At 45.0% G+C, this 72,089-nt stretch overlaps 1 pseudogene; it reads left to right on the top strand.

Moving 5' to 3' along the window:
• The first annotated feature begins 11,630 nt into the window (after positions 1-11,630).
• Positions 11,631-66,855, top strand: LOC109941739 (probable protein phosphatase 2C 48; annotated as a pseudogene).
• The last annotated feature ends 5,234 nt before the right edge of the window (positions 66,856-72,089 follow it).

The raw sequence follows: 72,089 nt of genomic DNA, 5'->3' as shown, positions 1-72,089 counted from the left end.
ACCACCAGGAGGTACAAATCGTACCTCCCCCACTCCCACCTCCACACCCGCAACAGCAAAACATCCACCACCCCAACCACCCCCAAGCCCCAAAGCAAGAAGACTTCGCCGACCAGCCGTATCGCGGAGTCATTCACATGATCACTAGGGGGGTCCAGCGTCGACTTCGACATGAAGCGACAGAAGAGGGACCACTACCACAGCATCAACCACGTCGCCGTTACCGGTCCAGTCGTGCAGACAAAGTGGTCCCATGTGCCACTGACCTTCGACGCCCGAGACGTCGACCCGCGCAGCGCACCCCACATCGACACCATGGTTATCAACTGCATCGTGGCAAGCTGGGACCTGCACAAAGTCTTAGTCGACAATGGCAGCCAGGCGGATATCATTTTCCTCCATGCCTTCGACCGCATGGGCATCAGCCACAGCTTGCTAAAGCCTTCGGACAACCCACTGTATGGCTTCGGCGGCAAGGGCACCTTTCCGGTCGGCAAAATAGAGCTACCCCTCTCCTTCGGTGTAGCACCCAATGCACAAAGTGAGCAAGTCATGTTTGACATCGTTGACATGGTGTACCCGTACAACGCCATAATGGGCCGGGGCTCCATCAACAAGTTTGAGGCAGCCATTAACGGACTTTACCTGTGCATGAAGATCCCAGGTCCGCAAGGCGCGATCATAGTCTACGACAACCAGCAGGCCGCGCGCAACATAGAAAGAGACTTCGTTCCTGGGCAAAGGAACGTACACTGCCTAACGGCCCAGCGCGAGGTCCCCGAGTCTGCCAGCCCAACCGCCAAAGAGCATGACAAGGCACAGCTGCAGAGCAATGATGGGACCAAGACTGTTCCCCTCGACCAGGCAACGCCCAAGCAAATGGTCACCATCAGCGAAGACCTCACTTCGCATGACGAGGAGAGACTCCTCTGCTGTCTGTCCAAAAATAAAGACGTCTTCGCCTGGTCTGCCCTTGACCTGGTCGGAGTCAGTCGCTCTGTCATCAAGCACAGCTTGGGAATCGACCCTTCGATGAGGCCGAAGAAACAGCGGCTGTGCAAGATGTCTGATGAGAAGACAGAAGCCGCCAAGGCCGAGGTACACCGCTTGCTTGAGGCCAAATTTATCGAGCCAGTCGCCTACCCTACATGGCTCGCCAACGTAGTGATGGTGCAGAAGAAGAGCGACAAGTGGCGGATGTGCATTGATTTTACCAGTCTCAACAAGGCCTGCCCCAAGGACAACTTCTCGCTGCCTCGGATCGACAAGATCGTCGATAGTGCGGCCGAGTGCGAAGTCATGTCACTCCTTGATTGCTTCTCTGGCTAACATCAAATATATATGAAGGAGGAAGACAAGGCAAGCACCAGTTTCATAACACCCTTCGGCACGTATTGCTTCATCAGAATGCCGAAGGGACTTAAGAACGCTGGGTCCACATTCTCTCGGCTCACCAAAACGGTGCTCGAGAGCCAAGTCGGCAGAAACATATTCACGTATGTGGACGACATCGTCGTCGCCAACAGAAGCAAGAAAGACCATCTGGCTGACCTCGCAGAAACGTTCACAAACATGTGGGACGCACGACTTCGCCTAAACCCCGAAAAGTGCGTTTTCGGCGTTCGCCAGGGGAAAATACTGGGCTACCTGGTGTCGCACCGCGGAATCGAAGCCAATCCGACCAAAATCCAGGCCATCATCAACATGACGCCCCCGCAGTCAGCCAGAGACGCCCAACGACTGACAGGCAGATCGGCCGCCCTCAACAGATTCATCTCCAAATCCGCAGAGCGAAGCCTCCCATTCCTCAAAACACTCCGCGGCGCAAAAGACTTCGCATGGGGACCAGAGCAAGCAGCGGGCTTCGCTTCATTCAAGCAGTACCTGTCAGAATTGGCGATTCTTACAAGCCCCAACCCCTCACTACCCCTGTTGCTCTACATCGCAGCTTCGCCGCATGCGGTCAGCGCAACACTGGTTCAAGAGCAGGACAGAGAGGGCACAACCAAGCAATGTCTAGTTTATTACATCTCCGAAGTACTCACGACATCAAAATGCAACATGACGGAACTGGAAAAAATCGCCTACACAGTTGTTATGGCTTCGCGCAAATTGCGCCATTATTTTGAAGCGTTCAAGGTACGGGTCACCTCAGACAGGGGACTCGGTGAATTGTTTAGAAACCCGGAGGCATCTGTCCGGATTGCCAAATGGGCAGCCGAACTTTCCGGCTACCATATCACATTCGAGCCTAGGACAGCCATCAAGTCACAAGTCCTGGCAGACTTCATCGTCGACTGGACCGGGCCAAAAACGCAGCCGGACACGTCCGCAAAGAAGGTGTGGACCATCCATTGCGACGGTGCATGGTGCCATGCGGGGGCAGGCGTAGCTGCAGTCATTACTTCACCCACAGGGGTCAAGCACAGATATGCAGCACACCTCAGCTTTGCTTTGGAGTCTGACAGATGCACCAACAATATAGCAGAATACGAAGCTGTCATCCTCGGCCTTCGCAAGCTAAGGGCACTTGGTGTCACTACCTGCATCATTAGAACAGACTCCAAGGTAGTCGCCGGCCAAGTCGAGAAAGATTACGCAGCGAAGGACCCCGCACTTATGCAGTACCTCGCGGCTATCCTCAGTCTCGAGAGGCAATTCAAATGTTTCACCTTGCAGCACGTGGACCGAGCCAAGAATGAGGAGGTCGACACACTGGCCAAGGCAGCCACCAGAGGCGAGGCCCTGCCCTCCGACGTATTCTACCATGTCATCGGCACGCCAGCCGTCCGCAGCCCAGAGGGCCTCCAAATAACCAATGACAACGAGGGCCACCGCATAGTCAACCTCATCATGACCGAAGACCGGCGGGCACCAATAACCCTGTTCCTGCAGGGGTACTATCATCCAACTGGTATCAACGAGGCCAAGCGCCTCAAACACTGAAGCCAGGACTTCGCACTCGTCGACGGCCAGCTCTACAAGAAGGGGGTCAACCAACCCATGCTTAAATGTGTCACTGAGACCGAAGGCGTCCAAATCCTGCGTGAAGTCCACAGCGGGACTTGCGGCTCTCACGCAGGGCCTAGGGCTCTAGCCGCAAAGGTGATCCGTCAAGGATTCTATTGGCCCGCCATGATCTGCACCGCAAATCGGGTCACAAGGTCATGCGAAGCCTGCCAGAAGTTTTCTCCATGCTCGGGAAGCCCTTCGCAATTCACAAAGCTAATCGCCCACACATGGCCCCTTCAGCACTGGGGGCTGGACATCGTCGGGCCACTACCCACGGCCCAAGGGAACCTCAAGTTCACCTTCGCCGCCATCGAGTATTTTACCAAATGGATCGAGGCGAGGGCAGTGTCCACAATTACATCGAAGACTGCCCAGAAATTCTTCTGGCAAAACATTGTTTGCCGGTTCGGAGTCCCGTCTGAGCTCACAGTCGACAATGGCAAGCAATTTGACAGCCAAGACTTCTGGGATTTCTGCTTCTCCATTGGCACCAAGCTTGCCTTCGCCTCAGTGTACCACCCACAATCCAACGGCGTCGTGGAGCGCGCCAATGGTAAAATTTTCACAGCCGTCAAGAAGATGCTCCTCGACGACAAGAAGGGCAAGTGGGCCGACCTGTTACCTGAAGCAGTCTCGGCGCTGAACACGACTGAGTGCAGGGCGACTGGGTTCACCCCTTTCCGCCTGCTATATGGATCGGAGGCCATGACCCCGCAAGAAATAAAGCATGGGTCACCACGGACAATCACTTCATCCGTCCCTGACGTAGACGAGCCTACTTCGAAGGACCTCATCGACGGAGACCGTGTCTTCGCCCTACAGGCCCTAAACAAGTACCAAGCTCAAACAAAAGCATGGCGCGACCACACAGTCATCCCGAGAGAATTTAGCGAAGGAGACCTCGTACTCGTCCGGACAACTCAGACAGAGTCACGGGGCAAGCTAGAACCTGTAATACCCAAATTTGTAAAAGCATAAGAACTAAGATTATTCTCCCTATATGTGTTGCCTTTACTCATTGGTACATGTGAATAACCACATTGAAAAGTGAATAATTAACAAGTGGCACATAAACAACTTATGCATCATGTTGGGTCTTATTTGTTTGTGCATTTAAAATAATAATAATATATATAATACTTGAGTGAGAGTTTGAAGTTAACAAAAAAATGTACTTTAGGAAATTGGAAATAATGTATATAAAGCCAGAGAGAAAATACTATGCAAAACAGAATAAATTTGTAAATAAATAAAATTTATTCATACTATGTTCAGAGGAATAGAATATATAAATTTGAAGATGCAAGAGCCACAAAAAGTTTGAATTAAAATTGAACTCAAATTGAATTTGAAAGTGAAGAAAAGAAGGTGGGAAAATAAAAAAAATGAAAAAGGAACTATAACATTCCTGGGCCGCTCAGGTGCAATTTGGCCCAACTTCCGCGCCAACCCTAATCCCCCTCACCCGCATGGGCTAGGTTGCGGCCCAACTGCTCTCTCGCGCGCACCGTTCGTTCCCCCCCCTCACTGACGGCTTGGGCCCACTGTCCAGTAGCTTGCGCTCGACGCAATCTGCTACCCTGTTCATCGTCTCCATCGAACCGGGCAGGCGCGCACCTGACGCCGTGAATTCCGCGCTGGGACCGAGTCCCTCGCTCGCGCAACGACTGTCGTGATCCACGCACTACTTTGGGGTACAAATACCTGGCACGCCCCTGCCTCGCTCGTCTCTGCCGCAAACCAGGGGAGGCCAGCCGCTGGAGTTTGCCCGTCGCCGTGGGAAGCTCCAATTCACCGCTGTTGAACCGTCCATTTTGGGTCGGAAGCCTTATCCTGGTCCCAGGGAACCGTTCCAGTGCGTCGCGGGGGGTGAGCGTGGTGTTTGGAGTGCCGGAATTGCTCGTCGTAGTCTGCGCGCCACCGTGGACCGCAAGACTTCGTGGCCAGCACTCTGCGCTTCACGGCTGACTCTAGGTACTCCCTCGGACCACTCGATTCTACTTAAGTTGCGTCTAGCGGTCTTCAGGGCGGAGATAGTGGACGAGGGTCACCAGGGGGCCATGCACCGGCGGGACCAACGCCATGGACTCGTGCTCCATCGTCTCGCGATACTAGGAGGTGGGAGAGCCTTGGTATATCGTCCGATAATCATCGTGCGGCCAGGATAGAACATGGGGGATACCTCTTTGGATTTTATCGTGGGTCGTTGGATGCGATCGGACGGACCCGAACCGACCTCAGTTCTTTAAATTCACGCCGTTGGATACCGATCCGTGGGTCACGGATGAATACCGGTTCACGGATCCGGGATCTAATCTGCCCCTTTAATCTCAGATCGGACAGCCGATATCGCTTCTTACCCTTTCGGCCGGCTGATCTTGCAAATAAACCCCTCTGTGTTAGGAAAAATAACCCGCCGTCCACGCCAGGGACTCTCTGAGTCTTAGGAATATTTGCACCGTAGCCCTGCTATTTTCTGGTTATTAAGGCCCAGTCCAGTCAACTCGAAATTCAGATAAAAATAAAATAGAAATAGATTTTTAATGTATAGAACTTGTTTAATTTGTAGAAAATGCATTTGTCTCGGTGTGGACAGCTCGGACAGAGCCGACTTCTCACCCCCATATCTCTCTACCCCGACCATATCTTTGCTTGGAACTCACATCAAAAAGGTAGGATTTGGTGCGGAGAAGAGACCGTACACGGGGGTTTTGCTAAGATCTGCACGCTAAGTCAACCAAATCGGCGGTTGAACCCTAGCAGAAGTAAACCCCCACGTGTTCGACGTGGGCTGACACTCGGGGGCGCGTCCAGAGCACGCCCGCACACGAACCCCCATGCGCCCTCGGCCGCCCCGTGCCCACACCCACGCGCGGCTATAAAGCCCACCCTAGTGCACGGCCATCTTCCCTGTTGCCTCCTCTGTACCACGCCTAACTCTCCCAAGCTCGCCCGCAGCTCCGGCGACCTCCCCGCGACCCGCCAGAGCCGCCCAAGGGCAATCACCGTGGCCAACCCTTTCCTGCCCACCTCCGCTCGATCCAAGCCCTCGGATAGCTTCCCCAGAAGGCCGTGAAGCTTGCCCGAGCTTGAGCCGAGGACCAGCCCCACCGGAACAAAGTAATCGCGCTCGCCGGAGTTCGTGAACCCTCCGGAGCACGTGGACTGGGTAACCTTCTGCGCCATTTCTCGATTCCTTGCGCACATGGCCTCTACATCACCCAGTGTAGCCCCTCATGCACTTTAATTGAACCCCGCCGCCATGGTTTAGCCTTCGCAGGTGGCTAAGTAGTTAAATAGGTGCAGGGGAGTTTGTAAATTTTGTCTACGTGTTACTGAACCTCGGTTGCTGCGCAGGTTCAGGGTTTTGGGCCTGCGCACGCAACCGCTACTGACAATGCTAATGTTGTGGCGGCTTCGACCGTGGTTGCTGAAAATGCTTCGGATGATTCCGTAAGTTTTTTGAGTCTGATGATACTGGGAGTTCGGTTGTGTGGACGAAGGAGTCTTCGGATGAGGACTTGGATTATTTTGCGGCCTTGGATGTGGCTGCGGCGGAGGCTTCTCCGCGTGTGATGGATGCTGAAGTTCTTCCTGGTCCGAGTGCTGGGCATAGGCGGCGAAGGGCGGTGGCGAAGCGTAGAGTGAGTGAGGTGGAGAGTGGTCGTCTTCGCGTGGACGGGGCTGGCAAGCGGGAATTGTTGTCCTCACCGGTTGGGGCGAGTGTGGGTGAGGGGGAGTTGCGAAATCTTTTTGAGGGTTAGGAGCTGAGGATAATGATGTTTAACTACAGGGAGATGGGTATCATCCCGAAGGTTGAACCAATGTAAGGTGTGATGCCCTCGTTGTATGTATGTAACTGTAGTTTGTATGATGAGGCTGTGTGCCTTCGCTGATCCGGTCGTGCCCGTAGGGGACTTGTGCATTTGGTCTAGGGCGTTTATTGTGTCGGTCCGGCTGCACCCGTAGTCGGTTTTTGCACGGATAGTCTTTTAAAGAGGACTTCGATTTTGCGCACTTGTTGTGCTAGTCCGGCTGCACCCTTGGGCGACTTTTGCACGGATAGTCTTGTGAGGAAGACTTCATTTTTGCGCACTTGTTGTGCTAGTCCGGCTGCACCCTTAGGCGACTTTTGCACGGATAGTCTTTTGAGGAAGACTTCGGTTTTGCGCACTTGTGGTGCTAGTCCGGCTGCACCCTTAGGCGACTTTTGCACGGATAGTCTTTTGAGGAAGACTTCAGTTTTGCGCACTTGTAGTGCTAGTCCGGCTGCACCCTTAGGCGACTTTTGCACGGATAGTCTTTTGAGGAAGACTTCGGTTTTGCGCACTTGTAGTGCTAGTCCGGCTGCACCCTTAGGCGACTTTTGCACGGAGTGTCGCACGCGAGGGTAGCCAGCGCTGCCCCTCGCGTTGACTTCGTTGTGGTCGAATGCCGAAGACCGTCGATGCGGTCTTTTTCGACGTTGTAATTTTTTGTGGGGGATTTTTTGCGTGTATATTACATGGCTCCGCCTCATTAAAAACCTCACCCCCCGGGAGGAAAAGAGTGCGGGCCGGAATAAAACTGTTTGGTAAATTACAAGGGCAAGCTGGCCCTGAGGAGTCAAACAAAAAATTTGCGGAGATTGTCAATATTCCATGAATGCTCTAAGTCTTCGCCGGATGGCGTTGTTAGCCTGTACGCGCTGGGGGACGCCTTCGTCTTGACGATGAAGGGGCCCTCCCACTTTGGTTCTGTCACACCCGGTTTTAAGGAACAAAGCCGGGTGCATCTCATACATGCGCCAAAGAAGACAACATATATAATAACAGAGTGTATAGAGATAAATGTCATAAAACATCAGAGTATTTATTACATAGCGGAAGACTTAATACAAAATAAAAGAATAAACATAAAACAAACTAAGGATCATCGGCGCAAATGTCAACTGAGAAACACCACCTAGATCAGATCATACTCCTCGCCTTGTGGCTCCTCCTGAACCACCTACTCTTCTCCTGTGGGGGGTGTGAGACAGCAAGAGTGAGCTCACACATGTTCATCGCTCAACAAGTTGTGGGGAATAATGTGGCATGAACTCACCAAAGGTGGGAGTTCATGAAGTGTAAGGCTGATCAATGATATAAGGCTGAAGCTGAGCATTGCTTTTAAGTTGGTCAAAATTTTATTAGCAATTACTAAGTATAAGTAAATACCAACCCTTAGAAATAATAAATAAAAGTAATAATGAAATAATCCCAGATGCAATGAAATGACAGATTAAGTTTAAGTTCCATAAATTAATCATGTGAGTGTCCGAGCCGCTCATGACCGTGAGCACGGCTAGTATACCAGTTTTACACTCTACAGAGGTTGCGCATCTTTACCCACAAGTCGTGTTACCCATTTGCCACAGAGTTGATCAGACTCCATACACCTCTACCAAGGAAGCGAGGCAGGGTACCATTACGAGGCCTTTACAAAGTTCCACTAGCTTCAGAAAACCCGCTACAGTTTATAGGAAGCTCTAGTGCAGGAATCCCTCGCCTGACCGCCATCGCAGCAAAATCAACCCAAGGACCTCCCTACACTGACCACTCCCCTACTGCCCTTGCCCCTTTCGGGTAAGGTAGTCATCCACTAGCTTTCCTAGTTAATCAGCCAAGGGTGTCCCATAAACCCTTGTGGTAGCACTGTTTTCTCGGGTGGTTCTCCATGTTCCCATTAACATAATGATTTTATCATGAATAATAATAATAAACAGATAATAAAAAGTATAACAATGAGTTATTAATATCTTTATACCCAAATCCACATAAAGCAATAGCATGTACTACCCAAAAATTTAGTAGTAAAACCAGTGTTGTAACAAGGTATAAAGATAGTCAAAATCTAGGGTATCCTATTGGGTCCCATCAAAATTAACCTATGCAGATCATTATGATTAATAAGAACATGAATGGGTAAAAGAAGTGATCAAGGGCACAACTTGCCTTCAACGAGCTCCTGCTCGGCAATCTCTACCAGCTGAACCTCGGAATCCTGTGTAGCTTGCTCGTCTACTCGCATCAACACAATACATACATGGCATAACAAAAATTAACATCACACCAAACATGTAAATAAAATACACGGTCATAATCTAGACATTAAAATGAGATCATAGGAACTGGAAGTATTAATTTTGGAGTTATAGATTTTAAGATATGAATTTTTGCCTCCCTCGTCACCTGCGAGGGGGCCATGAATGCGCTGTCTCGCGAGGGCTGCAGACACTACAAGGTCTTCCACCGATCAGACGAGAGCTTTGAACGCGAGATCTTCAAGGCCGAAGACCCTGTAGTGAAGCAATCAGCGGGGGCACTTTTTGATAGGATGTGGGGGGGCGCATGGTCGGGAGGCTGTCAGGGAGCGATCCGACCGGGCGAGAGAGTAGGTGAAGGTTATTATTTTTCTGTGGTTTGTTGCGTGTGGGTATGTGTGGTTTTTGCTGAGTGAACGTGCTGTTGCTGCAGATGGAGCGTGCCGAGGCCTCGGCCTTGTCCACGTGGCCGCACAGAGCGTTGAACCTCACCTCCCACTCCTCGGCGCGTTGGCTGGCGAGACTTCCCTCCGCCCGCGCCACTTTGGCCTCCGCCTGCGCAGCCTGCTCCTCGGCGATGGCCTGGTTCGCCTCCCTCCTTTCCTCCACCAGCTGGCACCGGAGGTCCGTCTTCTCGGCCTCCAAGGCGGCCACCTTCTCCGCCAGCCTGCGGTTTTTGCTCTCCGCAGCTGACTTCTCCCGGACGGCATCCGCGTGCTGCGCCCGAAGTCTCTCGACTTCGGCAGCCACATCTGCAGTAAGGGGACCCGACGCCACGCGGTCGGCGAAGTCGGCCGCCTGACAGAAACACATGAGCCCACAATCCCCATGGAAACAACAAACACCGAAGTCCAGCTCAACTTACCTCACTTAGCTGCTGCGATAGCTGCTGCGACAGCTGCTGCGACGCCTCCCTCAGCCGGCGGGACATGGAGCCCGCCACGTCCTTGACAGCAGCGGCCGACGGAATCTCGCCGCTCACGCAGAAAGCGCCACCCTTCACCCCAGCCACCGCAGTTGACGCCGTGGTTGTCACCGCAGGCGGGACAACAACCAATTGCCCCTCGCCCGACCCTGCAACGTATCACCGGTCAGAAGACCCCAAAAAAACAAAACAAAACTTACCAACAAAATAGTCATCCACGCTAATGTTCGTGCCGAAGTCAACGACACGCTTCCCCGGCGAAGGCAGCTCTCGCGCCTTCGCAGCCTCGCCCGGGGCAGGCTTGGTTCCGCCAGCGACGACTGCCTTCGCGCTCTCTGACACCTTGCTGGATCCGGGCGCGGCCAGTTTTACAGCCGGCGCCGGTTGGCTACAGCCGGGAGCAGCAGCCTTCGCGCTCCCTCGCGCTCTCTTCGCCTCACGCCTAGGATCGGGGAGCCTGGTCACCGCCTGGCGCTTCTGCGCAGCATCCTGGCGATCCTTGTTCATCACTGCCGACACAACAGCAGCAATATTCTGCCCATAAGGGAAAATCCTCAAGCCACAAGCTATACGAGACGTAGACATGTCTTCGCCCTCTGCCCAGGGGATCGGAAGATTCTTTGGCCATCGACCCCCGGTAACCTACAGCATTCGCGCCGAAGACTCCCGGAGCTCTGGCGAAGACATCCTTCCCCCGGGGGCCGCACATGTCCCCATCAACTCCACAGCAAAATTACCAGACACCCCCTTTCCCCCCACTATAGTACCTAATTTTCTCTTCTTAGTGGCCGGGGCAGCCTCCTGCGAAGGCCCTTCCTCGGTACCGCCCATCGGTTTCTTCCCGCGGCGGTCGGCGGCGTCTTCCCCAAGATAACCATCGTACGACAAGCGGTTCAATTCGAAGACCCGATTCAACCTGTCATTGGACCCACGGATATCCCAGCTCCGTAGACCCTCTGTCTTCGGCACGTAACGCCCCACAATTCGCACCGCCCCATCCTTCGCTTCGCGCACGACCGCGGCAGGATCCCGGCCTCGGTGTGGTTCATCCTCGCCATCACCGCACACTACGGGTGGACGGTGCACCACCTCGACGTGAAGTCTGTGTTCCTAAATGGGGACTTGGTGGAGGAAGTTTACGTCAAGCAGCCACTGGGATTTGTCGTCCAAGGCAAAGAGGGCAAGGTGTACAAGCTGCACAAAGCGTTGTACGAGCTTCGACAAGCGCCCAGGGCCTGGAATGCCAAGCTCGACAGCTCATTGCTGTCACTTGGATTCAGGTGCAGCACGGAGGAGCACGCTGTATATGTACGAGGCACCGGCAACGATCTGCTGATCGTCGGTGTCTATGTGGACGACCTCGTCGTGGTGGGAGCGAACCAGGCTGAGGTTGTCAAGTTCAAGGGCGAGATGGCGAGGCTTTTCAACATGAGCGATCTCGGACTGCTCCACTACTACCTGGCGATCGAAGTCTGTCAGAGCTTGATGGGCATCACTTTGTGCCAGAGCACCTACGTAGGCAAGATCATCGAGAAGGCTGGGCTCTCAGGGTGAAATCCGTGCGACACTCCAATGGAGCCACGCCTGAAATAGAGCAAGGCGAGCTCAAATCCTCCGGTGGACAAGACCATGTACCGCAGCATCGTCGGGAGCCTAAGGTACTTGGTTCACACGCGTCCTGACATTGCGTTTGCAGTTGGCTATGTGAGCCGGTTCATGGAGGCGCCCATGACTGAGCATTGGAGAGATGTCAAGCACTTGCTAAGGTACATCGCCGGAACAAAAACCCATGGGTGTGTATATCGCCGTGGGAAAGGAACGCTAGAATTGATCAGATACAGTGATGTCGATCACGCCGGAGACGGAGATGACAGGAAGAGCACCTCTGGCGCTATCTTCTTCCTTGGCCGGAGCCGGTCAGCTGGCAGTCCTAGAAGCAGCGTGTGGTGGTGCTGTCGTCATGCGAGGCGGACTACATTGCCGGCGCCACCGGGGCATGTCAGGGAGTGTGGCTGTCACGCCTGGTTGCAGATCTGCTGAACACGAAGGTCATCGCGCTGTTGCTCTACATCGACAACAAGTCTGCGCTTGCCCTTGCCAAAAACCCGATGCTACATGATCGTAGCAAAGACATCGACATTCAGTTTCATTTCATCCGGGACTGCATCAACAATGGCGTTTTGGTGGCCGATTTAATCAGAACCAGTGATCAGCTGGCAGACTTATTCACAAAGCCACTCCCACGCGCACGACTCCAGGAGCTACGCGTCCATAGTGGTGTCTTTAGTATAGAACCAATGCAACAAGATTAAGGGGGAGATTGTCAAGGATAATCTTGTTTACTTAGTCGTTGTGCTTAGTCTTGGTGCTTAAGTTTAGGTGTAGTGGTTAGTCAGACGTGGTGCTCCTGTGCGTGCATGCCACGGCTGAGACCGGGTCTTTTTTCCTTGCATGCAGAGTCAATAGGTGGAGCTAAAATTGTGGGCACGATGGTCATGCACTTGGCTGTGGGATGGCGCAGCCGGTTGCGGGAGCATGGGCACATGCGAGTTTGCGACCAGGTCCTGAGTCTCACCTATGAATGAGTTAATAAAAGGAGAAAATGCAGTAAGCAGATGTGCGCTGCGCAAAAGACCGTCTTCAGTGCTCACTGTTGTTCATCTAGTTTATCGCGCGTCCGAGTGACAGTGAGGCTGAGTGCTCTAGCGACCGATCGATCCCTATCTGTTTCCAACAAAGTGCGGATTGTGCAGAGCCGGAGCCAACAGGGAACACCAGAATAGGCAGGCAAGGGCGCAAGGCAACAGGCCAATAGCCATCGCTTGCTGATTGGGGTTGCGGTCCTTGGGGAGACGAAACGGAAGGTGACGGCGAAGAATCCGGGATTGGCATTGGCAATTTTGGAAAGAGGAAGACGAGGAGTCGGGGAGACGAATGGGTGTTGACTGCTGACCACTGAAGTGCTGAGTCTAGGACCCTGGGTATGACCTGTGTCGTGCGGTGCGCTTCGTGGGTTCGAGAGTTCGGGTACAGTAGGTCAGTACCCGAATTATCTTGATTAACTTTGGTAGGGGTGTAATCTGAATAAATATTATCGGACATTCGAACCGTCCAAAATGGTCGAATAGAGATTCGAATGCATTTTTTCGGATATCCGGACTTATTTTCGAATAACAAATACAAATAAGGATATTTATATCGAAATCAAATATAATATAATAAACATCCGACGGATACCAAATATCCAATACATTTTTCGAATACATCTGAACAGTATCCGATAAATATCCAATCAAAATTTATTTATATTTTATTTAAATACGACATGAAGGTCGCACATACATACAGTCTTGCTCCGATGTCTCGTGTTCCCTTTATAGAGCCAAGTCACCCCAACGAAATTGGATAGGCAAGGTGGGATTAAAAGTGGCTGCAGATTTGCAAAGAGTAGGTCGCGCTAAAGCGCGTGGGCCATCAGGGCCAACCGGTTAGAAGCTAGTTTGGCCATTCGACTCAAACACAAGCCACAACACACATAGCGTACTTTTTACTTTTTTGTTTTTATATTATTTCCCCTTTTTCTGTGATTTGTTCTTAAATAATAATCCATTTGGATTTTGAACTTTGTAGGATGGTCAATTGATTAGAACGTGTGCGATATACTATGTGATTTGATTCTTAAACAATAATTCTTTTTATGTGATTAGTTTCTTAATTAATAATTCTTTTTATGTGATTTGCTTCTGAAATAATAATACAACATTTCTTCCACTTGCTGCGTGAATTGTACGTTAAATCACTGTAAGTATTAAATTTCAACATAATCAATACTTCATTTTATAATTTTCTTGTGGGACTTGATGTTATCTCCTTATAGAATGTTTATTTGTCTTGGTAACTTATTTGCAATTTTCGATCGACACTAGAATACTTTATGAATTTAATTGCATTTGATGGTTTTCTATATAAATAAATTACTAATACACATATAGCCTAAAAATTCATAAAATTTTACGGAGGCACAACATATGTCCATATATAATCCTAAAAGTACATGGACTCAAGGAGTGGCTAAATGATTATAATAAATGTGATATGTGTGGGATGGTGTATTACACGAGCCGATAAAAAAATCGTTACTGATGCTATCCGTGTCCGACTAGGTCCGTATTCGACATGCGGCTATCCGTATTTGCATCCGAGAATATTCGTATTCATATTTGTATCCGAAGCTATTCGTATTCGAATTCGAATTCAAATCAAAATATGAAAACAAATATGGTTCCAGTGATATCTGTCCGTATTCGATCCGATTACACCCCTAAACTTCGGCATTCCTGGGTTGCTAAGCGAATATGGATTTCGGGTTTCGGTTACTTCGGCTTCGGGTTTGGAAATTTTCGGGTTCCGTGTTCAGGTTTGGGAATTATGTTCGGACTAAACCATGATCATTCACTCAGCTTCTCCAGTACTCTTGGTCAAGACTCAGCGCTCGTCCTTCGTCACACCTAGTAAAGCACGAACCCGTATGATCTTCATCTTCGTTGTCGACCACTGTCTCCTGTACACCTACACCTGCACACCACAAGCCGAGAGAGATGTCTACACATACAAACTCATGCCTTTGTTAGTCCAACTGACTCACTTCAAGGTGCTACCTATTGACAACCACTCATCACAACCCAAACACAATAGCACAAAGTCAATCTTGTGTTCGCATATATTTTCTTATTATATATCCAATTTTATTTTTAAAAGCTTTAAGAGATATTTTCATGAGTTTCAAATATTTTATTTGGGTTTGTCGTGTCCTAATATATCTCTAGAATTTTTCTCGGGATTTTAGAAGTTTAGACACATTTTTCATATATAGAAAATCGTGTCTTGTATTTATGAGATTTTTCATAAAAAGGATGAAACTGTCCTAAAAATCCATTTTTTGTTTATAGGGTAGAGAAGTAATTTGAATTGTTTTAAAATTAATGACATAAGATTATGGATTTAGAGTTTATGGAGAAAAATAAGAATTCTAACTTTAGGTCCTTACATTTCTTGTTTCGCATGCCCGTGGGCTCAATAATTGTCTATATGAAGTCGACTGAAAGTAAACAGGACAACACACATATAGACACCTAATACGTCGGCACACTCTTCGTAGTTGACCTGCAACGCAAGGCCACCTTTAGCTCCTTGTGTTCTTGGACACGGGGTTTTCTTTATCTGTTGATATATCATGTTTATCTATAATAAAAATTACTATTTTTATTAGAATTTGGTTTAAATTTAATTTGAACATTATTTGATTTTGTTTTTGATATTTCTAATTTATCTGATTACCTTTGAGCTTCATCGACTTCATTTATGGATAAGACCAGATCTAACGTGGGTCGGTACAATATCGACCTTTAGCATGGTGAACCTGGCGGTCAGTACCGATCGAGACGATCCCAGAGTCGGTCGGCTAAGTCATCTGGCTGGTTGGGCTGTTGACCTCCGGGTGGTACCGCCCTCATTCGAGACCGCACGGTCGGTACCAACCGACGCATTAGGGCCACAGCCAAAACCGATCGGACATGGTCGGTATCGCTCGTTGTTTGTATATGTTGTTTGTATATGTGTCAACATATGATTGACCTATTCAATTTCAAGCATTTCAATTTGAAAAAATCAAAAAAAAAATCCAGAACTCACACCCTAAAAATAGAGGGGATTCCTCCCCTGGTTTCACCCGCAATCATCTTCCCTTCTTTCACTCGTACTCACACACGTTCACACAGTTCCATCTCCATTTAGATATGAACTCGAGGTGGAGTCCCAACTCCGAAACTTTTGCCTCAACTCAACTTATTTCTATTTGAAGGATCGAATCTTGCGACCAAAAGAGGGTGAATGAGAGCCAATAAAAATATTTGCATTCAGGCAACTTTGTCTTGCTTCCCAATGTCACACCTTAACCTCCAACACTTTAAATAGCACACGAGAGGTGTGCAAAATTTCCTGTGACATACATGAGTTCAATGAAACAAACATATCACAAAACAGACATCAAAAACCCCAAAACAACCCAAAATTGTGACGCTCATTTAGGTTGTTTTCATCATCTCGGATTTTAATTCTAGAATGAAAATCGATCTGACGGACTCCAATTAGGCTGAAATTTTGCACACACCATCACAAGGGAGTTTCTAAGGTGTCCACAAAATTTGAGCTGAAAAGACTTTAAACTTTAAAGTCAGAAAACTTGAACTTGACTTGGGGTTTTGTCAAAAGAGCAAATCTGTAAAAACAACTTGTCCACTAGTTGAATCAACTCATACCCAAGGTTGCAATGAATCTATGACAGTTTCTAAGCCAAAGATTAGCCCCAAAATACCACAAACTTGTGAAGGGAAATTTCAACTTTAAAACTCAAACTATAGGGCTTGAGAGGAGAAGAAGCAACTTAAAAGAATATACCATCAAATTTGGCACAAAATGTTACACCCCGAGGGCTGAGTGTTGTTACGGCCACACTTCCTCAAAAATCCATGAACCTAGATGATATGGTTTCAAAACATCTAAGCATCTCCTAGCTAAAGAGAAAGAGGAGGACTATAAACTGAGTGAGGGAAATGAGTGTGCTAAAAGAGACAGTTGAATGGTTCAACCCTCCCCTCCTATTTATAGAGGGTTATTCCTTTTAACTAAACTACCCCTGTATACTTAGAGCCTATCTACTCAGCTAGGGACAAAATAGACAAACTCTTGGAATTTTGATCTGACAACCATGTAGTCTTCAAGAAGTTGCTTTGCCCTGACGCACCCTTCGTGATGACGACATGTGCCACCTCCGAGCCAGGTTTTGAGGCCCAAACTCGGTGAAACCTACAAACTGTCATGCTGGGTAGTTTTGAGGATCAACCACCAAAACACCGCAAGTAGCATACTCCATATGTATTCTCTACATCCTAGACATGTATCTTGTTGGTTCGTAATAATCACGTCGACGACACGATTCGCTCTGACATGTCCTTGTACCTATCGATGTCCCAGGTGTCAGCCACCATGGCTAGTCACTCGGTTTCTCTAGTCCCTCGGTCAAGACTCAACGCTCGTCGTTCAATGCTCCTGGTCCATCAACACGAACCCACATGACCTTCACCTTCTATATCGCCCCCTATCTCTGGACTCTACACCGCAACAGAAGCCAAGAAACATGTCGCAACAACACACTCATGTCTCGGTTAGTCCACCCGACTAAACCCAAGATGCTACACGTGTTAACAATCACTCATCACAACCCGAACCACAAGGGAACATATCAATCTTGTTCTTAATGTCCCCCTTGATGAGTACATTATCCACACCACCGCACAAATGCAAAAATCAGCAGAAAAGAATGAAGGAAGAAGAACTCACTCAAATAATAAAAGGCTAGACAAAAGCTAAATCCATGTCATCGAAAGTGAGCAAAGCTTGGTACCCAAAGATATGGGCAACGACTCAACACAACTAAGCAAAGTTTGGCTAGCCCTCAAGAAGAGACAAAAAATGGGATCAACATCATTTGCCAGAGATCAGAGCCAAATTAGAGCGAAAGATAGCAATAAGGCTGAAAGCTAAGCTAGTCCCTCCAAAAATAGGCAAATCGATCAACACAACTAGCAAGACATCTCTCAAAAACTCCCCCTTACAGAATAAACTACCCCTAAACAAAAGTACTTAGGGCCTCATAAAGAAATGCATCCTAAACAAGATTTATGTGTATAGTTCTCCACCTTGTTGATAAACGCACACGGCAAGCACTACGCAAATGCACAAAAACAACAACTCTAACACTGTTTTTCTTCATTTGGTTGTGTTCTTTACCTTTCCTAGCTTAGATATAGGCTAGTTGGTATGATCGAAACCAAGATTGCATAGCAGTGTTTTGCGGTAGAGATAGCAACACTTACACAAAACAATAGTTGCACTAGCTTGCTTGGTAATACGCATAGGTTTTGTTTAAGAGGTAAAATTAGAGGCATATATTAGTTTGAAAATAGTTGTCTGAATTCACCCCCTCTCCTTCTTAGGTGTCCACTTTCCATTCATGTGTAAACCTATACACACCACTCTAACACTCATTGGACATGCTCGGTATAACATCAAATACCACACTAGAGAAGGCACTCAAAGAGTATGTAATCAAAATGCACTAGACATGTCCAATGTGTGCACCATGTTCCTAACATATGTTACTGACTAGTTTATAGTCGTTGAAATTATAGCCATTGGCAAGGAACCAAACGTGTTTAGCGTAGGAACTGATGGTGCATTATACATGTTTGGTACCCTTGATTTTAGCCCACCAAGAGGTAATAATTTGATTTCAATGTGGGCTTGACTAGTATCCCCTTTGCTAGCCTTGGCTAGTATCCATTCACTTCTTACACTTGAGAAGACCTCTTAGGGATCGAGAAACACACCCTACTCACATTCATCTTGTAGATCATCATTTGCATGACATTGGAGAGTTTCTAGTGCATAGCATATAGTAGCTACATCTTATGGCACTAGTTGAGCCAATCGAATTGGTTGTACTCTTATTAATACTAGAGATTGTTGTCACCTAGATAGCCTAGAGTTTGTGAGATCATTAAGAAAATATTAGAAATTGGTGCTAACTTAGATAATCGATTGTTAGGAGTTCTTGTGCTCATTACTCATGGGATATTCATAAAAAGTAACTATAGTGGAACCATGGATTCTTGAAGTGCCTCTCTAGAGTGGTTATTATGGTGCCCTTATTGTGGGCTTGCATGTGGTGATGATTAGCATGTAAACACCAATCTTGGATTCACCATGACAAGAACGTAGGTTGTTGGCAAGCAATCCAACATCGATAATATATTTTGTGTAATGTCTTTCACTGTGTGGTTTGCACTATATGCTTGTTCTTCCAATCACATTTATCTTTGTGTTGTATGATATTTGGTCAACTAGCCTTGTGTACATTGTAACTAGTAATAATTGCTTTAGACTATATCCCTTACCAATAAGTAGCTTTTTCATTCAAAAGAAACTAAAGATCAAGCAACAATAATTGTTTAAAGGGCTTGCACAGAGTAAACTAGAGATAGAGCGAGTATATACTATCATGCTACTGTTTATTCTAATCATCTTTGCTCTAGTGATAATTGATGGCGTGTAGGGTAACTTTTATATTCTATTCACCCCCTCTAGCCATCTAGATCCTATCTATTGGTATCAAACAAGGTCACCATTAATTGCAAGGTTTGACAATCTATAGTGTAAAAGATAGCAACTAATCAAGTTGTCAAGCTACCTCACTTTGATGGGATAAATTATGATTATTGGAAAAAGAGGATGTGTTTGAATTTAAAGGCGAGCCAAGAGATTTTGGTTGTAGTGCATGAGTTAATTATAGTTCTTGATATAAAGGACCCAACACCAAAAGAGTAGGAAATTGCAATTAAATGATCAAGCTCTCAATGTGATCTATGAATTTCTTGATCTAAAGGTCTTTTGAGTCAAACAAAGACTTAGCATTTGCACATGAGGTGTGGTAAAGGATCGAGGATTCATAGAGGGTACACCAACAGTAAAAGAAGTAAAGTTTGATTTCAATGTGGTCAAGGCTCAAGGATTCATATTTAAAATACATGAATTAACATCAACATCTTTACATCTATTACAAATTGTAACATGCTCAATAGAATATGAAGATGCATGATTCATTTAGTTTCACAATCTTAGCATTTAAATCATCATTAGCATTCCTAAGACTAGAAACAGAAGCATTGCAATTATTTAGCTCTTTAGACAAAATTTTATTCTTTTCTACTTCATGAGCTAAAGCCTTCTCTATTTTGACAAGTTTCTCATGCCCATCAAAGAGAAGATCTTATTGCTTCTCTAAGAGTTCATTCTTCTCATTGATGGAGTTAATTAAATCATTGATTTTGTCAATTTTATATCTATCAATGCCTTTAAACAGCTTACTTATATCCTCATCATCATTGTCACTAGAGGAGGTATATTTGTGAGTATCTCTAGAAAATACCTTCTTTTCCTTTGCCATAAAGCATGTGTGGCAGACTTTTGGGAAAATGGAAGACTTGTTGAAGGCAATTGTAGCGAGGCCTTCATCGTCGGAGTCGGAGGAGCTACAGTTCGAGTCCCACTCCTTGCTGATGTGGACTTTGCCCTTTTTTCTTCTTGTAGAATTTCTTCTTTCTACCTGCTTTCCCTTTTTATCTTTTCATGGTCATCATCGTTATATGGACAGTTAGAAATAAAATGCCCAGTCTTGCCACGGTTGAAGCAAGTGTGCTTCCCCCATGGCTTGGTGCCATTGTTCTTACGCCCCTTCAATGATCGCTTGAATCTCCTGATGATAAGTGTCATCTCATCATCATTTAGGCCGGTTGCCTCGATTTGCGCCACTTTACTTGTGGTCTCCTCATTTGTTGCTTTGAAGGCAACAACTTGTGGCTTGATGGAGGAGATATTCCCGTTGGAAAAGTCATCAACGTACTTGGCCTACATGGCCATCATCTAATGGCTTATGAACTTGCCAAGTACCTTCTTGGGCATCATCTTTTCATACCTAGGATTTTCACGAATCAAGGAGACAAGAGTCGGATCTAAAACAGTGAATGACCTTAACATGAGTTGGATGACTTCATGTTTTATACACTGGACCCCCAACAGTGTTGTCGTCTATAGGATCCTGACTGGGAGTCTGGGACTTTCTATCTAGAGCTGGCACCGGACCAATCCGGCCCCCCACTGCCCCCACATGTCAATTATCTGTTGAGATAGCCATTGGAGACAGAGTAGTCGTAAGACTCTAAGGTCCGATGCACCACCGGACCATGGGATGATGATTTTTAGCCAAAACCCCGAGAGCGCCGAGTTCTCTGTTCACGGTCCGACACACCATCGGACCATGGTCTCGCGCACCAGGCCATCGGTTCTTCTTTAAGGCACCCTGGACAGACGGTCCAGTGCACCATCCGACCGGTGTGGTGAGCCACATAATAGCCTAGTTTTTGCTCTTTTTAGCAAATCTTCTCTAATTCGAATTGGCTGTACTTGGGAGATTTCTTATGACTTAGACAAATATATTAAGAGTATGGCCAAGTTTGAATGCACTAGAGCTAATAGTTAGCTACTAAAATTAGCTGAAGACATCCAAACAGTCTAGCTGATATTTCAGCTATTAGCTATTTTTAGCAAATTGTCTAATAGTTAGCTAGCCAATTCTACTAGCAATTTTTTTGCCAACTAACTATTAGTTCTAGTGCATTCAAACACCTCCATGTTTAACTTGTCTAAGTCACAGATTCATACCTTTAGCTCAGTCTTCAACTCAGAACCTGTTCTAGCTCAAAACAAGCACCAGAAAGAACTTTCTCCAAAGTATGTGTTATTTAACAATCTAAAGTGCTTAAAAATGTTCTAATGGGAAATTAGAACGTATTCAAATCTTAGACTAGTCATGGTTCAATTCCTTAAAGATTTTCCCAGATTTGTTTTTGTTTGGGCTAGATATTGAGTAGTATGTCACAATTTGATTCTTATGGGCCTATGAGTGTACATTTAGCAAACTAGTTAGGTCACAAGGTTGTGTTGGACATTAATCACCAAAACTAAGTTAAAATGGCATATATTGCATTTCCATTTCAATATCCTCATTTTTGGTGATAGATGTCAACACAGCCAAAGCATAGATAAGTAATTCAACTTGCTAACTTGTTCACTATCCAACATAGGCTTATAAGAAGAAATTTGAAGGTTAAAACTGAGTTGAATGACAAAGTCTGAATTTTTCAAAGATTTGGTATATTTAGACCATTGAGCCATCGCTTGTTTTAAATTTTGCAAACTAAGACATTTTCAAAGTTTTAAACCTTTTCTTCCTTCTAAGTTAAATAAACTATGAGTTTGACAAATCAGAATAGTTTTGACATAAAGGAACTTTATTTTGGTAAAAACTCCATCTTTTAGTGATTTTTACAATAAGAGCTCCTCTTATCTATCAATAGCGTTTTGGATCAAAAGAAAAGTTCAAAACACAAAAAAAATGAATACTCAATTGGTGGGTTGGTCCATTTGCTTTGACCTATAATTTCTCTCCATTTGGCATCAGCCGCCAAAAACAGAAAAAGTTAAGTTGGTCTTTTCCCATTATGCCTCACAAGATAGATAAAGACGAAATAGAAACAATGAAACAAGGTGAATCAAAGGCAAGAAGTCTTTGATACCAAAATGCAGTGAAAGTGCCTTTCTTTGACCGAATTCACCATTTCCCTTTCAATATTTGAGACTACATAAATGATCAACTTGAAAGCATTGTTAGTCTCAAAAAGGTCAACTTATAGACTATGCTCCCCCTAAATCTGTGCATCAATACACTAAGACTTGGAGGACCAAGGATGATTTCTACAACTTTAACCTTCAAATAAGCATAAATATGGATAATTAAGAAAAAGTACCAAGTAAACAATATGATTAAAGGTATATAAAATAAATGCAAAGTGTGCAATACTTCTGTTGGGGGCCTTCGTCTTCCGAAGGTCCTCAAAAGCATGATTTAACAATGTTTTCTAAGTGTAACATATGAACAGGTACCTTAGGACTCGGGTTAAAATCTTATACGATGTGAAAAGCATGGGCGAGACGAAGGTTGATGTTGCTCCGAAGCTACACGCAAGAAAGCTTCAGCGCAATGGCAGAAAAAGGAACCGACTTAAAGAGGAAAAGGCTATCTAGTCTCTGTTGGGTTGTCCATAAGTCAATAGTAAATATGAAGGGCATGAATGTAAATTTACACAGGCTGCGCCCTGTGCCTATAAATAGATGAACAGTACCCATGTACTATTCACGCTGACTTGTATTCATTTGTGCGTCACGCTTGAACGTTTACCTTCTGTCAAGCCGAAGGTACAAATGTAATTCAATATTGTTTCTGTTTATCCATGTTAATGTGAAGAAGATATATTAATAATGTCATATAATTATTCATGTTATCTCTTATATTTTATATGCTTCTTCTTTCATTAACACATGCTGTGATGATGAAGGTATACTCTTCATGACCTTCGTCCGAAGACCATTATATCCTAAGGGAAATAATGCTTCAAAGGACGAAGGACCTTTAACCATTAATATTTGTGTTGCCTTGTTCTTAATTCATAGCATTTGAGAACAAGTCCCCAACATTGGCACCCACCTCCGGTGTACTCACTTCCACAACCTTCGGCAAAGCACTGACCTTCGTCATGCCGCCGAAGAAGATAACAGCACCAGGGGTTGCTGCACTGCAGCCACTGGACACAAATCAGGAGACTCTCTCTCTCTCTCTCCGAGAGGCTCGAAGCCAGAAGAGAAAGGCCACCAGTCCAACACTCTAGGAGGAGGAGTTGGACCAAGAGATCAGGGACATGGAAATCATCCATCAACAAGTGCAAAGGAAAAATCATAAGATGGCTCGACTGGCCGATCTTGAAAGGGAAGATCGATGAAGCTACTGAGGAAGTGCGTCAACTTGCTCAAGATGACCAAGACCAAAGGCCCCAACACAGGGAGCTTTGTCAACAGGGCCTATTCAACGAAGATGGATAGTACGATGATTTTAGTCATGATACCTTTACTTTTGATGATGCTTCTCCCTTGGCAGCAGAAGTGCAGGCTACTCCATGGCCCCCATCATACAAGCCACCTAAGCTCCCCATGTATGATGGGCACTCAGATCCAAAGCAGTTTCGGATGAGCTACGAAGCAACTATATCTTTGTACGGGGGCAATACCGCAGTCATGGCGAAGTCCTTCGTCATGGCAGTCCGGAACGTAGCCCAGACATGGTATTCTTCTCTACGGCCAGGGACAATCACGTCGTGGCAGAAGCTCAAGGACATGCTGGTTACCAGTTTCCAAGGTTTTCAAACGAAGCTAGTCACAGCTTAGACCCTGTTCCAGTGCACGCAAGACCATGAGGAATACCTTCAGGCGTATGTCTAAAGGTTCTTGTGACTATGGGCACAAGCGCCCACAGTGCCCAATGAAATTGTCATTGAGGCCATGATCAAGGGTCTTCGACCAGGACCTACGGCTCAATACTTTGCCAGAAAGCCCCCACAAACTCTGGAGAAGCTGCTTCAGAAGATGGATGAGTACATCCGGGCTGACAACGACTTCCGCCAAAGAAGGGAGGAAGCTTATAGATTCTCTGAGATGACTAGGGGCTTCAGAGGAAGAATCCACCCGAGGCATGTCAGGTCGATCCACAGCTCCAGTCAGAACGACGATAAAGGAAGTCAGCCTCAGAGGTCACAATACATCTCACAATCTTTGGGGCAACAGCAAAGCTCTTTCAGGCCGCCAGCTCCAAGGGGCAAAGGCGTCAGGGGCTTCGGAGGAAGATATGGGGACCAACCCACAAAGATATACTGCTTATTCGGTGGTGAGGACAAGAGCCATACTACAAGAATGTGCCAAATCACTATTCAGAAGCAAAAGGAGATCGCAGAAGCCGAAGCTCAGCAAAATCAACCGAAGCAGGTCTTACACACTGCTTCGTGCCACTCTCCCTACATACCAGAATATGTGGGCAATCATCCTGCAGCTTCTGTTGCTTCGGCTAGTCATTCACAGGCTTCCTGGCCACAGCTCCCACCCCCACCACCACTACAACCGACCTATTCCCGAAGTCAGCAACCAGAAGGGCGCCAGCACTCCCAACAACAACGTGAATTCAGGGAGGAATCTGAAGCTCGCACAGTCAACAGTACTATGCCAGAATCAAAGCACATTTATTGAGCGATATCCTACCTTTGAAATACTTTTATGTTTTATGTCAATTTGTTTTTCAATAAGGAACAAGCAATGTAAATCTAGTTTTAAATTCATGTAATGATTTTTTTCTATTGAGATGGAATATATCTTCTTCACTGATTTACGAAGCTCAAAAATCGCTGAAGCTCAAAAGTCGTTCCTAAGGGAATGCAGAGCTAAAAATTGCCAAAGCTACCAAAAAAGTCGTTCCCAAGGGAGCGCAATGTAAGTTTTGCCGAAACTACAAAAAAGTCGTTCCTAAGGGAGCGCATGTAGCATCCCGAAAATTCAAATCTTGAAATTTTCTCAAACTCACTCTAAATTCAAAATGAATTTCAAATTTCATTTCAAAATGTTTGTTTGCGAGTTGATATCAACAAATAAAATATAGTGGTCTATATTCTCCAAAATCCTCCTCAAAATATCCTACAAATATTTCCCCAATGATCCCCCTCGAATTGTTTCTAGAAATACTGCCCAAATATTCCACCGATATATCTCCAAATATTTTTATCTCGAGAAATACCTTCAGAATCATTTTTCAAGTCCCCACAAATATTTTCTTCATAACTTTCTTCATGCTCATACGTATATGTATGCCTCCGGTGTCATACGTTGAGCTCTACAAGCTAATTACTCTCATATAAGACAAATCCATGCTAATCTCCCACTAATCCTCTCACCCTCCCACTAATCCTCTCATCCCTCCCCCTAATCCCCCCACCATGACTATAAATAGAGGGGCAAGGGCCTCCTCTCATCCCAAGCCATTTCATGGCAACTCCGCCCCCCACACGCCCACTCCATGTTCCACACAAGCACACACTAGCACAAGGATCGTTCGGTCGTTCTTCGATCGTTCGTCCACCTGTTCTTAGTTTGTTCGTTCGTTCGTCCGATCGTTCGATCGTTCGTCCGATCGTTCATGGTTCGTTTGTCCGTTCGATCGTTCGTCAGTTCGTTCGTCCAAATAATCTTTTTCCTGCTGTTATGCTGCCGAAATTCCGATTGTTCGTTCGTTCAATCATTCGATCGTTCATCGTTCGTTCATAGTTCCTATTCATCGTTCATCGTTCGTTCATTGTCCCTATTCATCGTTCATCCAGATAATCTTTGTCCTGTCGTTATGGTACCGAAATTTCTATCATTCGGTCGTTCGATCATTCGATCATTCATCGTTCGTTCATAGTTCCTATTCATCGTTCATCGTTCGTTCATAGTCCCTATTCATCGTTCATCCGGATAATCTTTGTCCTGCCGTTATGCTGCCGAAATTTCGATGTTCGTTCATCCGATCATTCAATCGTTCATTCGTTCGTTCGTAGTTCCTATTCATCGTTCATCGTTCGTTCATAGTTCCTATTCATCGTTCATCGTTCATTCATACGACTGTTCACCATCACTATTCACCGTTACTATTCATCGATCATCCGATCACCCCAAATTTCAACCACTCATCCATCATGCTGTCCAGTCCACCTAAGACCAGCCATACCCATATTCCAGTCATACGAACTCCGGTGACTGTGATTTTCCTTCCAGTAGGGAACTTCCCATCTGGTCACCCATCCCATGTTTCTCCAAGTTGAGCACGCTTAACTTTGAGATTCCTTCGAACCAGGCTTCTAAACTCCGATTCTAATAATTCTTGTTTCTAAATTATTATCGAATTATTCCCTATCCAACCATGTCATCCCTTAAGCATGGTCCATATTCCAGAAAACTCCCAAAATACTCTTGTCCCATATTCTGCCTATAACTTCATATTCATACTAAGTCAGATGATTCATTCGTCACTATTCTCACCAACAGTGAACTTCGCTGTGCTACACCACATACACCTAGCTATAAATACACCTAGCTACCCTCTCCCTCTTCGCACACACTCAACACCCTCAACCAAGGCAAACACCCCACCCACTCAGTTACTCCACTCTGCCGGCTACACGCATAGTGTCGCTTCGCCTCCAGTCCACCCTCTTGGTAAGCACCTCCGCTCCACCACTAGTAGTATCTCAACACCACATGACACAGATTCTACTCAAGACTCTACCCATTCATATATCTCAATTCTGACCACTATACTAAATATTTGTTGGTATACTTGCTGGTTTGTATGTTTGCTTGTTCATGTTGCATAGTTATCGGAGCGTTCGTGTCGTCTCGTGGAGGCCCGATCTGCAAGTCTATGCCTGGTGGTGGAGCCAGAAGCCAGTTCCGCGAGCTCCCCTTCCCCATTCGCCGGATAAGCACGGCAAGCTCACTGGATCCCTTTGATGCATAAATTACCTATGATTTTTTAAAAACAACCCTCAGCCTGTTATTTTATGCATGATATGATTTTGAGACAAGTTATTATGGCCACCCAGCCGCTTGCCGCAATCAATCCTTGATATATTTGTTATAAATGATTTGAGAAAAGGTGTGAGTTTTCAAAAGAAAATGCTTTTCAAAATGTGTATGATGAAGGGTTTTCACCCTTATCACCTTTGAGTAGGGATGATCAGGGACTCCCTGGTTTAGGGGAGGGCCTAAGGTGATGGCTCAGCTAGTTTAGGTGTGAGCAGAAGGATTGTCCCCTCACATAAGGACCAGTTTGTCATCCTTCACTACCTGTACTCATGATAAGTACAACCACTCGAGACTGTATGGGCAGTCACTCAATCTGAACTCGTACAGTCCAAACCCCAGGGTTATTAAGGCTGGGGAGCACCGGGAGGATAAGGAGGGGGGATGTTTTGTCCGGTTTGGACATGGCGGTGGCCTGACTCCTTCCGGTATAACCGTTAAGGTAAGGTGCGAGGAAAGAAAGAGATTCGGCATTCGGGTCTCATGACGGTGAGATCGCAGAAACTAGACTAGTGGGTAAAGTGTACCCCTCTGCGCAGAGTTCAAACCTATTCGAATAGTCTGTGTCCACAGGAATGGACGAGTCTGGTGTGGTATGACAATTAGTGTTTTGTTTCAAAAAAAAGGGTGCGTTTGAGAAAAGTGGTTTTTAAAAGATCCGGCGGTTGAGCCATGAGCTATGGTGGACGGGAAGTCCAGTAGCTGTTTTTGAAAATGAAAACCAGTGGCAAAATGCTGAGATACCTGGATGGTTTAGTCCAGGGGATTTTATTCTATATTGAAAAACTTCCTGCTCCTTTGGGAGAGGATGCACTGTGAAAAATACAAAATGTTTTACAAAACAACCCTGCATAAAATATTGTTGTTTCTGCAAAATATCCTGAGCTCCACAAATTCCATGCATTATATATGATTTCCCATTCCGCGGGTGAAGGTGGGCTACTGAGTACGTTTGTACTCACCCTTTTTTATTTGTTGTTTTTCAGAAAAAGGAGATCGGGTAAGAGTTACGACTGTTCCCAACCTTGCTTGTGGCTGTTGGACCGCTGATTTACTTCGCTGCGTATATCGGGCTGCTTCGGCCCCACTCTGATGATATGTCCCGAGTTATGGACCAACTCTTAAAGTTGATTGCCACCTTTATAGGTTTGTCTTGTTTAAGCAGATCTGGAATCATCTGATGTATAAATGTGTTTACTAGCCTCCTGGGACTAGTAATTGTGTCACATTTGAGTCCCAGAGGATCTGGGGCGCTTCAGGTGGTATTAGAGTTGTTAGGTTGGCCGCAGTACGTAACCCTTAGCCTGATCTAAAAGTTTTTGAGTCAAAACTATTTTATTAAAAAAAATCTTGCTCTCATCCCTTCATTTCAAAAATGCTTTTCCCCCTTTCCTTCTCTTAGAAGTCAGATGGAGGTCGGTTGCCAAACCAGCTTTTGCCAGAATGAAGATGGTTTCCCCAAGTTGTTGAGAGCATGCACAGTCTGCCTCGGAATCAGGAGCCAACCAGAGAATGATGGTCGTGAATTCGTCGAGCATGGCACAGAGAAGTGTGTCGTGACTGTATACATTGGATCCAGTCTGCACCATGTGGAATGGAGTGTCACTGCTGCAGGGCGCAGATTCAAAGACACCTGCCAAGTCGTCGCTCGCAAGGCATTGAGGGCCCTGTGTCAGATCTATGAAGAAGAAGTGGCCGACACCCCGCTCAGATTCTTTCCACCCTTTCAGAGAAACCGTCCAGTTTGGATGGCCAGGATGCGTGCATTAGAAGGTCAGCAGCTGCTTGAGGACGACCCCACAGTCGTGTTCCTCACTGCATACCTGCTCACCCTGGATGCACAGTATGATTTCTTGGCTCGGCACCACCGTCAGATGATTGCCCGAGCAGAAGATGCAGAGAAGCGCAACCGTAAGCTCCATGAGAGATCTCACCTCAACTCAAGCCCGTGTAGCTTCCTTGGAAAGTCGTGAAGTCATTGTTGTTGAAGCCCTGAAGCAAGCCAAGGATGAGCATGTCCAGAAGTTGATGGAGGCCTACTTGGTAACCCATAACCAACGTAGAGCCCTGCGGATCCAAGAGTCCGCTTCATCCAACCCAGTTCAACCCATGAGAACTGAAGATCCCCAGATTCGTGAAGGTCACCCGGTCTCTATCAGAGGAGAGAAGAAGTCTTGGGAACTACCGGAAGGAGCCATCGTCTTGGAAGGAATTCCAGTCTTCCCTCAGGCTATGAATAAGCAAGAGCACCCCGAGTCCTCCCAAGATCCCCCACTAGAGTTGTTTGAGCCCCTCACCATGAAGAAGATTCTAGCACCGTCCCGTGAGATCAAAGAAGAAGCTACAAGCACCCCACCAGCACTGCCGCCCTCTGAGGAGCTGAAAGGGAAATGTGCCCTTGGGCCATTTCTAAGTATTTTGGTGATTGAGTGCCAACACAAGTACTCAAATGTGAATCTATGCCCATGAATGAACAAAGTGCAAATCAAGAGCTAAGGTATGTTTCTAAGTCTTAGTACATTGGTTTTATGTACTAATATACTTGTCTAAGTATCAGAAACAGGAAGAAGAAGAAAAGAGGAGAGTTGGCTGTGTACAGCCAAGAGGCTGTTTCGGTCTGGGGCACCGGACTGTCCGGTGGTGCACCGGACAGTGTCCGGTGGTGCACCGGACAGTGTCCGGTGCGCCAGGGTGCCTCGAGCGAAGTGGCCGCTCTCGGGAATTCGCCGACGGCGTACGGCTAAAATTCACCGGACTGTCCGGTGTGCACCGGACTGTCCGGTGAGCCAACGGTCGGCCGGGCCAACGGTCGGCCGGGCCAACGGTCGACCGCGCGATCTGCGCAGGACACGTGGCCGAGCCAACGGTCGGAAGAGGGCACCGGACTGTCCGGTGTGCACCGGACATGTCCGGTGTGCCAACGGCTCCCGCATCTGCAATGGTCGACTGCGCTGTTTAAGGAAGGAAATCGGGCACCGGACAGTGTCCGGTGTGCACCGGACTGTCCGGTGCGCCCGACGACAGAAGGCAAGGACAGCCTTCCTGGTTTGTTCTCAACGGCTCCTAGCTGCCTTGGGGCTATAAAAGGGACCCCTAGGCGCATGGAGGAACACACCAAGCATTCCTACAACATTCCTAAGCACCAAGACATCGATCTCGCGCATTCGTTTCATTGTGATAGCATATAGAGCTCTTGTGGAGTTGTGAACTCTTTGAGTTGTGTTGCGAGCTCTTGTTGCGACTTGTGTGCGTGTTGTTGCTCTGATCTTTTGAAGTCTTGTGTGCGTTGCTTATTCCCCCTTTGCTCTGTGTTCTTTGTGAACTTCAATTGTAAGGGCGAGAGGCTCCAAGTTGTGGAGATTCCTCGCAAACGGGATTGAGAAAAAGCAAGCAAAACACCATGGTATTCAAGTGGGTCTTTGGACCGCTTGAGAGGGGTTGATTGCAACCCTCGTCCGTTGGGACGCCACAACGTGGAGTAGGCAAGCGTTGGTCTTGGCCGAACCACGGGATAAACCACTGTGTCATCTCTGTGATTGATCTCTTGTGGTATTGTGTTTTGTTGAGACTCCTTTCTAGCCACTTGGCAATTATTGTGCTAACACTTAACAAGTTTCTGTGGCTATAAGTTTAAGTTTTCACAGGATCACCTATTCACCCCCCCCCTCTAGGTGCTCTCAATTGGTATCAGAGCCGTTCTCTTCAAAGGGACTAACCGCCCGAAGAGATGGATCCTAAGGGGAAGGGAATCATGATCAACGACAAGGAAAAGGAGTCCTTCGTCAACGAGCCAAAAGATGACAAATCCAACGACTCTGGCTCGGGCCACAGACGTAAAGATGGGAAGAAGAAAAAGACAAGACGTATCAAGGAGATCGTCTACTACGACAGCGACGAGTCTACTTCTTCCCACAAGGACGACGACTACGACAAACAAAAGACGGTTAACTCAAACTTCACTTTTGATTATTCGCGCATTCCGCACAGCTCAAATGCTCATTTGCTCCCCATTCCACTTGGCAAGCCTCCTCACTTTGATGGAGAGGACTACGGATTTTGGAGTCACAAAATGCGTACACACCTATTTTCTCTCCATCCAAGCATTTGGGAGATTGTGGAAAGTGGAATGAAATTTGATAGCTCGGATAGTCCTTCATTTATTAATGAACAGATCCATAAAAATGCACAAGCTACTACTGTGTTGCTAGCCTCTTTGTGCAGGGACGAGTATCACAAGGTGAGCGGCTTGGACAATGCCAAGCAGATTTGGGACACCCTCAAGATCTCTCATGAGGGGAATGATGTCACCTTACTCACCAAGATGGAGTTGGTGGAGGGCGAGCTCGGACGATTCGCGATGATAAGGGGCGAGGAGCCGACGCAAACATACAACCGGCTCAAGATCCTTATCAACAAAATAAGGAGCTACGGAAGCACGCGATGGACGGATCACGACGTCGTCCACCTAATGCTAAGGTCATTTACCGTTCTTGATCCTCATCTCGTGAACAATATTCGTGAGAATCCCAGGTACACGAAGATGACGCCCGAGGAGGTACTCGGAAAATTCGTAAGCGGGCGGATGATGATCAAGGAGGCAAGATACGTGGACGACGCCTTGAATGGACCAATCAACGAGCCTCAACCCCTTGCTCTCAAGGCAACAAGAAGCAAGGAGGCGCTACCTAGCAGGGTGGCACAAATTGAGGCAGCCGGACTTAATGATGAAGAGATGGCCCTCATCATCAAAAGATTCAAGACGGCGCTTAAAGGTCGCAAGGGACAGCCAAGCAAGACCAAAGCCAAGGGGAAGCGTTCGTGCTTCAAATGCGGTAAGCTTGGTCATTTTATTGCTAACTGTCCCGACAATGATAGTGATCAGGACCAAGGGAACAAGAGGGAGAAGAAGAAGAATTATAAGAAGGCAAAGGGCGAGGCTCATCTTGGCAAGGAGTGGGATTCGGACTGCTCCTCGTCTGACTCCGACAATGAGGAACTCGCCGCCACTGCATTCAACAAGTCATCCCTCTTCCCCAACGAGCGTCACACTTGCCTCATGGCAAGAGAGAAGAAGGTAATCACTCGTAATGATGTCACTTATGATTCTTCTAGTGACGATGAGTCTAGTGATGATGAAATAGATTACTCTAGTTTGTTCAAGGGATTAGATAGAAGTAAAATTGATAAAATCAATGAATTGATTGATGCCTTGAATGAAAAGGATAGGCTTTTAGAAAAGCAAGAGGATTTGTTGTATGATGAACATGATAAGTTTGTAGAAGCACAAAAATCACTTGCTTTAGAGATTAAGAGAAATGAAATGCTTTCTTGTGAGTTGTCTACATGTCATGATTCAATTTCTAGTTTAAAAATCATAAATGATGATTTAAATGCTAAGCTAGAAAAATCTAGTAAATCAACATCTTGTGTAGAACATGTTGTGATTTGCACTAAGTGTAAAGATTTTGACATTGATGCGTGTAGTGAACACCTAGCTTCAATTTCTAAATTGAATGATGAAGTGGCTAGTCTTAATGCTCAACTTAAGGCTAGCAAAAGCGAATTTGATAAGCTAAAATTTGCAAGGGATGCCTACACGATTGGTAGACACCCCTCAATTAAGGATGGACTTGGCTTCAAAAGGGAAGCCAAGAACTTAACAAGCCATAAGGCTCCCATTCCCGCTAAGGAGAAAGGGAAGGCCCCTATGGCTACTAGTGCTAAAAAGAACCATGCCTTTTTGTATCATGATAGGAAAAATTCTAGAAATGCTTTTAGAAGTTATGATGCCTTTGATTCACATGCTTATGATTCTTATGCTATGACTGCTTCTAGTTCTCATGTTATGCATGATAGAAAGGTTGGTAGAAGAAATGTTATTCACAATATGCCTAGGAGAAATGTTGTTAATGCTCATAGGAAAGTTTATGGACCTTCTACAATTTATCATGCCCTAAATGCTTCCTTTGCTATTTGTAGAAAGGATAGGAAAATAGTTGCTAGGAAGTTAGGGGCAAAATGCAAGGGAGACAAAACTTGCATTTGGGTCCCTAAGGAAATTTGCACTAACCTTGTAGGACCCAACAAGAGTTGGGTACCTAAGTCCCAAGCCTAAATTTGCCTTGCAGGTTTATGCATCCGGGGGTTCAAGCTGGATTATCGACAGCGGATGCACAAACCATATGACGGGGGAGAAGAAGATGTTCACCTCCTACGTCAAGAATAAGGATTCCCAAGATTCAATTATATTCGGTGATGGGAATCAAGGCAAGGTAAAAGGGTTAGGTAAAATTGCAATTTCTAATGAGCATTCTATCTCTAATGTATTTTTAGTGGAGAGTCTTGGATATAATTTGCTATCTGTTAGTCAATTATGTCATATGGGATATAACTGTTTATTTACAAATGTAGATGTGTCTGTCTTTAGAAGAAGTGATGGTTCACTAGCTTTTAAGGGTGTATTAGACGGCAAACTTTATTTAGTTGATTTTGCAAAAGAAGAGGCCGGTCTAGATGCATGCTTAATTGCTAAGACTAGCATGGGCTGGCTGTGGCATCGCCGCTTAGCACATGTGGGGATGAAGAACCTTCACAAGCTTCTAAAGGGAGAACACGTGATAGGTTTGACTAACGTAAAATTCGAAAAAGATAGACCTTGTGCAGCTTGTCAGGCAGGTAAACAGGTGGGAGGAGCGCATCACAGCAAGAATGTGATGACCACATCAAGACCCCTCGAGCTGCTACATATGGACCTCTTCGGACTCGTCGCCTATCTAAGCATAGGAGGAAGTAAGTATGGTTTAGTTATTGTTGATGACTTTTCCCGCTTCACTTGGGTGTTCTTTTTGCAGGATAAGTCTGAAACCCAAGGAACCCTCAAGCGCTTCCTCAGGAGAGCTCAAAATGAGTTTGAGCTCAAGGTGAAGAAGATAAGGAGCGACAACGGGTCCGAGTTCAAGAACCTTCAAGTGGAGGAGTTCCTTGTGGAGGAAGGGATCAAGCACGAGTTCTCCGCTCCCTACACACCCCAGCAAAATGGTGTGGTAGAGAGGAAGAACAGGACGCTAATCGATATGGCAAGGACGATGCTTGGAGAATTCAAGACCCCCGAGTGTTTCTGGTCGGAAGCCGTGAACACGGCTTGCCACGCCATCAACAGGGTCTACCTTCATCGCCTCCTCAAGAAGACTTCGTATGAGCTACTAACCGGTAACAAACCCAATGTATCTTACTTTCGTGTATTTGGGAGCAAGTGCTACATTCTAGTGAAGAAGGGTAGAAATTCTAAGTTTGCTCCCAAAGCTGTAGAAGGGTTTTTGTTAGGTTATGACTCAAATACAAAGGCGTATAGAGTCTTCAACAAATCATCAGGTTTGGTTGAAGTCTCTAGCGACGTTGTATTTGATGAGACTAATGGCTCTCCAAGAGAGCAAGTTGTTGATTGTGATGATGTAGATGAAGAAGATGTTCCGACGGCCGCTATACGAACCATGGCGATTGGAGAAGTGCGGCCACAGGAACAAGATGAACGAGATCAACCTTCTTCCTCAACTATGGTGCATCCCCCAACCGAAGATGACGAACAGGTACCTCAAGTGGAGGCGCTTGATCAAGGGGGAGCACAAGATGATCGAGTGATGGAGGAAGAAGCGCAACCGGCACCTCCAACCCAAGTTCGAGCGATGATTCAAAGGGATCATCCCGTCGACCAAATTCTGGGTGATATTAGCAAGGGAGTAACTACTCGATCTCGATTAGTTAATTTTTGTGAGCACTACTCCTTTGTCTCTTCTATTGAGCCTTTCAGGGTAGAGGAGGCCTTGCTAGATCCGGATTGGGTATTGGCCATGCAGGAGGAACTCAACAACTTCAAGCGCAATGAAGTTTGGACACTGGTGCCTCGTCCCAAGCAAAATGTTGTGGGAACCAAGTGGGTGTTCCGCAACAAACAGGACGAGCACGGGGTGGTGACGAGGAACAAGGCTCGACTTGTGGCAAAAGGTTATGCCCAAGTCGCAGGTTTGGACTTTGAGGAAACTTTTGCTCCTGTGGCTAGGCTAGAGTCAATTCGTATCCTGCTAGCATATGCCGCTCACCATTCTTTCAGGTTGTACCAAATGGATGTGAAGAGCGCTTTCCTCAACGGGCCAATCAAGGAGGAGGTGTACGTGGAGCAACCCCCTGGCTTCGAGGATGAACGGTACCCCGACTATGTGTGTAAGCTCTCTAAGGCGCTCTATGGACTTAAGCAAGCCCCAAGAGCATGGTATGAATGCCTTAGAGACTTTTTAATTGCTAATGCTTTCAAGGTTGGGAAAGCCGATCCAACTCTTTTTACAAAGACATGTGATGGTGACTTGTTTGTGTGCCAAATTTATGTCGATGACATAATATTTGGTTCTACTAACCAAAAGTCTTGTGAAGAGTTTAGCAGGGTGATGACGCAGAAATTCGAGATGTCGATGATGGGCGAGTTGAACTACTTCCTTGGGTTCCAAGTGAAGCAACTCAACGACGGCACCTTCATCTCCCAAACAAAGTACACGCAAGATCTGCTAAAGCGGTTTGGGATGAAGGACGCCAAGCCCGCAAAGACTCCGATGGGGACCGACGGACACACCGACCTCAACAAAGGAGGTAAGTCCGTTGATCAAAAAGCATACCGGTCAATGATAGGTTCTTTGCTTTACTTATGTGCTAGTAGACCGGATATTATGCTTAGCGTATGCATGTGTGCTAGATTTCAATCCGATCTTAAGGAGTGTCACTTAGTGGCGGTGAAGCGAATTCTTAGATATTTGGTTGCTACGCCTTGCTTCGGGCTCTGGTATCCAAAGGGGTCTACCTTTGACTTAGTTGGATACTCAGACTCCGACTATGCTGGATGTAAGGTCGATAGGAAGAGTACATCGGGGACGTGCCAATTCTTAGGAAGGTCCCTGGTGTCATGGAACTCTAAGAAACAAACCTCCGTTGCCCTATCCACCGCTGAGGCCGAGTATGTTGCCGCAGGTCAGTGTTGCGCGCAACTGCTTTGGATGAGGCAAACCCTCCGGGACTTTGGCTACAATCTGAGCAAAGTCCCACTCCTATGTGATAATGAGAGTGCTATCCGCATGGCGGAGAATCCTGTTGAGCACAGCCGCACAAAGCACATAGACATCCGGCATCATTTTTTGAGAGACCACCAGCAAAAGGGAGATATCGAAGTGTTTCATGTTAGCACCGAGAACCAGCTAGCCGATATCTTCACTAAGCCTCTAGATGAGAAGACCTTTTGCAGGTTGCGTAGTGAGCTAAATGTCTTAGATTCGCGGAACCTGGATTGAATTGTAGCATACATGTATTTATGCTTTTGATCATGTTCCTTTTTGCATTTTGTTGCTTATTATGGCGCTCAAGTTGTACAAACACTCCCTGGACCTCACAAGTCCGTTGCAAAGTGATGCACATGTTTAGGAGGAGATGTGTTACAACTTGACCCTTTGAGACTAACCATGTGCTTGAGTTGATGATTTAGTCTCGAAGGAGGATTGAAAGGGAAAAGGTGGACTTGGACCATGAAAGACTTCCACTGCACTCCGATGAGAGGGTAACTTATTCCAAGTTCATCTCATGAAATCTTATTGCCATTTGCTCTTAATTGAAGACTTTGGTGAGGCAATGGGGTTAAAGGGCCAAGATTGATCCCGTTTTGGTGCTTGATGCCAAAGGGGGAGAAAATAAAGGCCAAAGCGATAAATGGATCAGCTACCACTTGAGAGATTTTGAAAATAGTAGAATAGAGTTTTTGTTTTGTCAAACTCTTTTATTGTCTCTTATTGTCTCTCTTGTCAAAAGTTGGCTTCTTATGGGGAGAAGTATTGATTATGGGAAATAGGGGGAGTTTTTGAAATCATTGATCAATCTCTTTTGGAATGACTATCTTTATGCTTCAACCTGTGTGTTTGACTTAGAGATAGAGATTTGAGTTTGATTTGCAAAAGCAAACCAAGTGGTGGCATAGAGTGATCCATATATGTCTCAATTGAATCAAAATAAATTTGAGTTTTATTTGAAGTGATATTGCACTTGTTCTAGTTGCTTTATGTTGTGTTGGCATAAATCACCAAAAAGGGGGAGATTGAAAGGGAAATGTGCCCTTGGGCCATTTCTAAGTATTTTGGTGATTGAGTGCCAACACAAGTACTCAAATGTGAATCTATGCCCATGAATGAACAAAGTGCAAATCAAGAGCTAAGGTATGTTTCTAAGTCTTAGTACATTGGTTTTATGTACTAATATACTTGTCTAAGTATCAGAAACAGGAAGAAGAAGAAAAGAGGAGAGTTGGCTGTGTACAGCCAAGAGGCTGTTTCGGTCTGGGGCACCGGACTGTCCGGTGGTGCACCGGACAGTGTCCGGTGCGCCAGGGTGCCTCGAGCGAAGTGGCCGCTCTCGGGAATTCGCCGACGGCGTACGGCTAAAATTCACCGGACTGTCCGGTGTGCACCGGACTGTCCGGTGTGCACCGGACTGTCCGGTGAGCCAACGGTCGGCCGGGCCAACGGTCGACCGCGCGATCTGCGCAGGACACGTGGCCGAGCCAACGGTCGGAAGAGGGCACCGGACTGTCCGGTGTGCACCGGACATGTCCGGTGTGCCAACGGCTCCCGCATCTGCAACGGTCGACTGCGCTGTTTAAGGAAGGAAATCGGGCACCGGACAGTGTCCGGTGTGCACCGGACTGTCCGGTGCGCCCGACGACAGAAGGCAAGGACAGCCTTCCTGGTTTGTTCTCAACGGCTCCTAGCTGCCTTGGGGCTATAAAAGTGACCCCTAGGCGCAGGGAGGAACACACCAAGCATTCCTACAACATTCCTAAGCACCAAGACATCGATCTCGCGCATTCGTTTCATTGTGATAGCATATAGAGCTCTTGTGGAGTTGTGAACTCTTTGAGTTGTGTTGCGAGCTCTTGTTGCGACTTGTGTGCGTGTTGTTGCTCTGATCTTTTGAAGTCTTGTGTGCGTTGCTTATTCCCCCTTTGCTCTGTGTTCTTTGTGAACTTCAATTGTAAGGGCGAGAGGCTCCAAGTTGTGGAGATTCCTCGCAAACGGGATTGAGAAAAAGCAAGCAAAACACCGTGGTATTCAAGTGGGTCTTTGGACCGCTTGAGAGGGGTTGATTGCAACCCTCGTCCGTTGGGACGCCACAACGTGGAGTAGGCAAGCGTTGGTCTTGGCCGAACCACGGGATAAACCACTGTGTCATCTCTGTGATTGATCTCTTGTGGTATTGTGTTTTGTTGAGACTCCTTTCTAGCCACTTGGCAATTATTGTGCTAACACTTAACAAGTTTCTGTGGCTATAAGTTTAAGTTTTCACAGGATCACCTATTCACCCCCCCCCTCTAGGTGCTCTCAGGAGCTACAAGAGCCAGTCCAGCTTGAAGAAGAGTTCAACCCCGTGTTGCCATCTCAGTTGCCGCCAGAAGAAGTCATCAACATCAGCTCCCTCTTGACCCATCCAGGATATGTCTCAGATTGAAGTTGTATGCAAGCCTTGCCAGAAGAGAAGCTGCCTGGTCTTAAGTTAGTTATGCCCAGTCCTCTACATGCATTGGGTAGTGAAGTTTTTCTTCACTTTGGCTAGAGCCCTGCATGTATGAGAGGTAACCGTGTAGCCTCGTGTTTTGAAAAACTCTAATTGTGTGGCCCCCTAGGGCATTTCAAAATGAATTTCGCTTGATGTTTTCTCCCCTTTTGAGTGCATATGTGATGCTTTAATGTTAGTGCTCATAAGTTGCATTTAGCATAGTTCTCAATTCAGGAGCCAAGCAATAGTAGTTACGCTTAGCCCCCGAATCTGAGTAGCCCGTGCTTTGGAAAAACAATATTCTTCCCTTATTCAAAACATTTGATTTGTTTGTGCTTATCATTGCTGAGCTTATGTGTTTTCTTCCTTTTTAAGAAAGGTTTTCTCTAAAAACATATATCACAAATTTGAGATAATCCTCACCTTATGCTTCCATTCTCATCTTAACCCATCTCAAGAGAAAAGCACCTTACCCAAGAAGATACTGAGAAGCTTACCCTTGAAGCCTGGAATAAGCTACAGAAGAAACCAGTCCAGTCGCTCAGTCAAAAGGACCGACCGTGAGAATCAAAGCACTGCCCCTGAGTCAAAGTAAACAGGAAATGAGGACAGAAGGAGTTATTACCATACAGAAAGGCAAAGATTCTTGGAACCAGAGACCACAAACATCAGGGTCATTGACCCCACCACTCACCCGTGCCCCCCGCACACGTGCCCGCCTCCATGCGCACCACCACCGCCCCACTTCCCCTTTGCAGCGCACCCACCGCCGCCATCACCGCCAGCAACATCGTCCCCCCCCCCCTTGTCGTGTTTGCTGCCGCGTAGCACCTGCTCCATCACTGCCACTCTGCAACCGAGCACCCCCACTCACCTATAAAACTCCCGCATCAACTCCATCAACTCCCATCTCACTCAAAGCAAAGCACGCACCTGATAAAATATCCTCTGCCAAATTGCAAGCAACTCCATTTTCCACTCCCTCGCCCCTAAGAACACAATGCTTGGTGATTCTTGGGTTAAAGACTGTTGCACATGGTTCATAGTCTTTGGTTTCCTCCTCTGTATGATGGTAATACTCTTTGATAGAATTCTCCAGTGGGAAGAGCAAAGAGAAAGAAAGGGTCAGTGAAAAGAAGATAGTGAAGAGAAGATAAGAAGAAGGTTATCCAGAATCAACCCTGTGTCAGTCATCTCTCTGCAGCCTGCTCAAGCAGCAACAGCAGAAGAAGGCCCCATAACACCCTTGTTATGAGGTACTTCAAGGAGTTCAAATCCCCAAGATTCAAGAGATCTACCCTCATTCTTTTTAAGTGGGGTAGTGTTCCAGTAAGGATCCTGCTATGGAGAACAAGAAAAAGGCTTGTAGCATGCTTATGGAGGACCAAATCATCAAAGCATATAAGTTTCTGGATGAGAAGTGGTCACCCAAGTTTTGTTGATGAAGCACCAGAAGACTAATCAAGGAAGGAATCCATGTGGGAGTTCGCAAGAGAAAGGTTTGTGTCTTGGCATCGATGCTTCTTCAATAAGCTAGCTGCCAAGCGAAAGCCAGAAGCCTGAAGATGATCTTTGAGTAGCTAGAATCAGCGTTTGCAATCAGCAACCGGATGCTCCTCAAAGGCCAGATTCTGTTGAAGTTCCATCTCCTCGAAGAGTCTGAAAGTGAAGATATGTAGCTGAAGTAAAGCTATACCCATAACCCTTCTAAGCCAAATCTCAAGGATGAGATTCATTTTAAGTGGGGTAGATTTGTAGCATCCCAAAAATTCAAATCCTGAAATTTTCTCAAACTCGCTCTAAGTTCAAAATGAATTTCAAATTTCATTTCAAAATGTTTGTTTGCGAGTTGATATCAACAAATAAAATATAGTGGTCTATATTCTCTCCAAAATCCTCCTCAAAATATCCTACAAATATTTTCCCAGTGATCCCCCTCAAATTGTTTCCAGAAATACTGCCCAAATATTCCACCGATACATCTCCAAATACTTTTCTCTCGAGAAATACCTTCAGAATCATTTTTCAAGTCCCCACAAATATTTTCTTCATAACTTTCCTCATGCTCATACGTATACGTATGCCTCCGGTGTCATACGTTGAGCTCTACAAGCTAATTACACTCATATAAGACAAATCCATGCTAATCTCCCACTAATCCTCTCATCCTCCCACTAATCCTCTCATCCCTCCCCCTAATCCCCCCACCATGGCTATAAATAGAGGGGCAAGGGCCTCCTCTCATCCCACCCCAAGCCTTTTCATGGCAACTCTCCCCCTTCCCCACACGCTCACTCCATGTTCCACACAAGCACACACTAGCACAAGGATCGTTCGGTCGTTCTTCGATCGTTCGTCCACCTGTTCTTAGTTTGTTCGTTCGTTCGTCCGATCGTTCATGGTTCGTTCGTTCGATCCTTCGATCGTTCGTCCGTTCGTTCGTCCAAATAATCTTTTTCCTACCGTTATGCTGCCGAAATTCCGATCGTTCGTTCGTTCGATCATTCGATCGTTCATCGTTCGTTCATAGTCGCTATTCATCGTTACTATTCATCCATCATGTTGTCCAGTCCACCTAAGAACAGCCATACCCATATTCCAGTCATACAAACTCCGGTGACTGTGATTTTCCTTCCAGTAGGGAACTTCCCATCTGGTCACCCATCTAAGGTTTCTCCAAGTTGAGCACGCTTAACTTTGAGATTCCTTCGAACCAGGCTTCCAAACTCCGATTCCAATAATTCTTGTTTCTAAATTCTTATCGAATTATTCCCTATCCAACTATGTCATCCCTTAAGCATGGTCCATATTCCAGAAAGCTCCCAAAATACTCTTGTCCCATATTCTGCTTATAACTCTCTTGTTCATACTAAGTCAGATGATTCATTCGTCACTATTCTCACCAACAGTGAACTTCACTGTGCTACACCACATACACCCAGCTATAAATACACACAGCTACCCTCTCCCTCTCCGCACACACACAACACCCTCAGCCAAGGCAAACACCCCACCCACTCAGTTACTCCGCTCTGCCGGCTACACGCATAGTGTCGCTTCGCCTCCAGTCCACCCTCCTGGTAAGCACCTCTGCTCCACCACTAGTAGTATCTCAACACCAAATGACACAGATTCTACTCAAGACTCTACCCATTCATATATCGCTATTCTGACCACTATACTAAATATTTGTTGGTATACTTGCTGGTTTGTATGTTTGCTTGTTCATGTTGCATAGTTATCGGAGTGTTCGTGTCGTCTCGTGGAGGCCCGATCTGCAAGTCTACGCCAGGCGGTGGAGCCAGAAGCCAGTTCCACGAGCTCCCCTTCCCCCTTCCCAGGATAAGCACGGCAAGCTCACTGGATCCCTTTGATGCATAAATTACCTATGATTTTTCAACCACAACCCTCAGCCTGTTATTTTATGCATGATATGATTTTGAGACAAGTTATTATGGCCACCCAGCCGCTTGCCGCAATCAATCCTTGATATATTTGTTACAAATGATTTGAGAAAAGGTGTGAGTTTTCAAAAGAAAATGCTTTTCAAAATGTGTATGATGAAGGGTTTTCACCCTTATCGCCTTTGAGTAGGGATGATTAGGGAGTCCCTGGTTTAGAGGAGGGCCTGAGGTGATGGCTCAGCTGGTTTAGGTGTGAGCAGAAGGATTGTCCCCTCACATAAGGACCGGTTTGTCATCCTTCACTACCTGTACTCATGATAAGTACAACCACTCAAGACTGTATGGGCAGTCACTCAATCTGAACTCGTACGGTCCAAACCCTAGGGTTATGAAGGCTGGGGAGCACCAGGATGATAAGGAGGGGGAATGTTTTGTCCGGTTTGGACATGGTGGTGGCCTGACTCCTTCCGGTATAACCATTAAGGTAAGGACGTGTGAGGAAAGAAAGAGATTCGGCATTCGGGTCTCATGACGGTGAGATCGCAGAAACCGGACTAGTGGGTAAAGTGTAACCCTCTGCGTAGAGTTCAAACCTATTCGAATAGTCTGTGTCCACAGGAATGGACGAGTCTGGTGTGGTATGACAATTAGTGTTTTGTTTTAAAAAGGGTGCGTTTGAGAAAAGTGGTTTTTAAAAGGTCCGACGGTTGAGCCGTGAGCTATGGTGGACGGGAAGTCCAGTAGCTGTTTTTGAAAATGAAAACCAGTGGGAAACTGCTGAGATACCTAGATGGTTTAGTCCAGGGGATTTTATTCTATATTGAAAAACTTTCTGCTCCTTTGGGAGAGGATGCGCTTTGAAAAATACAAAATGTTTTACAAAACAACCCTGCATAAAATATTACTGTTTCTGCAAAATATCCTGAGCTCCACGTATTCCATGCATTATATCTGATTTCCCCATTCCGCGGGTGAAGGTGGGCTGCTGAGTACGTTTGTACTCACCCTTGCTTATTTGTTATTTTTCAGAAAAAGTAGATCGGGTAAGAGTTACGACTGTTCCCAACCTTGCCTATGGCTATTGGACCGCTGATTTGCTTCGCTGCGTATATTGGGCTGCTTCAGCCTCACTCTGATGATATGTCCCGAGTTGTGGACCAACTCTTAAAGTTGATCGCCACCTTTATAGGTTTGTCTCGTTTAAGCAGATCTAGAATCATCTGATGTATAAATGTGTTTACTAACCTCCTGGGACTAGTAATTATGTCACATTTGAGTCCCAGAGGATCTGGGGCGCTTCAGCGCAGTGTAAGTTTTCTGCTCAAAAGTCGTTCCAAAAGGAATGCAGAGCCAAATACCGCCGAAATACAAGGCGAAGAAGTTCAAAAGACATTCCTAAGGGGATACAGAACTTATACCGCCGAAATAGAAGGCGAAGAAGATCAAAAGATGTTCCTAAGGGGATTCAGAACTTACACCGAAAAATAAGTGGTGAAGCCGAAAAATAAACGGCAAAGAGATTCCGATCGTTCCTAAGGGGACGCAGAGATTGTGTGTTTCAGTGTGGGTGTGTGTCTTCGGCATTAGCATCATTTTTTGCATCATATCATCACATCATCCCGCATAGCATCACATCATACATCATATCGCACCAATGACACGAATTGAATACGAAGTCGATCTTCGGAGAATGCTATGAAAATGTGCTAAGGCACAAAGTAAGCTGAGAAATACAGTTTCATTAGCTCTGTTGCAAAAGAAGGGATCCCTTGTTTACGAAGCATGGATATTTTTACGAAGCATGGATATTTTTACGAAGCTTGGATATTTTCACGAAGCATGGTTCTTTTTCTTTACGAAGCATGAAAAGAAGGGAAGGTGTTTTTTTCGCCGAAGGCTCAAAAATGGTATGTACATAAAGTTTCATGCACCGCAAAGAAGTGAATTACAAACAATTTACATATTAGATTCAAAGATATACACATCAAATATTACAGTCTTGTTACAACAAAGCTACATTGACCATCTAAAAATGTTTTTACAATAAGAGCTAGTCTTCTTTCAGGATCTTCTCCGCAATTTCATTTAGCAATTTATTGACGACTTCGTCAACAATAGATTCAGCCATATTAATGATCTCCAGTGCTTCCTTTGTTTCTGGATCGGCCAGGGGATCGGACGGTTCCAGTGGCGGAGATAATTCAGCTACAGTGGAAAAATCAATCAGTCTGAAGCCACAAAAACAAATTCCGAAGCTGAACATCAAAAGATATTACCTATACATTTTTTGCGCTCTGCAGCTTCTTCAGCTCGCCTTGATTCTGCTCAGGCGTCATGGATGTCTTTTTCACTTTTCTTCATAATTTCATGAGCCATCTCTCGGCCACCATTCACCCAGACATCATTATAGAATTTTCCGCCCATCAAGGTTGCTTCAGCTGAAGGATCCTTCGTGACATCTGCGGAGAAGGCAGCTTCGTCCTGGGCCATGGTCTTGATGTGATCGCATCCCGCATTCTCCAAGATAGTTGAAATCCCACGCGCACCGGAAAATGCACAGATATCCCCGCGATCACTTAAAATTTCTTCGAAGCTCTCGGCCTCCCCACTTATCCATTCGATAACACCTTCAGGGTCGCCTCGTATGAAGTTTTCTTCGGTAGAATAGGCGCCCACGTTGGCGAAGCTAGCTTTTATTTTTTCCATGCAGCCCAAGGATTTTTCAAAGCATCTTTCCTTGGATGCGCGAAGTAGCATCTTTCCTTGGATGCGCGAAGTTCTTCAACAGTTTTCTCTAAATGGTTTTTCCAATATTCGCTGATCTCTCGGTTAGCTTCTGTGAGTGCGCATTTTCTTTGGCTTCTGCCAACTACTTCTGTAGGTCTTCAATTTCAGTTTTTTGGGCTTTGGACTGGGCTTTGAAGTTTGCTTCATCTTCTTTGACTTTGTTAACCAGAGAGTATAAGATTTTGTCTTTTTTGAGACCTTCGTTTCTCAGTTCAATTACCTCTGAACTAAGGTTGTTCAGGGCCATTGTATAGCCTTCATCCTCTATATTATTTTGTGCCCTAAGGGCATTACTAAGAATCAAGCCCTGCAAGTGGCGGAAAGAATAAGTATGACAAATAAAATACCTCATTTTTCGAATTTAGAGTCAGTTTTTATACCTTTATGCTATTGTATACTAGGATGTCAGCAAGTTCGTCCTTCAACAAAATCGAAAGACCATCTTCTAGCTTCGGGAATCCGATGCTTTTACCTATCTTTCGGCAAACGGATATTTCTTTGTTATCCGGGAGATAGTACAAAAAGTCTTCTTCGCCATTGCCATTGAACACTAACGCCCCCTTCGGATATTTCAACTTTTGGGCATAGTGTTGCGCTTCTAACATTTCTTCTTGGGATAATACCTTCCTCCAAGCATGACGAATAATGTAGTCAATATTTTTGTTCGATGCTTTGGGACCAGGAGCTTCGATTTTTTCAATTGCAATCTGCTCTGTCGATTTCTCCTCAGGGTCAGCACGTTCCATTTTGGTGGGCACTGAAGGCCCAGCTTCGCCTTCAGCCTGAATTGTTGTGGCTTCGACTTCCACATGTTTAGTGTAACGCGGCCGGTGGGCACATGTTCTGTGTAAGCGGAACAATTTCTTTTGTTTCGGCAGCCGAGGAGGCCCCTTCGCCAAAATCAGGTATCACGGTCGTTTCAATGTAACGCGGCCGGTGAGTCAGAACCTTCATCTTCTTGCCCTTCGGCTTAGCTGTGATGGCCAAAGCGGCAACCTTTCCAGAAGTAGCAATTTTTATTTTTACCCCCTGTCCCGCAGCGAGTAGCGGTAGTCGGGGTATACGAAGTCGATGGCGTCAAAAACTCTGTTTAGTCTTTTCTTTCCCCGACCTCCGAAGGCTACGAACAAAGCATTATCTTGTGCCTTGGAATATGCCACAAGTAACTCGTCGCTAGTAGCTTCAATCACTTTAGCCAGTCATCATTTGGTTCATCAAACTTATCCCCAAATCTGAAGGTATACTTCAGTCGGACCAAACCACCTTCGCTAGAGTCAGTAATGGTCTCCTTCGGTATTTCCCAGCTGTCTACAACCGGCCATACCCTGAAGGCTATATGTTCTTGGATTAAATCTCTTGTCCTAATAAAGGAGCAAATAGTGCTGAAGGCCCTCTGACACGCTTCAACTGTCTCATCAATTTCTATCTTCGGCCTTCGAAGGCCGAAGCAGGACCAAATGGGCCGCATAATGACTTCCTTAATGTCTTCCCTCGCTTTCAAAACCATTCTTCCATCCAAGCTCCAGGCCATCTCTTCCGAAATGTTGGCACCGAGTGGCTTGCGTTGGGGCGGGCGATAAATCCATAACAACTGAAGTTGTTGTGGTACTGTTCTTTACCCATGGCCTTCGTCTCATATAGAAATTCGTGCATACTATAGAAGCACTTTGCGCTTGGCTCTAGCCCTTGACTCCTTACTGCCCAGACAAAAATCCCCATTCTTATTATAGCTTTGGGAGTAATCTGATGGAGGAAGATCTGGTAGGTTTTCAACACTTCAACTACAAACTTGCTCAAAGGGAACCGAAGCCTAGCCTTCAAGAAGCTTCGGTAAATTACAACTTTGTTTTCTTCAGGGGTAGGGACGTTGTTGTCTCCACCGGCCCTCACAATAGACATGTCCCGAAAGTACCTTCCTCTCATGTTCTCAAGATGACTTTGTTTGATGGTCGATTTTTCGAAGATTGAATGACTTGGCCGCCAGGGCCGATCCTCAGAATCTTCGTCCCCACTTTCCACATCATAGCTATCGCTGTCACCCGTATCTTCAGATAAACCTTCCAGTATCTCTTTAGTATTTTCTCTGTGTTTGTTTTCGCCATTGACTTAACAAATCCAGCAATATAAGGATCTACAGCCTTCTTCTCCTCAAACAGCTTCGCCTCGTCAGTCAGCTTCGTCTCCGCAACAACCTTTTTTCTGAGACATTTTTTCTCCAGACATGGTGAAAATGCGTTTTTTTTCTAAACCGAAGCTCAGAAGGCTTAAAAATCTAGCAAGCGCTAGTGAGCAAGAGCTAAAAGCTTGAGAAATTAATGCAAATGGCAGGAACAGCGTATCAAATGTAGCTGGTATGAGTTCCTATTTATATGCCTAGAGCACTGCAAATTGGAGGGCCCTGTCTGTCATTGATTGTTGCTATTCTAGCAAAGGGAAGGTGTTTTTTTGGACCTTCGGCTTAAAGCCTTCGTTCATGTCGCAGTCTGAATTCATTATCCTAACAAATTAATACTGCGAGGGGCTACTATTGGGGGCCTTCGCCTTCCGAAGGTCCTCAAAAGCATGATTTAACAATGTTTTCCAAGTGTAACATATGAACAGGTACTTTCGGACTCGGGTTAAAATCTTATACGATGTGAAAAGCATGGGCGAGACGAAGGCTGGTGTTGCTCCGAAGCTACGCGCAAGAAAGCTTCGGCGCAATGGCGGAAAAAGGAACCAACTTAAAGAGGAAAAGGCTATCTAGTCCCCGTTGGATTGTCCATAAGTCAATAGTAAATATGAAGGACATGAATGTAAATTTACACAGGCTGCGCCCTGTGCCTATAAATAGATGAACAGTACCCATGTACTGTTCACGCTGACTTGTATTCATTTGTGTGTCACGCCTAAACTTTTACCTTCTGTCAAGCCGAAGATACAAATGTAATTCAATATGGCACCCCATGCACTTCATATGCCTAAGTCTAAAATCAGTTGAATGGGGTCAACTTTGGTACTCCATATCTCAGAATTTTTGAGGATTTTGCTCTTGGTCAACATAGCGAACTTGTAGAGCTATGTTAGGAGTATAAGTTTTGTTAAGTGACTAAGCATTGGTATTGCACAGAAATTGGAATTAAAAGGACTTAAAATCGGGCTGATAGTCAGTCCTTGAACTGAATATTGGCTAGCAATGAAGTTAGGTGAACTTTGAGATCAGAATTGACCATGATCTACTGATTGTTTGACCATGATTACTATAGCAAGATTAGAGCTGGAGAATAGATCAACAACTTTGTTACAAGAAGGTTAACAAATTATTACTTAAAAATTTGAGATCAAGACCCTAAAACTTGCTCTGTCAGCCACCTGAATCAAGTTCCCATGGTACAGTGACCTGACGAAGATCGCCAGATTTAGTGTATCGCCGCCGGTGATCCCGCATCGTGATCGTCACTGCCATTGCGATTCGTGCTCAGTGAAGTGCAGATAATTGCTCGGGGTAAGAAATATCGCATTGGGGATGTGCTCGGGACACTGTTTCGCCCTGGCCGTCGTACCCCCTTGCCTTACGGTCGGTCCAGATTACCTCGCCGGAGTTGGCCGCCTGCCGATTGGGTGCCACGTGCCTAGGTGCTCTACCACGTCGCAGTAACTCGCCTTAACGTGTCCGTTAATTGCCAGTGACCTTGCCACGGTAACAGCCACAGTCACCCGCGCCAGTGACTCAGTCCCTCTCTCCGGCCGCCGCGCGTCTTCTCAAAATTAGCTGCCACCGCCTATGGAACCTATAAATTGCCGCCCCAGTGAGCTCCGCTAAGTAGTTGTGCACCAAGTGAACCAGCCCTCACCTCAAATCGTCCCCCATAGCTCCCCAATTTGGGATTTCCCCCAAATCTGTCAAGAACACCGCAGTGTGTGAGCTCGCCGTGGCCCGCTCTCCACAGGTCCGATCACACCCTCCTCGCTCTTGTTTCAGCTCTCTTGTGTGCTCTTTATGCTTCTCGACCCAGCCAATTGAGCTACAACACGTAGGATCACCGGGAACACCTCGGATTATCCTCGGTATGCGCCATCACCGTGGACAGAGAGTTCTCGACCTGGAATTGTGCAATTAGTTGAGGGATTCTTGTCGCCGGGGTTAGAATTAGGGGTCGAGCAAAGGAGCCTAGTCGTTGTGTTTTCCAGCCAGGGTAAGCTCATCGGAGCCACTGCTCTGCCGTCCACGGTCGAGGACCTCAATTCGCGAAGGAATAGAAAGTGAGGGGCCTCATCGCAAATGTCAGTGACACATAGAAATAGTGCGCAGGACTATTAACCAGTTTTTCAAATGGCCAGGGTCCTCTATGCAAACCTGGCAACGCAGGCGTGTTTCGCCTATCGTGGGCCGGCTCGGGCTAGATTGAGCTCGTTACTGTTTATGTTTTCTCTTTTTCTTTTTCTGCCAGACTTAGCAAATTCATAAGAAATCATAGAAAAATAATAAAAATATGAGACCATTTTTTTGGACTCCTAAATTTCTCTAGTATTTAATAAATAATAGTTCCAAGATTTTTAGTCCAAACTAGGAATTATGTAGTATTTAAGAAGGCCAAAACCTAGTCTCTTGGAATTTTAGAAATTATTTAATAACTCCAAAAATCACCAAACTTTTTGGATAAACCTAATATGATATTTAGATCCCATGAGTGAAGTTTGACTTGCTTTGGACATTGTTTGATGCCTAAACCAAAAACCCTAGCTCCTTAAGGTAAAACTGTCTAACCCTACTAGGGTATTGACCTAGAAGACCTTAGTTTTCCTCGTGCAACGTGAAGGAAAGTTGTATTCAAGATACAACTTGATGTATCTTTTCTATTATTGCATTTTCATAAGCATTACATGAGCATTCATCAATATATATGGTTATGTATAGAGAACGAGGAAGAAATAACTGTTGAAGAAGAGGAGACTGCTCCATCAACAGAAAATCCACCTGCCTGGAACTGTTTTTACTTTGACATCTGCGGAACAGAGCCCGACTCTCCTACAACACAAGGCAAGCCCCGGTGCATTTGCCACCTCCTTGTTGTTTTAAACTCTTTATCACTTGAATGATGCATTAGGTGATAGGAGTTGGGTGTTAAACCAATTGCTGCATTTCCTTCCTTGGAACTGTTTACCATTCCTTGATTACCTGTTTTATTAAAAGGTTTTCTGATGCTTAGTTCTGCTTTAGAAAAACAAATGTTTTGTTTTAAAACAAAAGGTAATACTTCACAGTGGATGGGATGTTTTCAAAAAATAAAACTTGATGGTGGATCCATCATGGCCGTGATGGGTTCAACATCGTAAAAGATGTACCTCTGCCAAGTACCAAACTTTGGCTTTGAAATGATAAAGCTGAGACCGGATGGGTGACTTGCACGAGAAGAGAGTCTCGGTGTAGTGTCTCCGTCTGAGTCGATTAAGGACCGTCTCGATGTAGGCTTGCTGATCGAGGACCTTTTAACTAGTCACATGCCTCATCATGGGTAAGCTTTGCCTCGGGCAGACTAATACCAGAAAGGCCAACACGCAATGGGAGTGGTCGTGGCAAGAGGCTGGACAGTGGTGTATCTGTGCTCTCGGTTGGCGTGAACCCGGTCTGGTCTTAAGAAACCAGGTGGCGAGTAGACATATGCAAGGGTTAAGTGCTACATATGTCGTGTGATTTGAGATCCCCAGCTGGGTATTAATTGATTCGGATCGCCGTTACTTCTCAGACATGAAGACTTGGTCACTACCCTACACGTAGCATTCTAGTGAACAGAAAGGGCTTGATAAAAGGATGGCTAGTATAGGCCAAGTGCTTGAACTAGGGTAGAAAGAACTCTAGTGACAGGTAATGACTTAACTTGCTAATAAAACTGGATTTTTAAGGATCCACTATTAGTAAGCATTTTTGCAAACAGAGCCTTGATTCTTGGTTAAGCCTTACCTTGACTCCCTTAAGCCAGCATATCCTTGAGAGTCTTTTCTTTTGATGGGTAAGACTTGCGAAAGTACACTCCGTACTCAGGGTTTTCGAACCCATGTTGTTGTAGGTAAGGAAACAGAAGACTTTTGCTGTTTTTGCAATAAGGTGGTGCCCAAAGAAGAACCTCAACAGTGAAGTCGCGGGAGGATGTTGGCTTCCCATTTGGAAAACAATATACCTTTATGCGGGAGGGGTTTTGCCTCCCAAGTCTGTAATATTATTACTCTATGCACTCTTATAACATGGTAATGTAATAATAACAGTCTCTTTAGATTTTGATGAATGTAAATTAAGTTATTGTAATTCGCTTCCGCTTATTCGTTCCTCCGATGTGTTGTAATATCTGTGTGACGGGTGAAACGCTCTTGGGCGAGGAAATAAGGATATAGATACCGAACTTGTCGAGTGATTATGTGCATCTACAGGGTTGTCCAAGGTCCGTTGGACAAGGACAACTGTAGGTGGGCCTAATAACTTGGGAGGTTCCATCACAGACCGATATACCTTTTGATCTACTGAATTACCTCCTATGTCGAGGTCAAGATGTCCATATGTGTCTTGATGGGTTTAGCATTCTTCATTCCAAATTTCTTCAAAATATCTTGAGTGTACTTTTTTTGGCTAATGAAGGTACCAACCTTTAGTTTCTTGATTTGAAATCCTAAAAAACATCAACCCCGTGTCATAGACATCTCAAATTTCTTGACCATTATCCTACTAAATTCTTCACAAGACGAGCAGATAGTAGATCCAAAGATAATGTCATCAACATAATTTTGGCAAATAAATGGATAATTGTCCACCATCTTAGTGAAAAGCGTCGGATCAATTTTTCCAACTTAAATTTTATTCTCAATTAGAAAATCTCTCAGACATTCATATCATGCTCTAGGTGCTTGGTTAAGCCCATAGAGCGCTCTATTGAATTTGTAAACATTGTTAGGAAACTTATCATCTTTGATGCCAGGAGATTGCTCAACGTAGTTTTCTTTCTAGATTGGTCCATTGAAGAATGCTCTTGACGTCCATTTGATATAGCTTAAAATGATGGTAAGTGGTATAGGCCAATAATATACGAATTGACTAAAGCCTAGTTACAGGTGCAAAGGTTTCATCAAAATACAATCCTCCGACTTGTGAGTACCCTTTGGCCACAAGCCATGCTTTGTTCCTTGCCACCACACCATGTTCATCTTGCTTGTTGTGAAAGACCCATTTGATTCCTACAACATTTTGGTTACGACATGATACTAAGTTCCAAGCCTTATTTCTTTTAAAGTTGTTGAGCTCTTCTTCCATCACCACCACCAAATTTAGATTCTTTAATGCATCTTCCACCTTGAAAGGCTAAAGAGAAGATAGAAAAGAGTAATTTTCACAAAAAATTGTAATTCTAGAGCTAGTTACTCCTTTATGAATGTCTTCAAGGATCATGTACACCGGATGATCTCTTTGAATGGTTTTGTGAGCTCTTGGGTGTGGTAGTTGATTTCTTGTTGGTTGAATATCTTCTAGCTCCTCCTTATCTTGATATTTTCATCTCCCCCTTGATGTGTGATATCTTCTTGATTTTCTTAATATCCATCTTGAGTTGGGATGATGCTTGAATGGATGATGGTTGATCTTGACTTGAACTTGACTCTTGTGGATACACATCCATAATGGACATGTTCTTTGGTGTAACACATGGAGCCTCTGCATAATCTAACTCATCAAGATCAACTTGCTCCACTTGGGAGCCATTAATCTCATCAAACACAACGTCACAAGAAACTTCAACACACCTGGTGTATTTGTCGAGGACTCTATATATATGCCCTTGTATTTGAATCATAACCGAGTAAAAACCTTCTGCGACTTTAATAGCAAATTTAGAATTTGTACCCATTTTGACCAAAATAAAGCATTTGCTCCCACAGACTCTAAAATAAGAAACATTGGGTTTATTGCCGGTTACGAGTTCATATGCGTTTTCTTGAGAAGTCAGTGAAGATACAATCGGTTCATGGTGTGACATGTCATATTGACCGCTTCTACCCATAACCGATTCGATGTCTTGTATTCTTCAAGCATGGTCCTAGGTGCGGAAACCACTGAGAGCCCAAGCAAGCGCAACCCACACAAGCAAGGTAGGCGAGGGCTAAACGCAATCGGTGTGGTGGTCCTTGCGGGGTCTTAGTGACCCGTGAGATTGAAAAAAGCACTCAACCGGTCTAAGTGACCGATTGAAAGAGGGAAAGGGTTGAAATAGACCCGGCCTTTGTGGCCTCCCCAATGGGGAGTAGGTTCTTTGGAACCGAACCTTGGGAAAAAATCGTCGTGTCCATTGTGTTGATCTTCACTATTTGATTTGTTTCTTCACTCTCCCCTCTCACTAGAAGTTCTCTTGCTCACATTGTTTTGAATTGCTCACAAAGTTATCCACATTGATTGAGTAGCTCATAGCAAGAAGAACTAACTTCCACACTCCGAATTAACTATTATTTATTTCTAACCCTAACTCCAGGTGAAGTGCGTGTTCAAAGTCTATAATTTTCAGGTTTCACCTATTCACACCCCCCTCTAAGAGACTTTCAATTGGTATTAGAGCCTGGTACTTTATTAGAGTCTAACAACTCGAAGTGATGTCGAGAGAACACGCCAAAAGGGAGATAGTCATCGGGGAAAAGCCTAGATCTTCAGGAAAGAAGAACAAAGAAAGGACACCATCGAAGGAGGCCGACGACAAGCAAAAGGAGCACAAGGAGGAATATGTCGGCTCCATCAAGTCACATAGGAAGGGTGACAAGAAGAAAAAGAAGATGAAGAAGGTGGTCTACTACGATACCGATTCTTCCTCACCTTGTACCTCCGGCGCCAAGTCCACATCTTCGAAGCGCTAGTAGCGTAAGAAGTATAGTAAGATGCATCTTTGCTATCCTCGCATTCCTAAACGTGCTCCTTTACTTTCTGTACGCCTAGACAAACCACCATATTTTGATGGTGAAGATTATTGTATGTGGAATGATAAAATGAGGCACCATCTAATCTCACTCCACGAAAGTATTTGAGATATTGTTGAATTTGGAGTGCATGCACCATAAGTGGGCGACGAGGACTACGACTCCGATGAGGCCACCCAAATAAGACACTTCAACTCCCAAGCCACCTCTATACTCCTCGCTTCCTTGTGTCGAGAGGATTACAACAAGGTGCAAGGGTTGAAGAGTGCCAAAGAAATTTGGGAAATCCTCAAGACGACGCATGAAGGGGACAAGGTGACCAAAATCACCAAGCGCGAAACGATCGAGGGAGAACTCGGTCGATTCGTCCTCAACAAAGGAGAGGAGCCACAAGCAATGTACAACCGGCTCAAGACGATGGTCAACCAAGTCCACAACCTCGGGAGCACCAAGTGGGATGACCATGAAATGGTCAAGGTTATTCTAAGATCTCTTGTCTTTCGTAATCCCACTCAAGTGCAACTAATCCGTGAAGATCCTAGATATAAACAGATGTCTGCCAAGGAAGTGATCGACAAGTTTATGAGCTTTGAACTTATGATCAAAGACTCCAAATATATTGTCAACTTAGAGCAAGGTGCCACCTCCACACCCAAGGTGCAACCTGTTGCATTCAAAGCAACGGAAGAAAAGAAGGAAGAGTCTACACCAACAAGTAGACTACAAACCGACGCCTCCAAGCTTGACAATGAGGAAATGGCTCTTATCATCAAGAGCTTCCGGTAAATCCTCAAACAAAGGAAAGGGAAGGACTACAAACCTCGTTCCAAGAGGGTTTGCTACAGGTGTGTTAAGTCCAGTCATTTTATCGCTAAATGTCCATATACAAGTGATAGTGACAGGGACGATGACAAGAAAGGGAAGAAGAAGATGGAAAAGAAAAGATACTACAATAAGAAGAAGGGTGGCGAGGCACACATGGGGCGGGAATGGGACTCCAACGAGAGCTCTAGGGACTCCGACGATGATGAGGACGCCGCCAACATCGCCGTCAACAAAGGCCTTCTCTTCCCAAACATCGGCCACAAATGCCTCATGGCTAAGGACAGCAAAAAGAAGAAAGTACAATCTAGAGATACCTCCAAATATACTACTTCTAGTGATGAGGGTACCTCTAGTGATAATGAAGATGATTTGACTTCTCTTTTTGCAAACCTTACCAAAGATCAAAAGAAGAAAATTAATGAATTGATAGAAACCATTAACAATAAGGATGGTATCTTGGAATGCCAAGAGGACTTGCTTGTTAAGGAAAATAAAAAATTTGTTAAGCTAAAAGATGCTTATGCTCTTGAAGTTGAAAATCCCAAAACTTGACTAAAGAGCTAGATGTATGCAATGATTCAGTCTCTTGTCTTAGAACTAAAAATGCTAGTTTAATTGCTAAGATTGAAGAATTGAATGCTTGCAATGTCTCTACATCTACTGTTGTGCATGTCACTATTTGCACTAGATGTAGAGATATTAATGTTGATGCTATGCATGATCACCTTGCTATGATTAAGGAACAAAATGATCACATAGCTAAATTAAATGCTAAAATTGCCGAGCATGAGCTAGAGAATAAAAAATTTAAATTTGCTCGTAGTATGCTCTATAATGGGAGATGCCCTAGCATTAAGGATGGCATTGGTTTCCAACTAGGAAGCCAAAGCAACATCAAACTTAATACCCCTAGAAACAAGCTTTCTCATTTTGTCAAGGGCAAGGCTCCCATGGTTCAGGATAGGGAAGGCTACATTTTATACCTTGAAAACTATCATGAGCATAAGATTAGAAAAATTAATGCTAGAAAATCTCATTTTGTTTCTTATCATGCTTATATGTATAGTAATGAAGCTTCTAGCTCTAGGCATACAACTCATATCAAAATGCCTAAAAAGAAGATTGCTAATGCATCAAATGAACATAGCATTTCATTCAAGACTTTTGATACATCATTTGTGCTTACTAACAAATCAGGCAAGGTAGTTGCCAAATATGTTGGGGGCAAACACAAGAGTCCTAAGACTTGTGTTTGGGTACCCAAGGTACTTGTTTCTAATGTGAAAGGACCCAAGACCATTTGGTTACCTAAGAACAAGGCCTAAATTTGTTTTGTAGGTTTATGCATCCGACGGGACAAGTTGGATAATCGATATCGGGTGCACAAACCACATGACAGGGGAGAAAAGGATGTTCTACTCATATGAGAAAAATAATGGTCCCCAAAGAGCAATCACATTTGGGGATGGAAATCAATGTTTGGTCAAAGGATTGGGTAAAATTGCTATATCTCCTGACTATTCCATTTCTAATGTTTTTCTTGTAGATTCTTTATATTACAACTTGCTTTCTGTTTTCCAATTATGTAAAATGGGCTACAACTGTTTATTTACTGATATTGGTGTTATCGTCTTTAAAAGAAGTGATGATTCAATAGCTTTTAAGGGAGTGTTAGATGGTCAGCTATACTTAGTTGATTTCAGTAATAACAATGCTGAACTAGACACTTGCTTAATTGCTAAGACTAACATGGGCTAGCTCTGGCATCGCCGACTTGCTCATGTTAGAATGAAGAATCTTCACAAGTTTATAAAGGAGGAGCACATTTTAGGACTAACCAATGTTCATTTTGAGAAAGACATGATTTGTAGTGCATGTCAAGCAGGGAAGCAGGTTGGAGCTCATCATCCACACAAGGATATTATGACGACCAAGAGGCTGCTTGAGCTACTCCACATGGATCTATTCGGTCCGATTGCCTACATAAGCATCGGTGGGAGTAAGTATTGTCTTGTAATTGTGGATGGTTATTCTTGCTTCACTTAGGTGTTCTTTTTGCAGGAAAAATCTCAAACCCAAGAGACCTTAAAGAGATTCTTGAGACGGGCTCAAAATGAGTTCGGATTGAGAATCAAGAAGATTACAAGTGACAATGGAATGGAGTTCAAGAACTCTCAAATTGAAGGATTTCTTGAGGAGGAGGGCATCAAGCATGAGTTCTCTTCTCCCTACACACCTCAACAAAATGGTATTGGGGAGAGAAAAAATAGAATTCTCTTGGATATGGCGAGGACCATGCTTGATGAGTACAAGACATCGGATCGGTTTTGGGCGGAGGCGATTAACACCGCCTGCTACTCCGTCAATCGTCTCTACCTTCACCGAATCCTCAAGAAAACATCATATGAACTCCTCATCGGTAAAAAGCCTAATGTTTCTTATTTTAGAGTTTTTGGGAGTAAATGCTTTTTTCTTATTAAGAGATGAAGAAATTCTAAATTTGCTCCTAAAGCAGTAGAAGGCTTTTTACTTGGTTATGACTCAAACACAATGGCATATAGAGTCTTCAACAAGTCCACTGGATTAGTTGAATCTTCTTGTGACATTGTGTTTGATGAGACTAATGGCTCCCAAGTGGAGCAAGTTGATCTTGATGAATTAGATGATGAAGAGGCTCCGTGCGTCGCACTGAGGAACATGTCCATTGGAGATGTGTGTCCAAAAGAATCGGAAGAGCCTTCACAAGCACAAGATCAACCATCATCTTCCATTCAGGCATCTCCACCAACTCAAGATGAGGAAATGGCTCAAGAGGAAGAGGATCAAGATCAAGACGATGAGCCACCTCAAGAGAAGGACATTGATCGAGTGGGAGATGCAAATGATCAAGACAAGAAAGATGATCAAGAAATTCAGGATCAAAGACCACTGCACTCAAAAGTTCACCAAGCAATTCAAAGAGATCACCCCGTCAACTCCATTCTTGGTGACATCCACAAGGGGGTAACCACTAGATCTCGAGTTGCTCATTTTTGTGAACATTACTATTTTATGTCTTTTATTGAGCCATACAGGATAGAGGATGCACTTAGAGATCCCGACTGGGTGGTGGCAATACAAGAGGAGCTCAACAACTTCATGGGGAATGAGGTATGGCATTTAGTTACACGTCCTAACCAAAATGTTGTAGGTACCAAGTGGGTATTCCGCAACAAACAATATGAGCATGGTGTGGTGACTAGGAACAAAGCCCTACTTGTTGCCAAGGGATATTCACAAGTCAAAGGTTTGGATTTTGATGAAACCTATGCACCCGTAGTTAGGCTTGAGTCAATTCGAATATTACTTGCCTATGCTACTTACCATGGTTTTAAGTTATATCAAATGGACGTGAAAAGTGCCTTCCTCAATGGCCCTATCAAGGAAGAGGTATATGTTGAGCAACCTCCCGGTTTTGAAGATAGTGAGTATCCCTCTCATGTTTATAAGCTCTCAAAGGCGCTTTACAGGCTCAAACAATCCCCAAGAGCATGGTATGAATGCCTAAGAGACTTTCTTCTCACTAACGTTTTAAAGTCGGTAAAGCTGACCCTACTATATTCACTAAAAGAATTGATAAAGACTTGTTTATATGCCAAATTTTTGTTGATGATATTATTTTTGGGTCTACTAACAAGTCATCATGTGAAGAGTTTAGTAGGATTATGATACAGAAATTTGAGATGTCTATGATGGGGGAGTTGATGTATTTTCTTGGATTCCGAATCAAGCAACTCCAAAAGGGCACCTTCATTTGCCAAACTAAGTTCATTCAAGATATTCTCAAGAAGTTTGGAATGAAGAATGCCAAACCCATCGAGACTTCCATGGGAACAAATGGGCATCTCAACCTCGACACAGGAGGTAAATCTGTAGATCAAAAGGTATACCGGTCGATGATAGGTTATTTACTCTATTTATGTGCTTCACGACCGGATATTATGCTTTTTGTATGCATGTGTACAAGGTTCCAGGCAAATCCTAAGGAAATTCACCTTAGGGCCGTGAAAAGAATCATGAGATATTTAGTTTACACACCTAAGTTTGGGCTATGGTACCCCAAGGGATTTACCTTTGATCTAATTGGGTATTCCGATGTTGATTATGCTAGATGTAAAATTGACAGGAAGAGCACATCAGAGACTTGTCAGTTTCTGGGGAGATCTCTGGTGTCTTGGGCTTCAAAGAAACAAAACTCTGTAGCTCTATCCACCGCCGAGGCCGAGTATATTGTTGCAGAACATTGTTGTGCACAATTACTCTAGATGAGGCAAACCCTTAGAGACTATGGTTACAAGTTGAGCAAAGTCCCTCTCCTATGTGATAATGAGAGTGCAATTCGCATGGTGGATAATCCCATTAAACACAACCGCACTAAGCACATAGACATCTGGTATCACTTTTTGAGAGATCACCAACAAAAGGAGGATATCGAAATTGCCTATGTTAGCACCCACAACCAATTAGTCGATATCTTAACCAAGCCCTTAGATGAAAAGACTTTTAGCAAGCTTAGGAATAAACTAAACATCCTAGATTCTCGAAACTTTGATTGAAATCTTGCACACATTGCGCGTTTTATACCTTTAATCATGTTATATCTCTTTCATTTGGTAATGTGCTTCCAAGTGTATTACTATCCTTAGTCTTAGATTAAAAGAAAAATGGAGTAATCGACAAAGGAAAGACTTCCACTACGACTCTGTCAGTATCATCTATCCTTTGCCCTACTCATGTATTTACATTCCTGTCATTCTTGTAAAAGGCCTCTAGTTTTCTTCGTTTTTGGCGCTTAATGCCAAAAGGGGGAGAAATTAATAGGCCCAAAGCAAAAGGACCGCACCACCACCTTGTTTTCTAAAACCTTTTTCAAAAAGGGGGAGAAATTATTCAAAAAGGGAAAAATAAATAGGCATTTGCAAAAACACTCTTCTTCAGGGGGAGCTTTTATTTAGCTAAAGGAAAAGCATTTGAAACAGGGGGAGAATTTTCAAAACTTGGAAATACTTTTAGAAATCATATTTTTATACCATTGGCTAATTGCAAAAGATTTTAAAAAGACTTTTCCAAAAGATTTGCAAAAAAACAAGCTATGTGGTGCAAATGTGGTCCAAAATGGTAAATATATCAAAACAACCATATATGCTTAGAAATGCTTTCACATCAAAGTAACTTATGCACATCTGTCAAATGCAAACTAGTTACATTTCCACACTTTGTATTTGCTTTGGTTTGTGTTGGCGTCAATCACCAAAAAGGGGGAGATTGAAAGGGAAATGGCCTCAACATTTTCTATAATCGATTTTGGTGTTTGACGTCCATCACAAACCATATGGACTAACTAGTTTGCCTAGTTGATATTTTCTCAGGTGCATAAAAGTTCACATACACATACAAAGAAAATGACCTTGGGGCAATTCTACAAGTTTAGAGCAAACAAAACTTGTTGTAGCCAGTGGCGCACCGGACAGTGTCCGGTGCCCTGGCTGGAGCACCTCGCGAACTAACTACTCTCGGGTTTTCTCAGCGCTCGTCCACTAAAAATCACCGGACTATCCGGTGTGCCACTGGACTGTCCGGTGAGACAACAAGCAACGGTCAACTTCACCCAACGGTCGACTGTGCGACTGCGCGCAGTCTGTAGCGACAGAAGTCAGAAGACAGTATGCGATGACAGGTCGCACCGAACTGTCCGGTGCAACAAAAGGACAGACGAATTCAACGGTCAACCGCTCCAAACCCCAACGATCGGCAGACGTGGCACGCACCGGACAGTGAACAGTGTTGTGTCTGGTGCACCACCGGACTGTCCGGTGTGCCCATCGACAGAGAATTCAGCCAACAACTAGAATAGTGGTTGGGGCTATAAATACCCCTCAACCACCACCATTCAAGCCATCCAAGCATCCCACTCTCTCATTCAATATAAGAGTAAAGAATACACTCTAAAGACACAATCAAAGCCTTCAATCCTCTCCAAGTTCCAAAATCAAGTCAAGTGATCAAGAGTGTTTAGTGACTTGAGAGAGGGTGACTTGTGTTTCTTTTGTTGCTCTTGTTGCTTGGTTTCTTTCTTCGTCTCTCTCTAATCCTTCCAAGTGATTTGTAAAGCTAGCAAAAGACACCTAATTGTGTGGTGATCCTTGCGGGGTCTTAGTGACCCGTGGGATTGAGAAGAAGCACTCAACCGGTCTAAGTAACCGATTGAGAGAGGGAAAGGGTTGAAATGGACCCAGCCTTTGTGGCCTCCCCAACGGAGAGTATGTTCTTTGGAACCAAACCTCGAGAAACAAATCGTCATGTCCATTTGTGTTGATCTTCACTATTTAGTGATTTGTTTCTTTTCTCTCCCCTCTCGCTAGAAGTTCTTTTGCTCACATTGTTTTGAGTTGCTCACAAAGTTATCCACGTTAATTGAACAACTCATAGCAAGAAGAACTAACTTCCACACTCTGACTTAACTATTTTTTATTTCTAACCCTAACCCCGGGTGAAGTGTGTGTTCAAAGTTTATAATTTTCAGGTTTCATTTATTCACCCCCCTCTAAGCGACTTTGAGGTGGTTGTGCCTAGGGGAGAGAGGGAGGGAAGAAGAGATGTTTAGCTTAATACCATGTTGAAAGAAGAAAACCCAAACCTAATTAGGGTAGGCACGTGTATATATATAGCACCGGTACTTTGGCTAGGCCAAAGTACATTACATCAGTAACACACAGTAATCTAGCATTATCGATTAAACTAGTGAAAGCATTAGCACAAAAACGCTATTGCATGACATAACTCGAATTTCGAGGCATTTCCACCTTAACATAATGTGTACTAGAACATCAGGCGCGCCTCTAAAGACTAAAAATATTTTTACTTCAACAAATACGCTATACATAGCTATATGAGTAGCATTGGTCTAGCTAACCTCTATATAATTAAGTAAAATATATTTCAGTCATAACATGCATGTTTCATAGCTAAATTATGAAATAATCACATACTATGTAAAATCTTTAAAATGTTGATAATGTTGCCTATGGCAACTACAACCCTTGTGGCACTCACTAACCATATATTACACTTTACGATTAGAATTTGTGAATACCAAACAGTTAGTTGGTAGCAAACTGATTCAGATGAGCATGTAAATGCACTACAATAATGTTCATGACATCAATGAGAAAGAAAGAAGATTGTGTAATTTTAAGACAAGGCCCAAAATGACAAGGGATCGACACAGATGCAAGTTTCTCAAACTGGCATGTTGCATCAGGACACCGAAATTTTGTTCACATCTACAGCAACACGTCAAGTTGTACAAATGTATGAACTTATGTAAAAGAAAAATAGTAGATGGCTTTCCACATTGTTATAGAAACACTGAAACAACAAGACCGTACTCTCAAAAAGGCCCATTACTGAATGTGCCATCGAAACGAAAGCAAGCTGGAAAATATAAATGTATTTTGGCTGCTTCACATGAATAAGAATACAGCTTCAGTGAGAGAATAAGAAATCACCTAAGTCCTTTCTGGCACACTAGTATTATATCTGTATCTTTTGAAAACTTCTCAACCTGCTGTACAAAGTTCATGCCAATTTCATCTACAATCTGTCTCAATCACCCTGCTAGGATCAGAACAAGCTAGTTCAACTACACCAGCCACCTATGCAACAATCATGCGAGTTTAGCTGACTAAACAATCTTCGGTTAGTAATCTTTATTCACGAACACATGCAGAAGACCTATGTATCTTTGTATTAAAGAGAAATCAATTAGTAATCTAAGGAAAGGGAAAAAAATCTAGAAAAAAAGACTATTTTTTAATGCAAAATCCAACACGATGTGCAAGGGTCAAGACCCGGTTTAGAGTAAGGGTTTTCATTTTCTGCTACCTAATCTTCAGGCTGAGCATTCCACAGTCATACAAAAACACAGTAGCTCAACATTTCGAAATTGGCAAAACACCATACAATCCAATGTTGCATTTACACGAAAAAACTAAAAAAAAACATTCCTGCAATACTGCATTTTCGAGCTGAGAGTAACTTCAGGAAAAATTTGCACTGCAAACAAAACGAGCAGGGTTACAAACGGGTGAAGGAACCTCATCAGGGCCTCCACTGCCTCCTGATGGCAGCCTGCAGCTCTGCAATTACCAGGCAAGAAGCTATGGTGTCACAACCTAAGGTGCAGCCATTGATTCTGTCCTGAACATCAAAAACACAACCGCCATCGCTTCGCTGCGCATATCACAGTAAGCAAATTTCTATTCCATACAACAAGGGAAGCTTGTTTCTAACTGTGGGAGTCAAATATTACCATGTAGAAACTCACAGCTATGAAGTTCGGGATTCTATTTCCTGGTGCAGCTTAACAAGCCTGGGCCATTTGTGGTAGCCCAGAATTCTCTTTACATGCTTTGTTCTACATAGGAATCGTGGGGAAGTAATTTTGCAGAAATAGAGATGCAGGCCTTGAGTTCAGTGGGTGTGATTCCTTCCTGTTTGGACAAGAACCAGGCACAATCCCTGGATCTCTAGCTGCCAAGATTATGAGAAATGAAACATGAATTTGGATACAGAAGAAACTCTTGTGTTTGTCTTTGGTGTAAGGTAGGAAGCAAAGTCAATTGTGGATGCATTATAGTTGAGTAATAGTTAGTTACCAGGGTAATTACCAATTCATTTTTCATATGGCAATTATAGATGGCAACAGGCCACTGAGGCATAATCTAGCCTCTTTGTTAGGATTGCAAATTATAACCTTGATGCTTGTCTTGCACTAAATAAAGTCATAAACCAAACTCCTGGTGTCGACCAATTTACAGCTATTTTTAGCCAAACTTTATCATGTGAAGTTTGTGGAAGGACACGACTTAATTTATTCTCTTCTCTAGCCATAAGATATCTTGCTGGAGTGTTGACGCCTAGGTCACCCAGCTGGCACCTGGCCACGCTGTGGCGCCGTGATAACCTTGGTCACATAAACAAGCTGAAATCCATACCAACATGAGACCACATCAGGAAGAAATGAGAGTAAAACTATTTTTGCACATATCTGTCTAAATATAGAAAGCAACAACTTATGAAAAAAGTAATCAATTAATGGTTCTTTCAAATATACCCTTATCAAGAAAAGAATGCGAAACTGAAGGTCTTTCAAATATACTCTTATCATTAAATAGTGAAGAATATGCCACCGGCAAATTTCCTGTGACAAGAGCTATGTCCAAAGTCTACCACTTTGGCTGCACCACGTGCTTGAAGGTCAGGGTTAGCAAAACTGTTGCGAGATCGTATGGATGTGTCTGAATTGAACAAACAGCAGAACCACAGGAAAAATACCGATAAGCATCACATCTTTTAGAACTTGGAATTCCACCACCGCTAGTTATCTTCAACAAAGCACCTCTGCCATATACATCAGGAACCACAAATGGTGGGAGAGGAAAGCAATCCAAAGAAACTAATGTATCTGGCACTGCAAGTACCATGTATCACAGTAACTCTGCTATAACAGAAGAAACTGAAGGCCTTTTTGGACTATCAACAACAGAAGCATCATTGAGACGTTTCATCATTAGCTCCACAAACATGCACACATATGTTTGTCAGAGAGTAATGGTGTCATCCAGACCAAGCATAATAGGCAAGAGAACCTCTAAAACATCAGCTGAATCTCTCTCCTCAACAAAGAAGATAAATAGATCAATAATTTCAATAGATGAATAGGAACTGAAACATAATCTTCACATCGATTGAATTCTCGAACAGGAAGTACCTAGAGTTGGTTAAATAGACACTCTGTTGACGCCGATTTGGTGCCAAACACTAGAATGAACCACCTGGTGGTACTCTCTGCGGGAACGCAGACAGACCGCGATGTAGGACCAATCGGTCCACGACCTCACTGCAGTAGCAGCTCCTTCTCTACGTGCTTCCAAACGGTCCGCCTTGAGGCCCATACGGTCCGCGATGGCGCAGAGTCTTCTTTTTCGCAGAAACTAGATCTCGCCAGCTGAGAGGGACCCCGTCGGGGAGGAGAGATCCTATGGTTGCCTTGAGGTCGGCAGGCCACCCAAGACGTCTCTAGACGATGTCAAGCCAAAGTGAGGTGAAGAAATAGGTTGATTGAAGACTAATACTAGGGCTAGATTACTCCTACACCTAATGCATGAAAAGAACAAGGTAAATAAGATAAATGTGGTAAATTGGTTTGATTGGATCAATTGTGGTTGTGTCAATCGGTCGTACCCCTTCATTTACATAAGGAGGGAGGTCTGGACCCGTTCCAAGTCGGTTCCCAAACAAATCCCGCGGAGTTTGCTAACAAAAACCGCAAGAAATCAGGAACCCTAACTGATTTTGTTCCCGCGCGAACCATCCGCGCCGCCACAGCGAATCGTCCGGGCACTAGGGTTAGACGATCTGCCTGTTTTGGTGCTCAACACATGCCCCTGCCTTTTGGTGGTGATGGGCGAACTAAAGCACCTATACTACCAGCACCCTTCGAGAGACAACAGACCTCACATGTCATTTTGCCACCGACTCCTTCAACCAGTAGGATAATCATTTAATAAGATTTTAATGCATAAAGGTCGTTTAGGATTGCATCTTTCTCGGCCATGGCTATTTGATTAGTTGGTCAACTAGGTATATGTTCGTGTGTTGCTACGGATTCAATATGATAAAATACATTGATATGCAAAAAAACACTAATTGTTATACTATACTTTTGTTAGCATCACTAAAAGTCGATGTTTACATAAATCTCTACTACTTATTAAGGCTGCAAGGTATTCCCTGTTCTGCCATTCTCATACCTTGTTCTGTCTTTCTCATTCCTCATCCTCGCACAGCCCACACTCATTCACATTCCCCCGCACAGCCCACGCCTAGCTAAAATTGAAAAACGCACATGGACGCAAGGGGATTCAAACCCACGCCCCCTCAGGCCAATGCGGGCAGTAGCTACCGCTACACCACATGTGTGTTTCTGTCTACATCTATGACAGGAAAAACATATACTACATCTCTCCTCAAGCCCACATGCTACACTTGTACAATGCGCAGTAGTAAATAAGTATCACTAAGATTCTTGAATTATATTTTTGGATGGAGGGAGTAGTATTTAAAAAAGACCTTGCATGCAATTTCTTTTGTTTAAATAATGTTTTCAACTTAAATTCCTTTTTTTGTATGTGTGGCATTTATTTTCTGTAATATTTTTTTCATAGATCTAACTTGTGAGACATTTTCATAAACCAACGCCAAGGATGAATCCATGTTTCTTACTTGGAAATCCCGAACAAACACCACTAGCAGGAGGCGCTCGCGTTGGCGTCGCTCATCAACGACGAGAAAAAGCTTGGCGACTACCAGTTCAACCTCTGGAAGAAGTCCTACGTGCCCGCATACACCACTGTGGACGACAAGCTCCGGCGCAGCCGCCGCTTGGACGCGGTCCAGAGCGGCTGCACCACGTTGTCCATCGTCAAGCAGGGGGACCTCATGGTCGTCGTCAACGTCGGTGACTCCCGGGTTGTTCTAGGCACCACATCCGACAACGGCACCATCACGCCGTCTAGCTCATCGTCCACTTGAAGCCCAACCTGTCACGTAAGTCGCTACTGACCAGCCATGAATTCTTGTGCGCTGGGACGACCGCCGTTGCTGACGTTGTATGAGTGTCCTCGAACATGATGTATGTAGAGGAGTAGCGCATCCGGTGGTGCAACGGCCAAGTGTACTACCTCGCTGATGAGCCCGGGGTGCACCTCGTCTGGCAGCCCAGCCAAGAGTCGTCTAGACTCGCCATGTCCCGCGCGTTCGACAACTACTATATCAAGGGTTGTGGCATCATCTCGACGCCGGAGGTGACGCAGAGGAGGACCGGCAGCAATGACCAGTTCGTCATCCTCGCCACCGTCGGGGTACTTTTGTGCCGACCTGCCTTTAATTCTCTTCGCACACACACTTGGCTTTTTGTTTAAGCAAGCGCGTATGGTGGTGCGTGCCTGATGACTGATGATGTACGAGGGAACTTCTTCCGGCAGGTGTGGGACGTGCTCCCCAACGACAAGACCATGCAAATCGTGGCATATATTGAAGTCTGCATGGTACTGATGGTTGCAATGTAGTGGTGAAACAGCTAGATTAAAATAACAAAATTTATGTATGGCCAGAATCACAAATGGATTATGAAACATTTTCTCATAACAATATAACACACATTTTGTATATAAGTTATCGTGGTATTATATGTTCCTGTTGCAACGCACGGGCACTCACATAGTTAAAATATATATAAGATTGTACATGTGCTTTGTTATTGATAAAAAACAATGATTAAAATGTAGTGAATATTAATCAACATCTCAAAAGAATAGTGTATTATACAGTCTCATGCGCACGCCAGGTAATGGTATCGTTGAAATAACTTAAGTCCATTTTCAACTTCTCATTCTGTCCAAGCACATCAACCACCCCACTGTAGCTCTCGGTCCCAAACGTCATCGACGATTTTGGAATCTAGTCTGACGAATCGAAATTCGAGCATTTAATCCTTGAGCTCGACAGCATCCGCAAGCCGGTCATGGTCCGCGATGAGGCACTCGACGATGATATGTAGTAAGCCATTGGGGAGGGCAGTATGGGGGAGTCAGGGTGGACGAGGACGGCAAGGTAAAGCATAGAGAGGAAGAGCACATGTGTCACGACGGTGGGCGGGACGACGGCCTAGAGCACAAAGCGATGCAGCACGAAGAAGTCTTCAAGGCGACGTCGAAACCGACTTCAACTACATCTTTCGCGGTTGCGCTTTGTCAACGACCACCGAGTGGCGAGGAGGATCATCCGACGGTCTATGTTGTGCGGGCGGTTGATCCAACCGTGGGTAGGCTAGTTGTTAAGTTAGGCTCAAGCCACCGCATAAAGAAATCAAACATGGGTACCCCGGTAACACTGTAAAAAATTTGGGTAAAAGGCAATAGCATACTCTACTGGTTTACATAGAAAGAGTCACATTTCAGACAGAAATACATTATTTGGTGAAGCAAGCTATGTAAATAAGAGGAAGTGCTGACATCCCATCCTTGGCACGACAGATGCTAGGACCTAAACCGGCAACCATATGACCCTCACCACGACTAGGGTTTTAGTATTGAGCTATTTTCGGCCCATCTATAGGATCTTTTAGCCTGGTCTCTCGTCTCTTCTGCCAATATGTAGCTACCAAAAAGTTTGGTCTATGCCTCCTTTCTTTTGCCCGACGTCCAGCACCAGCGGTTGTGCCCCAAATCTCCAGCACCAGCGGTTGTGCCCCAAATCTCCAGCACCAGCGGCTGCCCTAGAAGTGCAAAACTCCAGCACCGACAGTTGCGCCCCATATCTCTAGCACCGGCGACTGCTCACTTGCGCCCCCAGCTGTCCTGCTCCATTCAACGGCGCATACGCTCCTCTGCCTGCTTTGCTACTCACCTGCTCCAGTCCAGATATCGGTTGCGCCCCTCTGCCTGCTTGGCTGATCGCCTGCTCCAGTCCAGATACCAACGGCTACTCCAGCATCATTGACGAGATGAGCTTGTCATCTCAAGGTTCCTCCTCCCCTTCTCTGTAGTTCTGCCAATGTCGAACTAGTGGATGATTGCTATTGTAATCCTAAGCCAGTGATGAGTAGTGACTAGTACCTATGTCTGTGTTTGCAAACTGCTATTTTGTGAGGGGCTGTGGTGGGAGAGAGGTGGTGGGAGAGAGGTGGTGGGAGGGAGGGGGGCTGGGGAGGTGGCGGTGGGAGAGAGGGTTGGGGAGGTGGAGAGGCCATGATTTGCATAAGTTACTCAGAAATACTCTCATCAATATAGTGAACTAAGTTAGTAACAGAAAGCTCCCTTCAATTGAATATGTGTATTAAATTAGCACATGTTCGGCAGGACAGAGTGATCTTAGGAAATATGTACAATCTAACCAAAAAATGAGCCCATCTTTACATATTCAACATAGTTATCGCTAGTATTGTATGGTATCTCAACAACTTTCTGCTAAGATGCATATATATCTAGTTGTTACAATGGAAGGAAAATATAGCAACATCACTATGATAAGGGCAAGTTTTTTTGGTTCAAGGTTCAATAACCACCATGTCAACTACTTTTGCACCCCTTCCTTTGGCCATATAGAGTCCAATTTGATGCATCAGCTCCTGCAATATTGAAAGTGAGTTGATTCTAAGGTTCTCCCTTCAACATTTCTTAGAGAGCATCCAGTTAATGTCAAGTGATGTTTTATTGGTTCCAAAAGAATGTTATTTGCAACTGATGACTGTGAAAACTTAACACCAGAACAATATCTTTTAAACCCTTAAGTTCATCAAGAATCATGCTTGTGGTCTTTTTGGGAACAGGAGGGGCAGAGCCTACTGATTAAAATAAATCAAACCAAACAAGGTGGTATATGTCCATTTGGAAACCAAATGGTTCTTTCTTCTTTTTTTTTGTATGTGCAAACTTTTCTTGCTGTTGGCATGAAATAAATTATGTAAAGGTGTTGTATTTGTAAAAAGAAAAGCTCAGCCAACAACCACCTTATTATGTAAATGGATTTAGCAGTATCATCTTGAAAATTTCTAGTTTTAACTTTTCCCCAAGGACAATTTTTCATCCATTCTTCTATCTATATATTTTTTTTTCTCGAACACGCAGGAGGAACTGCGTATCATTATATTAAGAAGGGGAGAAACCAGCCCAAACTAGACTAGCACATGCCACAAGCAGTAGCAGCAAACTGAAACAACTGGAAAAACTGGAAAAAAAACTGTGATCTAGAGAAAAAAACTAAAGAACTACAGATTATGCCCATAAACTTCTAAGACCTGGCTCCTGCAATTTTCCACCGAATGGCAAGATCTTGAATGTCTTACAGCATCTTATGGACATTGGGAGCAGATTTATCAAACACTCCTGCATTTCTATGCTTCCACAGCCCCCAGGCCACCAAGATTACAAGTGAATTGAACCCTTTTTGAAACTGTTTTGGTACTTTCAGTTCGGATTCAAGCCACCAGTCTTGGAAATGCTGCCTCACTCCCAGGAGCAAACCGTTGTAGCCCAACCCGAGACAACATTTTGAACCAAATGTCTCTAGAAAGACACGTGCCAACAAAATGTGCTGAATTGTCTCATCTTGTTGATCACAAAGAACACATTTATCAGGGTGTTCGAGCCCACGGTGCGCCAGTCTATCCGCTGTCCAGCAGCGATCAAGTGCAGCAAGCCAAAGGAAATATTTGCAGCGAGGTGGAGCCCAACTTTTCCAAATTCTTTTGGCCGGTTCAAATTCCAACGCCCCAACAAAGAAACGTTCACAAGCTGATTTAGAAGAATACATCCCGGAGGAGGACGGCCTCCAAATATGTTGATCCTGGACACCCGGAGTGATCTGAAATCCTTGAATCAAGTTCCAAACTGAAAAATACTCCATGAGAGCCTGGGCAGAAATACTCCCAGTAATATCAGCAACCCATTTATTTTCTAACAGAGCCTCTTGTACAGTTCTTATCTTTTGCCATTTCTTGGGGACTTTGACCATTAAACTAGGTGCCAACTCCAAATGCGACTGCCCATGCAGCCAACGGTCTGTCCAAAAAAATGTTCCGACACCATCACCAACACAAGCGATCACAGAGATAGAGAACATAGAAGCGGCATTTGGGTGCACTTGCAGTTCTAGCTCCTTCCAAGGGCGATCTGGTTGTGGTTTTTGCAGCCAAAGCCACCTCATGTTTAGAGACCAACTAAGAAATTCCAGATTATGAATGCCAAGCCCTCCCATATCAATTAGCCTACACACTTTTTTCCATCCCACCAAGCAATGGCCACCTTTGACGTCTTTACGCCCCTTCCAGAGAAAACCCCTCTGTATTTTATCAATGGCTTTGATCACCCATTTTGGACATTGCAGGGCAATTAAATGATAAATAGGAATCGCTGTAAGGACTGCTTTAACCAGTGTTGCCCTCCCAGCAGGATGAATGAGTGTTGCTTTCCACCCACGGAGTTTATCAACAATCTTGTCTATAAGCTCTAGGTCATTCCTTGAAGGTTTTTTGATTGATAATGGTAGTCCCAGAAATTTACATGGGAAGGGAACTGTATGTGAACGGAATTGAGGAGGAATAATTAATTGTATTCACTGAGGGACAGACTGTCAAGGACCTCCGGTCCGAGGGTAACTAGACCGCGGCTACGGAGATCGTAGTCGCGTTCCGTGGTCACCAGCGGGGTTATTCCCCCACGCCGTCGCCCTGGTAGCCGCCTGGGTTATTCCCCCTAGGCGCCGACTTGAGAGAGAGAGGAGAGATTAGATTGGTAGTAATTTCTGCTTATTTTCCTCAACCAAGCGATTACAATATATAGGCCCAAATCTGAACCGCAAGGAGCTAATCACTCCTAAATTCTAGGTAACCAACAAGGCAACTAATCCCAACTTTCTACTTATCCATTGCCTTCTGGATAAGGCGCGCGCGGCGCGTTCCGTGGCGCGGCGCACATCGCGCGCACGCCTACGGCGCGTATATGTGCGACCGCACATGACATCTCTCCCCCCTCGAGATTCAGCTCGTCCTCGAGCTGGAAGTCCGGGTAGCGGGTGCGGAAATCGTCGAGGTCTTCCCATGTAGCCGAGGTAGCTGGTTCATCGCGCCAATGGACGAGCAGCTGGCGAACGTCGCGCGCCAGACGTGCGTTCACCACCCGGTCAGGTTCGGGCAGCACCGCGCCATGAAGGATGGTGGGCAGGGCAGGAGGCGTAGCCGGCGGCGTGCCGATAAACTTCTTGACCACTCCAACATGAAACACATCATGGAGTCGTGCTCCTGGTGGCAATTCCGATCGAATGGCGACGTTGTTGACTAGCTCGACGATGCGGTAGGGACCGACATAGCGCGGCATGAGCTTTCCTGTAGTGGTGCGCGGCAGGGAGGTGGCCTGGCGTTGGCGTAGGCGCAGCAGCACCCACTCGCCCACCTGGTAGGTGACTGGCCGATGAAGCCGATCGTAGTGGCGCTTCTGCACCCTCTTGAGCCTGATGGAGGCGGTAACGGACGTCGGCGAGGAAGGACTCCCGTGTGGGGGACAGATATCCCCCGGGTCCACTAGAAGGCAAGAAGGCCTCGCGCGGGGCCTTGGGTCAGTTACCTCGCAAGGCCATCCCTTCGTGGGCCGGGTCGGAACTACTAGCGGAGAGGGCCAACACGAGAAAGAAGCAGACTCGGACCCAGGCAACCCGTCAGACTCGTGCGCTATCTGTAGCGCCCACCCGACTTTCCTGCGTACGACACCCTTCAATATCGGGGTAGATTAGGGATAAGTCGGCAAGA

The sequence above is a fragment of the Zea mays genome, chromosome 8 (assembly GCF_902167145.1).
Source record: "Zea mays cultivar B73 chromosome 8, Zm-B73-REFERENCE-NAM-5.0, whole genome shotgun sequence".
Classification (NCBI taxonomy): Eukaryota; Viridiplantae; Streptophyta; class Magnoliopsida; order Poales; family Poaceae; genus Zea; species Zea mays.
This window is presented reverse-complemented; position numbering and strand designations above follow the sequence as displayed.